General features: G+C 34.8%; 4 protein-coding genes across 8 annotated transcripts in view; 3 read left to right on the forward strand and 1 right to left on the reverse strand.

Annotated features, from left to right (window-relative positions):
- Nucleotides 1-6,746: 6,746 nt before the first annotated feature.
- On the forward strand, nt 6,747-20,321 carry LOC142336396 (tubulin beta-4B chain-like). The gene is made up of 5 exons (XM_075385197.1): nt 6,747-6,766; nt 17,483-17,628; nt 18,124-18,343; nt 18,613-19,539; nt 19,810-20,321. Exons 2-5 carry the CDS (start codon nt 17,572-17,574, stop codon nt 19,944-19,946), a joined length of 1,341 nt encoding a protein of 446 aa, XP_075241312.1. The 5' UTR covers nt 6,747-6,766; nt 17,483-17,571; the 3' UTR covers nt 19,947-20,321.
- A 3,662-nt stretch (nt 20,322-23,983) lies between these two features.
- Nucleotides 23,984-44,629, forward strand: LOC142337233 (uncharacterized). Its single transcript, XM_075386375.1, has 3 exons — nt 23,984-24,230; nt 29,831-29,953; nt 44,340-44,629. The coding sequence occupies exons 1-3, from the start codon at nt 24,026-24,028 to the stop codon at nt 44,531-44,533; spliced, it is 522 nt and encodes a 173-aa protein (XP_075242490.1). The 5' UTR covers nt 23,984-24,025; the 3' UTR covers nt 44,534-44,629.
- A 3,238-nt stretch (nt 44,630-47,867) lies between these two features.
- LOC142337234 (apolipoprotein D-like) lies at nt 47,868-51,270 on the forward strand. The gene is made up of 3 exons (XM_075386376.1): nt 47,868-48,676; nt 49,491-49,742; nt 50,593-51,270. The coding sequence occupies exons 1-3, from the start codon at nt 48,451-48,453 to the stop codon at nt 50,790-50,792; spliced, it is 678 nt and encodes a 225-aa protein (XP_075242491.1). The 5' UTR covers nt 47,868-48,450; the 3' UTR covers nt 50,793-51,270.
- A 6,557-nt stretch (nt 51,271-57,827) lies between these two features.
- LOC142336391 (glycine receptor subunit alpha-2-like) overlaps nt 57,828-72,089 on the reverse strand; it is a 96,207-nt gene continuing 81,945 nt past the window's right edge. For all 5 annotated transcript variants that reach the window (XM_075385186.1, XM_075385189.1, XM_075385188.1 and 2 more), the window contains one exon: nt 57,828-58,287. In XM_075385186.1, coding sequence (XP_075241301.1) covers nt 57,903-58,287 — 385 coding nt within the window. In that variant the 3' untranslated portion in view covers nt 57,828-57,902. The remainder of the gene's footprint in view (nt 58,288-72,089) is intronic.

Genomic DNA, 72,089 nt, shown 5'->3' on the forward strand with positions numbered 1-72,089 from the left:
AGTCAATTCTTTTTTCATCAAGACCCAATAAACGTGTTTCATTTGACTTTTGGCAACTTTTCATGCTCCTTTTACGCCACTTGATCGCATGGAGTCAAAATCTGTATCTTTGTTAGGCATCACTTTTGTATCCTCTGCTCTGACCGTTAGACAAATGAACAGATAACAACATCGCTCTTCCTTCCTACTCCAAATCTTCACATTCAAATGGTCAATGAAATTCACTTAAACATTTTTGAAAGCTTTTGATGCACATCGCCGCCCTTCGTGCAGGTCGGTCCTTACTTGCAAAATTGTTTGTGGTCTGGATTTTGTGCAGGTAACAATTTTGAACTTGATTTATCAAAAGATTTTCAGTATCCCTAGGTTCCTGACTCCATGCTGAACAATGTATCCAACATGCCAAGTGCCTCCATGCTGATTGCTCCTGTACTCAACTCGCAAGAATAACTCATTTGTTCGATGTTTCCAATGCAGCAAGTATGGATGCTTTACATTGAAGTCCATATATATTCTTCATCTCCTTATTTAGGCCAAAATAAGGTATTCGTCATTAATGAAGAGTAAATTTTATTTAGCTCTTTGTAACTTAATCAACTTTGAAAGTATTTGTATCTCCAAAATACTGTTCTCTGTACAGAATTTTCATCATAACTGAATTTGAATTCCTTTTTTAAGGCTGATTACAGGTTACAGGTTTTGTCGCAGGATTTTGTCTGCTCAAGGATCACTTCACGTACACACTATTAAAATACTAAGTAACTGAATCGTTCCTATTGAATATCAGCTTCTTTTCCGTCAGTTAGCGCTATGACGATTGATGAAAGCATGTTTTCTTTCTCGGAGGAAAAAATAGGCTCACTTGCTCTGGCCTTTTCGTTCTACGCGCTTTAAGAAGTGAGAAACTAATTTCTCTTGAAAATTTGAATTTTGTTTGTCTTTTGGCCAATGTGTGGTGGGCTGTTGATCTCTTTCGCATTTTTCCACTCTGAATTATCACTTGTATCCAGTAATTCAACCCCTCAATTGGCCACAAGTATTTGCTGCTCACGATTGGTACTGTATATCCATTGTCGTACTTTGGTTGAGTCTAACCAAAACTAGAATTATGTATCTCCATTTCGGGTTCCTTGATTATCTGTTTTTTCGTCCTCACTGTCAACACTCCCACTGGCAAAATGACTCGTGATAATGAAAAATTTATATGAGAAACATTTCATTTTCCGAAGAAAATGAAATTTTGGTTGGGATAATAGATAGGTCATTGCACACTAAGCGTTTTGGTTGTGTCCGCAAAAAATGATGTTTCGTTTTGTCAAATTGAAGTAACTCCTATCGAAGCTTGATTCAGTCACAAATGGAAATTTTTTTAGGAAATCTGCGGCTTCAACGAACTCCAATTTTTTGTCCCTCCTTACTGCATCATTGTTGCCTATTCACTTATTCACAGTGCAAACCATTTTAGCCAGAGAAGAGACTTTAGCTGGAATTTTTGCCGATTTGATGATTTGACGAAATCATCTCTCTAGAAGTTGTTTTTTGTTTTTTCATTCCTGATCTCCGATACATTTTCGAACTATGGAGCCCAACTCGTTTGGCAGCATAGTTTACACAAATTTGAAATTTGAGATTTTCTCTGGAGGTACGTGTTGCTGAAATTCATAGTTTTAAAAGGGTTCGTTAGATTTGTCTCCCAAAAGTCTCAGGCAAATTTTTTTCTTCTCAGGCATTAGCACTTGCACAAATATCGGTTCGATATCATCTGTCAGGGCTATTGGTGATCCGAGAATTTTTGTTATCGTTCAAAACAGCCTCTATGTTATACGAGGTCCTTCTAGAGGCTCCTGTATTGAAAATTTTTTTTGTACTTCGATGCTGCATTGCAAGCATGTTTTTTTAGCGAGGCCTGCTCCCGCTTAGTGCTAAATAGAACAGTATGGCAAGAACCATTTTTGTGTGTTTTGCGTTCCGAACCAGTTCAATTTCTATACGTTTTTTTCAACATCTGTATTTTTTTTTGTTGACAAAAAAGTTATTCACAATTAGGTCCTTTTGAACCTGAGCCCCAATGTGTAGAAATGACTTAGCGCCAATCCACAGCATAATAACTTTGTAACATTCATTTCTAGTTTTTGTTGTACTCGATGGCATCTTTTGTGGTAGCAAATCCATCTTTCAGTGACTGACGACGATGATTTTGGAGGCAAATGTTTCTATGTCCCAAAAAATTTGAATATTCTCAGTCACTTTGACATCCTCTGTTATTGCGAAAACACAAAAACTTGTCTTTGTTTTCCCGTAATGGGTCCATTGACTACTTATCCTAATGCTATTAGACAAGCGAAAAGATCTTGTGGCGTTACTATCTTGTCCTAAATGCGTTGTGGCTTATAAGCATCGGGAAAAAAGATGATTCTATCATCCAGGTAATTGAAGCAGCTATTTGGTTAAACACTCCCGTGATTGAAGGTTTGGTTGAGATTGTCTCAGTGGCAGTTTGTGTACAGCGATGAGATCAAAAGGTGTGCAGGCGCTTCAACTGAATGCTTATGTGAGTGGATTTGCTTTTTTTCAGAGGAGTTTTTTTTCAGGTTCCTCTTTTGTGGCAGCTAAATTGACCATAAAATCGGTGCCTTGAGCCCGTCTTTTTCCTATACAATATGATTAATGAACGAAACCATTTTTCCATTTCAGGGGAAAACATACGCGAATAATATATTAACACCAGTTTTTAAAAAAAACCATTGATTAGATGTAATTTACCAAAAATTACGCGTGTCGTAAAAAACGCGTTTCGTCTTCCCTGCTGCATTCCAATTATTCACAATTTTGTTTCTGAGTAAAATATTTTAAAAAATGCTAATTTGACTAAATTCCATCAGCTAGCGGACAGTGATTGTTTTCGAATTGAATCCTTTCTTTCACTTTTGAACTCGCAGTGGAATTTGATAGCTTCCAGAACGAGAACTGATTGTCTCTTTTCGTGATTCTTCGATCTTCTTCTTCGCGCTCGCTCTCTCTTTGCGCTCTCTCTCTCTCTCTCTTTTTCTCTCTCTCGCTCGCTCTCTCTCTCCGTCTCTTTATGTCTTTTGAAAGCTCAGAATCTTTCATACAAGAATGCCATTCTAGAGAAGCTACTTGTCGAACATAGTCAGATTGAATTGGCCTCCTTTTTCATCATCAACACAGGTTCACCACTTCTCATTGCCAGATTGAAGTAGTTTATCTACTGCCATATTATGTAACTTGATTGTAGATAACAATTTTTGTGTCCTAATTGGACGTTTTATTTTTCTAGGAGAACTCTACATAATAATCACTCTAATGAGCAATGATTGCTCAAACTCGATGAGTCGCGAGGGTTTCTGTACTTGACTTGCATTGTAGACCATTTTGTTCACCAATATTCACATGAGGCCTTCCAGTTAACTTTCGCAAAAATGCTTCAGATAGTTCTCCATGATAACCCATTTTGGAAATGACTGACTTTTTTTGCTTGTAAGCAGAGTTTTTATATGGCTCTTTTTCTCTGATTCAGGTTCACTGATCTACTGTAGCGATACACATTAGACAACTCTGGCCTTTCAAGGGGATTTCCATCGAATTTGTATCTTGAAGCAAATCGGGGTAAGTTTTGCGGTCTTCAACGCTTAATGTACAATCATTTGAGAATTTATTGATAGGAAAGTGAATATAATATGTCAGCTCAGAGGTCAAAATTTGTGCAAATGGTTTATCTCGCACACTGGTTTACTGAGCTTGAAAATTATCGTAGTTCTGCTCTTTTTTTGTCAGGTATTGCTTGATTTTGTGATCCTTCACTTGCTTTCCTAGGTCTAGATTTCTTCGATCAAACCTTTAGTTTAGACTTGTTTCGAATTCTTTATCAATTTTATTGCACGTTACTCACCATTTTTTCCGAAGGTGTTTTTGAAACAATTTCTGTATCCTGAGCACCTGCGTTTGCTGAATTTCGTATTGTCTGAGCTCTCGTTCAATGCACGAATTAAACTGCTTTGTTGCGTTTCTAGCTAATGACTGTTCATGTCGGCTCTGCACTCCCTTGCTTGCTTTGGGTGTTCTTCAACAAAATTTGCCAATTAACTGCAAGCTTTTAGCCACGTTGCAATTACTTTCGTGTTTCTTCTTCTACCCAGGCCTAGACCTCGACTTATGAAAAGACTTTAAAAGTCTAGTAGGGGGGGGCCAATATTGACTATAATTACACGGTCGAGGTTCCTAGTTAAAGTCGAGCTAATATCTTTTCATGGGTCGAGCTTAAGTCTTTTCATAACGAATAAAGTCCAGCTAAGGTCTTTTCATGGGTCCAGCATTAGTCTTTTAATAACCAGCGAAGTCGAGTTAAGGTCTTTTCATGGGTCCACCATTAGTCTTTTCATAAGTCTGTTTTATTTCAAAATTCAAACCTTTAAATTTTTTTCCTGCCTCTGTACATACAGAAGCACAACCGGAGCAAGACTAAATAGTTTTGCACCAGAGCATTCCAACTTAAGAATCAGTTGGAAATCTGCCAAAAGCCTTAAGAATTTTGTCAAATCTTAAGATAAAGAGTTATAGCAGATCGAGTATATTACCACATTACTTGATTCTATGAAACCAGCTAGCTTATGAGTATTGGTCCTAGTCCCATTAGCCATAGAAAAATTTCGGCGCTATTCAGTTTGTTTTCCTTCCGAAGATTATGAGCTATCTTTTTAAAAAAACTAATGAAGGTTCTTGAGGTATTTGTTGTTCTTTTGAATCGTAAAAGGTGCAGGGTCATATATGCTGACTACGTTATATGCAATATTGCACGTAAAACGTTAATGGCAAAAAAGCAGACTTATGAAAAGACTAATGATGGACCCATGAAAAGACTTTAACTCGACTTTGTTTGCAAACATTGTGTCGAGCTTAAGTCCAGCACAAACTTTGGGTCGAGCCAAAGTCTTTTGTAAAATTTTGGGTCCAGCTAAAGTCTTTTGCGAAAAATCTGAGTCGAGCTAAAGTCCAGAATGTCTTTAAGTCCAGCTAAAGTCTTTTCATAGCTCAAATGAGTCCAGTATGGTCTTTTCATAGCACATTTTGGTCGAGCATTGTCTTTTCATGGGTCGAGGTCTAGACCTGGGTAGAAAGCAAAGAAATTTTTTTTAGCGAGTTACTATATCGAATTGGACAGCAGTTTGCCTTCCACACTCATGTCTGACAGACCAAACGTTTCGGTGGCTCTTCTATAAGTGATAGGGAGTTTTTTACACTCCTCACTTTGTTTCAGATGTTTCAAATCTGTCCAGAAATTAGGTTTTTGCAGATGACTTGATCAGAACTTTTGTCGACTAAAAGGAAGCTGAATGTCATTTTTCGATAATCAATTAGAATTCGATTATCAAGTAAGGTAAAGTTGTTATTTGATAATCAATTATAGAGTCTTTCCTATTATAGCCCCCCAGCTTGATGGTCAGTCAACCTATAGCCCCCAATGATTGTAATTATAACATAGTGGGGAGGCCACAATTACATGAGGGGCTATACAAGGAAAAACCCAATATACACAATAACTAATTGATCAGTTTTGTTAAAAATCAATTTATGTGGTGAGAAAAGGAAAACAATTCTTATTTAGATAATCAAAATTTGCTCGAGTTTTTGCTAATAGCTCAAAAAAATTAGAATTCCAGTTATCCTGAAGTTAGATCCTTGGTTATAGAATAGACAATCAGTTAAAGCAAGAATTGACTGACTTGATTAATCATTTAACCATTTGAAGTAGCACTTATAATTTTCCCTTTGCGAAATCCGAAAATATCAGGTAAGGTTTTGTTAGAGACGATAAGATTAATTGGCTTTATTTTTTAATTGCCCTCGAACAAAATTCTTCGCAGTTATAATAGTCCTGCCGGTCTTTTTTATTCAATTTTTCGCTTGACCGATATTTCGTCCTCGAAAACGGGATGAAGAGGTAGCGCCCAGTGGGATTTAAGTGCTCTTAGAGTTTTTCAGCTCAGTAGTCTCAAAGTATGCGCCTCAAAGAAACTGCTTTAGAAACATACTTATAGTCTGAAGGGGGGCTTCTTAGAAGTTGACCCTCGCCCTAAACCTTAGCCACCTAGCGACGAAGTCAAACGGTCGTTTGAGAGCAGTTCGCCCCGACGTTAGTAAATTATGTTAGTGGCTCGACAAAAAAAGTTCTGAGAAGATCAAGTTTAATTCGCGTTTTAATAAGAAATAGTTAAGCTGTGATAAACAACCATTAAAATGATAACCAGAAACAAGACACGATAACAAGCATTTCGTCGCGCATGGTGTTGCGCTTCCATACGCAATTTTTGGCAGTTTAATGAGACAGAATTAACAAGTTTCAAATGCGTTTTTGCTGGTTTTTGAAGCTCCTTTTATACTCCTAGTCACATATTTCAAAGTCAAAATCATATCATTGATTGGCTTTAGTTAAGGTTCTCAACAATATCTGAACAGTTTTTCATAACATCATTTTTTAAGCTTAAATTTGATGTCATTGGCAGTGAATAGTGAGTTTGTTTGAATTTGTTTTTTTGTTTCACTACGTGTACTTATAATGGTTACAAACTTTGTATGTTGACAAATCAATTGGGTGATAAAATAAAATTACTCCTACTTTACTAACGCAATTCTTACTTTACTGCTTGATTTTTGGGGGTTGGGATGAAGGGAGCCAAAACAGTTTATGCTTGCTCCAGTTTATGCTTATTTTAAGCTTAGTCTAACTGTTGCGATAAACTTATTAAATAGCGTTTGTTAATTAATAAGTTAGTTCTTCAGATCTTGTTTTGGCCATTCGGTGAGGGGACCCGTGACAGAACACACCCTGAGACACCCGTCAGTTTGTCAGTTGTTATATAAATATTTATTCAAAAAATCCATTTGATCATTTATTCTCCATGTACTGCCACAGTACTTCTTAGGTGAATATTAACTCCGCACTTCAAGCCGAAGAGAATGCCAGGCTTCTCAAAGATATTGTTCATCGGAACATTGCGGACAAAGAACCTGGAGCCTAAGCAGACGAAGGCGACGATACATTCCTTCAGAGATGCTACCCTTGAGGATTTGACCATAACTCTTCAAAAGTATAGACAAAAATTGCCGGTTTTAATGATTATAACACAAACGCAAATAACCTTTCAAATAACTGGAGAAAAAACAAACACAATTTTTGACAAATTTCTTCCACGCTTCTTTTTTTCCCAAAAACTATTGGCTCCACAAATAATCGTTATTATAAATCTCAATTATGCTCTATATAAATTAATTAATAGTTTATTTCATCCAACCATTCTAATTGTGTCACCATACTTCAATCTCCCCTTTAATCACTTCTGTAAAGATGGTAAACATTTTTATATCTATGGTAACCAAATGTTTGCTTCTTATTTAACCCGCACCTTTGAATTCTTCCTTTTTTAATTAATCATATGATTTCAGACTACTAACAGCCTCCCTTGTTTATATCCCATCCCCGCCGCCGAGCATTCACACTGCTCGAAATGTTAAAACCACCTCAGGGCTGGAGGGGTTTGGTGTTACTCATGCGCCACTTACCAGCACGTTAAGTATAGTGTACTCAGTGCTAGGCGAGAACACCGTGAGAAGTTCTGCTGCGTAAGCTGCGAAACTAAAGAAACTCTAATCTCCTCAGAGGCAACAACTCTAAGCCATGCAACTTCCAATTGCCAGACATCGCAAGCTTCTAGGGAAACCTGTCCTGAACTCTGCAGTTACTGGCTCAAACTCGAGGAAAGCACAAGAGAGCTCATGGAGAACATCTATAAACAAATGCCAGTAAATGCCGAAAAACCAGGACAAGCCTTAAAATCACCGACACCTTGAATTAAATTTTGTCTGCCACTTTAAGTGATTCTAACGCAAAAACGGCAATGTACTACGCAATAATGATGCCTCATCTCATTCTTGCAAGAACAAGAACGGAGGATTCTGCTTCAAATAACAAAACAATTCAAAACTGTTAGATTAATGATAAAGTTGGGCATAGATTCCCTGTCTGTTGAAGCATAATCCATCCAAGAACGTTGAGCAGAACTAAAGCAAAACGATCTTTTGTTGAATACAAAGAATTTCCAATGCCATTCAAAGTCTTACAGAAGAAGCAAAAGGTGGTGTCCTTTCTTTAACTGACAAAGTTGACATGAAAAGAGTCCTTGATGTCTTACGCGGGAAACATCCGGAACCAAGCAAAGCAAATTTGAATTATCTATTGAGCAATGAACACCCGTACAAGATTACCTTACATATGAAGTTTACCATACAAAAAAATGTTTTTCGAAAAACCTCAATGCTTCAATAGTTAGAAAGTTTGCCATGAAGACGCATGGGAGTGATGGCCCTTCCGGTCTTGATGCCAATGAATGGTGAAAGCTTCTGATGTCTTCAAGTCGCCCTCAACTAATCTATGCAAAACATGCTTAACTAGAAATACGCATAGTTACGTCTCATTTGATTCTCCTCCTTCCATATAATTCATGTTGGTCAATAGTTCTTGATAAATTCCCAGGTGTACGAGCAAGAGAAATTGGGGCAGTCCTCAGGAAAAATATTGCAAGAACTATTGTGAAATGTGTTCAAATTGAAGTTACGATGTTAGGTGATGATCAGCAGCTATGAATGGCTCAGAAAAAGGAATTTAACATGTACTCCTCTCTTTGAAGGCACAGATTCGGAGTCAATCTTGCTGTCTGACGCAAAAAATGCTTTCAATAGTCTCAATCATGATCTTGCCCTACGAAACATTGAGAAATTATACCCTTTTCTCTATTGTTCCATATGTAATTCATTTTGTGAACCATCAATTTGTTCATCAACAAACATACAATATTGTCTCAGGAAGGTACAACCCAAGTCGACCCCTTTGCGATATCGATGATTGGAGTTGCCATTATACCCCCAATTGAACTTCTTGACGATTGATTCATTGTTCAAAAGAGGTAAGTGGTTGATGGCAACGCTGTCGGCACTCTTAATAACTTGAAAAAGCTTTTTTGACTCATTGCAAAAACATGAGTATACTTTCGGTTATTATCTTGCCAAATGCCACATCATTACTACAGAACATCTTTTAGAAAAAGCACAGCAGATTTTTGTTAACGACGAAATGGAAACAGGAGACGGTTATAGAGTCATTGGTAGTGTAATAGGTGCTAATAATAGAGAGAAAAATTGTAGAAAGATCATTAAAACAGCAGAAATTGCTGTTAAAAAAGCTGGTCCCTGACCTCTAAATATTTACTCAAAAATTGACCTTCTTAGCACGTACAACAATATTGCAGACCTTTTAAAAGAATCTGCGATATCAATCAACGATGAGCTATTACCTGGTCTTTTAAAGAATCCCGCGTACAATCAAAACTATTCATAATGGTTTAAGCACTATTTTCATAATCAAAAAACAGGAATATCTTCTCGTTGCCAATGAGGGAGGGCGCGGCCTGAACATCCTTTAACTCGAAGATTGCTTTAAGTAATATGAAAGATCAGTTAAACTGTCAAGTCCCTTATCCTTATCTTTACACGAAGCCGAACTAAAGCGACAACCGATCATACAGAAAATAAAAAAGGAGAAAGAGCTTGCTATCAAATCAAAAAAGACGCAAATTAAGAGCGAACCGAATAAGAACCAGGTTTGCTCACTTGACCTCGCTTGTGAAAAGGGAGCATCAAGCTGCTTAATTGCTATGCCAATGAAGCGATAGCATTTTGAGCTAACAAAAAACGAGTTTTGTGATGGCATTGCCTTCTCTATGGCTGGGACCCAAAGAAAATGCCGTCACTATGCACATTCATTGAAAACTTCACTGTTGTACCAGCCGTTCACTGTCTGAAAGGAAGATTTACACGCATATGAGACATAATGGATTCCGCGATTCCATTGCTAACTTGTTAAGTGATGTCTGTCATGATGTCGAGATCTCACCTCATCTTCAGCCGTTGCAAGGGGGAAATCTTTGCTCTTAAATCAACAACAACTGATGATGAGAGATTAGATATCAAGGCCAACGGACATTGCGAATCGAGGTTCAACAAAACCTATTTTGACCGAGGTTCAACAAAAGACCGAAATTCAAATTTTCAACCCACTGGCAAAGTTGCCCTCAAAGCAGTAGCGAATCTACAAGTATCATTAATCTATCGAAAAGAACAAGTATGAACAACGAATAACAAGTTGAGAAAGCAAGATTTTGTCCGCTTTTCTTCGCATGCACTGGTGGAGCTGGCCCACCAGCTTCAAAAGTGCTGAAAAACTTGCATCAAAGCTCTCTGCGCGAAAAGAAGACAGCTACGCTGTTATCATATATCGGATCTTTTCCGTTTGTGCCCCCCCCCGTACGTTATGCCCCCCCAATTACAGAGCACGTACCATTACATAGTAGATCATTGTGAAAATATGGCACGTCCATCTGGGGGGTGCAAAGAATATGCGCCCGCTAACCTGGGGGGGGGGGGCACAAACATGAAAAGATCCCATATATCTGAGGACAAAAATCAGCTTTGTTCCATCCTCTGCATTCGCGGGTCAAGGAAGCTTAGGCGGCGCGAAATTTCTGATGCTTCGATGGTAGCTGTGTTTGAAGAAGGGAGGCTGTTAGTTTCACTCATTTACTTTTGTCTTCAGTTTTTTGTTTTCCAATGCTGTCTATCTTTTGTTTTACTTCATCAGCTGATGTTACGATATATAATCATTTTATTGATAAATTTAAACAATAAGAAATACTCTAAGAAGACGTAGTGCTGGGAGGGCCCCGGACCAGCCAATATTCACCTATTTTTGGAATGTTTTTAAATAAATTGAAAACAGATGTAAATATGAGTTGTAAATGGGTTAAATATTGTTTATAAGGAAAAATTTTCGATTGATTTTTTCAGAATAGTTCCTAGAATTGTTTTAAGTGTAGTCTCAGACAAATGTAAATACATATTCATTTTATCTTTTAACAATTTGTAAAACAGTTTAGCCTGACGATGAACGTAAAGTTCGAAAACGTTTGTTTTAAATATCGGAAGTAATTTTAATTCGACAATTCGGTTTCTTTCACACTAAATTGTTAGTGTCAACTTCACCGATAATATCAAGGTGACAATTCCAGACAAAATTGACCCCTGATATGGCATGACCGTACCGGAGAAATTTGATCTGCAATCAGATCAATCCGGAACAAAATGATCGCAATCCGATTTTGGTGCGCTCTAAAAATATGTGTGTTCTTGGTGTGCTTGAAGCAGCTCCGATGGGATTGTCCGAATTCATCAAATAGCAATGATTAGTCAATCCTTCGTTCATGATAACCAGATAGACAAACTGTGGGTGTGACTATAAGAAAATACCCCCCCCCCCCATCTCTCTGCTGCTGATAATCATTGGTGATAACTCAATTAGGGTAGTGAACATGACAAATAGAAGAAACACTTAATTTTATTGCACATAAATGTTGACATCTTTTATCACAACTATCAAAAGTGAGCATTTGGTGCCCACAAGTTGTTAGCAAAAGCAGTATCAGTTGAAGGCTGGGATAGAATTGATTTCGCGCGAAAAGAGGTCAAATATTAACTGTTTTATAGTTTTATATTGCGTCTGCACTTGGCAAACCTGCGACTGCCATGTATGCAGAAATAATTGGACTCTATTTTAACAACTGACGATTGGGCATAAATCAGCCCTGCAGCAAACCCGCTGCGAATCAACAACAACAACAATTGCGCTATAATAGTTTTGCAAATAATTATTCAACGAGATGCTCCATGCGGTGAACAAAATTCTTGGCTTAGTAATAGTCTCTGTGGGTTAATTTGCATTTGTGGTTAATTGCATTTGTCTCGATGCTTTGCTTCTTTTTCAATTTTTATCACATGCAGAAAAAATAGCTTTCATGTAGTTGAATGGCCTTATCTGAATGTTTAACCAGGTCCACAACCTACTTGACAGTTTTCGGTTGGTAAAAAACAAACAATTTATGGATTTTTTGCTTCACACTTCGAGGTTTTGCCAGGAAAAATGCATAGGGAATGTTTGCGACGGCACAGATTTAATTTTTAATGCGACATAATTTTCATTGGAAATGAGAAAAATGTGCGATGAGTTTTTGCGAGAGGTGCGGTTTTTGTTTTTCACCTCAGTTTGTACAAGTTGCCACATGAGTTAAAAACATCGGCAAACATTTACGTTTTCAAATAAGAAACAAAAGAGATGGTTATCTCAACCTAATATGTATGCCTAAACCAGCCTCATTGATAATTCTGTTTTGGAATAGCAAATAACTCGGAATAACAAGTTCCAACGTTTATTCCCAAAGGGCTGAATAATCAATGAGTCCCATAATGTCTTCAAGAGGAAATATAAAGTGAGTTTTACCTTATTTTGAACACCAATCATTTTTTGGCAAAAAATAGCCATAGGCTCAAATTTAACAAATTAAACTATATTGTGAAATTTTCAATGCTTAAACTTGCAATTTGTTGTTCCGCAATTTGAGCCAAAAAATTTCGTACCCTCTCAAAAGACGAAATCAGAAGATTCCGTTTTGAGAAAAAAAGTCTTTAGTATGAAGGAGAAATCAAAATGCTAAATGTTGCAATTTTTTTATTCCAGATGCTACGGTTTGAGCCAAATCATGTTTCTTGCAGCAGCAAGTTCATTATCTGTTTTTTAAAAAAAAAATCTGAAACATGTAAATTAAACTAACCACTTGGTTAATGTTACATGTTAGAAATTTATAATCAATCATTATTATTTTCTAATTCAAATGACAAATTAAGGTTCAGTTTTCTTTAAAAAATTCAATAAAAAGGTATTTCAATACTGTTACCGTTCTCTCTATTGGAACTCTTTTGTTTCGTTTAAGCATTTCTGCTATAACTTTTTGTTCAAATTTGGTCTTCGATGTTTCTTTTCTAATTGTAATTGGAAGTGTGTCCCATTTTTGAATAAAGTTACGAACAGTTGAACCATTACTCCATTTTGACTTACATTTCAGTTCTAAAAGGTTATGGCATCTTTTGTTTGCAATATTTGGCACGTTTTCTAAATTTCTGCAATATTTATTAAAGCGGCTTTTGTTTGTTGAAGAATATTGAAAGTTATTTAATGACTCTTGCGATTTGGAGTTCGGCTGGAAAAATTTTAGTAGGAGTAGATATCTGGCAGTATCCTGTTTGTTTTTAAAAAGCAAACTTTTATGCCCCAGTTAATCAATTTGTTAATTCTGTCGATAGAGTAAGATCGCACTAAAATCTAAATGAGACATAACAAGTGATTTGAAAAGATTTATTCTTGTTTTTAGCGCTACTTGACGACAAACCAAATATAATCATGTGATTGCTGAAGCCATTTTACTGATAACTTTGTTTAGTTGATTTTATGCGAGATCTTTATCAATTATTACACCTAAATATTACATTTTTCAGATGCTTCCAATTGGTGTCCTTTGAAATTGGCATTTTGGATGAGGGGCAATTTTTCTTTCCTGAACACCATGAACTAGGTTTTTCCTCCTTTAATGTTAATCTGTTTTGTTTAATGCATCTTCAGCTTTTAGCTGTAAATTTGCTTCATACTATGCATGTCATGAAATTGTTTTATCATCGGTAAACATTAATACATCACCATTCGCTGATACAGCTTCACTAAAGTCCTTCATTGATAGAAGTTCTTTTATAAAAAAGAAAAAATTATCGCTATCGATAATTCTTAATCTGAAAAAATTTTCAGTTACATTCAGAACTGTTTATCTAACAGGATAATATCTTAAATAATAAATCTGAAGGACTTTTTCTGAGCTTTCATAGAAAATGAAATGTATGTCTCATCTGAGTATATATAGTCACAGTAGTAAAGATAAACTCAGCTGGTCTTTTTTCTAACTTTACATTCCTCGTTAATGGGACAAGAACACCAAATGAGTTCAAGACATTGAATTTTGTGATAGCGAACTTTTTGGTTTCTTACTAATGCTATTGGGAAATTCTCATTGCTTCCTTGCTTCTATTGGTTTATCGGTGCAATGAGAGGTTGTATGCGGTTCCCAATGATGGAACGTTTGGTATCAACTGTAGATAACGATCTGTTAAATATTTTAACTGATTTTGTCGTTATCTTTATAACTACAAAAGCTGTTCAGATACCTTATCTGAAAACAAAATGTTTCGATCCTTCAATTGTTTTAATTGTTTTTTTTTCATAATGGACTGGTATGTTTGTTCGGTTATCAAGAGTTTTGGATTAACGACCATCTCAGGTAACGTGCAATTTTTTGGATTAAGATATTCAAGATCCTTTGATTTTTTTACAAAGATCTTTTCCAGTAAATTTGAGACCGGAAGTGTAGCTTGTGAAAAGTGTAGGAGAAAGCGCAGAAATGGTTTTCTCTGTTCTTGTGGCTCAGCGTAGGTGTGGATGAAATTTCGTCAGGCTGCTAAATTTTTAGAGCAATTTTTGGTTTCAGGTCAGGGTTTTGTACCGAAATAGTTCAGTTCTGATTCAATGTAAGTTTTTAATTAGTTGTTTGACTGTTTTTGATAGTTATTTGGATTTTGATATATGAAAGGCTTTACCTGCTATGGTGTTTTTGAAGCATTTTATCAGTTTTTTTGTCAAAGTGGGATCGAATGGCAGGATCGCGTTTGATTGCTTTTTGCTACATATTATGAATAGTATTATTATTTTCTTAAGTGTTTGAGCAATATAAAGAGCAAGAAACTACCTAAAATTTTGTAACATTCTCCATATCTTTTCAATAAATCGACTTTTACAATTTTTGACAACTTTTATCAAACTTGCTTGGTTTAAAATTTTTTATCTTTTATCTTCAAAAGCTTGCATGGTTTTTTGCTTTTTTCTCAACTAGTGGGTATCTGAAGACATATTTAGTTCATAAGTGTTAAAACTGTACGATGACAAAGATTTTTGTGTTGTTAACAATTTTTGTGAAACGGTTTTTATGATTGTTATTATGTCGGTTTTGTGATTGTCTTTTAGTATAGTCAGATATTCGTCTGACCACTGAAACAGAGTACTTTCGGTATGAGAGTTGGGGGCTGTTATTGCACTAATTTTGTTCAGGGTGTTGCTCTCAAACAAAGTTTGTATCTATTTTGTAAATAATATTGTTTGACCGATTTTTCGTCTGACCCTTTAAACTTTTCGGCCTCAGAAACAAGATCAACCGCTGAAAACCAGAGGATTATGTGGCTGAGCAGCTCTCTTAGACATTACACTCGACCTGTCTTTAAGTATGCATTTCCCTGCAATTGTTTTGAGGAGATAATATTGTGTTGTGAAGAACGGTTTTTAATCTTGACCACCCCCAAAGTTTTACCACCCCCGAAACACCCCAGTTCATCCTCCTCCACCTGACGATTTGGACCCCTCTCTTGTCCAGCCTCCCAAACCTATCCCCCCAATCGATTGACTCCCAACCTTTTCGCTCACCCCCTCTCGGCCCCTAATAGAAGTATCCCTAAGCCCAAGTTGGATACAACCGACGTCAACCGCTCGTCAGTCACGAGATTCGCCCGATGTTTTTTTTTGTGTTGTACCATCCTGGCTGTAGATTGCTACTGCTATAAAAACCGTGGATTATATACCATTGAGTTGGAAATTTGAGTTGTTGCGTTTTATAAATGAGATTTTTTTTGACGTTTCTCAGAAAAATTAACAAACACAAATGCAAAATGTGACCAATACTTGTTTAAGTAATCCTTATTACAATTGTTAAGATTCTGGCGTTAAATTTACTTGTTCAATTTCACAAGTCAAGTTAGGAGCCGAGGTAAAATTATCGACCAACATGAATTATTGTCCATGATAATAAACTATTTGTGATAAGGTTCATCCGTGTCTTTACGGCAATCTTAATGAGAATTGCATATCTTTTAACTAATTTTTCAAGTTCGACTCAAAGGTCTTAAACGTACGAACTTTGATCGTGAACGTCTGGCACTCACACGAGCTAAGAAAAGCTGTACAGAAAAATCGTTCCTCTTCAGAGTTGAACGTATTATAAATGACGCCGCGGATTTACTTAATGTCAGCATCAGTTTTTTCAAGGATATTTGCAAATCCAAAACCGCTGCTCAAAATCTACCAATGGCAATGAGAAACGATAAATTTGATTTCGACCTGTCTTGTACGTGGTACCTTAGGTGTAGATGTAGTTTCTGTATAGCATGACTCTGTTCAATTAATGATTTTTTTCCAGCTGTTCCATAATTTATCATTTTTTATCTTTGTGCTACCATTTTTATCATTATCCTTGTTTATACCCTCAGAAGGTAATTAAGTCTTATACTACTATTACTCATTATGTTATTTTGTTATTGTAAATTCCATCGACCTTTTAATTGGTTTGCGGTAAAAAAAAATTGAGTCCGTGTTCCTTGTGACGTCAATTGTTGAGGTAAGTTTTATACTATGAGGCGTTTTTGAAATTCTTATAGTCTCCTATTCGTGTCGTCAAATTCTTTTTACTAGGAGTTTTTTCAGGAAGAGCTTCACGCATTTTGATTTTTGAAGTTGAGTTTAAGTGGTGATTTTTATCCCACAGAAACAGAAGTTGACCTAATGAGCAAATTTTTCTGGCGGCGTTAAATTGTTTCACTTTTAAGTTTATGTTTCACTTTCACAAATAGGGTAGAAAGGCATTTACTTCTTGTTGCGCACACATGTAGATTGTCTGGGTGAATTTAGTTCCTGCGGTCGCTAGGGAGGAGCATTCAAGGCTGAGTTAAAGAAAAGGTAGAATTTTCCTGTCTAGCCCGTAGTGGGATTAGGGACCGACCAATGGAAGAAGTTCTTTTGGTGGCTACAATAGCAAGGTATTAGTCATGTTCTAAATTTGGGGATTAGTCGCATTTGCAAAGCCCTATGCATCATACGAGGCATGTGCTTCTCAGACAGTTATTTGTTGGAGTTTTAGTTAGCATTAATCTACGCTTATTGTTGATATTTCCCATTTCCATTTCGCCGGGAAATAACAAAAGGAAGATTGTTAGTAGCTTGGCAACTGCTTATGTTGTGGAACTGAATTATAGCAACGGAGACAGGAGAAAGATTAATGGCTGAATAGATAGCTATATATTTTCTACTTAGCGGGAGAACGTCGCGCACTATAACCCCCCCCCCCCCCCCGGATTAAGACTAAACCATGTATCCTAGTTAGTTAATAGTCGTTCTAGCGTGGAATTTGGAATATTGATTCACTGTTGCGTATATAATCCGGTTTGTCCTCTAGTTCCTAGAGAAATTTACACCCCCCTCCCCCACCTCCCATATCTCGCACAGCTCAGAATGCGTTGCAAAAACAAGTGAGCGTATCTGCGGGTATTATGGTGGTTGGAATAACGTATCCCAGACGTGCGCTCTTATGCTCTGCGGTCGTTGCTATATATCTCTCTCTTATTTTAGTAGCAGTAGCTCATTTAAACAAAATTCACTTTCAGATTTAGTTGCTCCTTTTTGTCTTGCCTCTTGCCTGCTTTGCAGAATCATCAGTTGAAACAAATCACAACCAATAATACATAATAATCATGAGGGAAATTGTGCATATCCAGGCCGGTCAGTGTGGAAACCAGATTGGTGCCAAGGTAAGTTAAACTTTACTTGTCTAAGAAAAAGGTAGTCGCTTCATATATTTTTTTTAATAATTTTCAAATTATATGGACATTTTTTTCAACAGTAGAGAACAAAAAGAGCGAGAAAATTACAATCGGTTGGTCAATAAAATAAGATATAACTGACAGAATTCTTTCTTAAAAAGTATCAAGAGTGCGTTAATTTTGGCCGATTAGTGGTTTGAAGCAAACTTAGAGGAGTTACTTCAAGAATGCTGTTAACTAATTCTCGTCCAGGTACATTTCAAGAACAAATTATCAAATTATTTATTAACACCAAAGGTAGCTTGAAAAGCCCTCCTGTAATCTTTCATGTGTCAGATTGGCTATTTGACTGATTCAATGGGCGCTCTGTAGCATGTGTTGTAACCACTTGTTAGGTTTACTAGAGTTGAAGTCAGAGTTGATAGTGGACTGACTTTCATTCAATTAACTATCCTCGTTTCTGATGTAAATTTATATGTTTAGTTCTGGGAAGTGATCTCCGATGAACACGGAATCGACCCAACCGGAACCTACCATGGGGACTCAGACCTCCAACTTGAGAGGATTAATGTGTACTATAATGAGGCTACAGGTGGCAAGTATGTGCCAAGAGCTGTCTTAGTTGATCTGGAACCCGGAACCATGGACTCAGTCAGATCAGGACCATTCGGACAGATTTTCAGACCTGACAACTTTGTATTCGGTAAGCAAATGCTTAACCTTTTGCTCAATAGGTTTTATGAATGGATTGTAATTTGGAAAAATGTTTAGAACGTTTTAGTCACCTTCAAACAACTTCGACTAAAATTCAAAAAGAGGAGCAACTGAAATATATTTCAAACGTCACTGCGTTATGTTGAGATGTACTGGCACCATATTTAGCTCTGGCTTGTGAATTGATTAAAAGTTTGCTAAAGCAGGTATTTGGTACATGATTGATTTTTGTCCTCACATTTCAATAATATAATTTAGGACAATCTGGAGCCGGCAACAATTGGGCTAAAGGTCACTACACAGAAGGTGCTGAATTGGTCGACTCTGTTTTGGACGTTGTCCGAAAAGAAGCAGAATCATGCGACTGTCTCCAGGGATTCCAGCTCACCCACTCTTTGGGAGGCGGTACTGGATCTGGAATGGGAACATTGTTAATTTCCAAAATCAGAGAAGAGTACCCCGATAGAATCATGAACACATTCTCCGTTGTACCTTCGCCAAAGGTATCCGACACTGTCGTAGAACCATACAATGCAACATTGTCTGTCCACCAGCTTGTAGAAAACACCGACGAGACGTATTGCATTGACAATGAGGCACTGTACGACATCTGTTTCCGAACGCTCAAACTGACAACTCCGACCTACGGAGATCTCAACCACCTGGTCTCTGCAACAATGTCTGGAGTCACGACTTGTCTTAGATTCCCCGGTCAGTTGAATGCTGATTTGAGGAAGCTTGCTGTCAACATGGTTCCATTCCCTAGGCTCCATTTCTTCATGCCCGGATTCGCACCTTTGACGTCAAGAGGATCTCAGCAGTACCGTGCTCTGACTGTTCCTGAGTTGACCCAGCAGATGTTTGACGCTAAGAACATGATGGCCGCTTGTGACCCGAGGCACGGAAGATACCTCACAGTCGCGGCTATGTTCCGGGGTCGCATGTCAATGAAAGAAGTAGATGAACAAATGTTGAACGTGCAGAATAAGAACAGCAGCTATTTCGTGGAGTGGATTCCGAACAATGTCAAGACTGCTGTTTGTGACATTCCACCTAGAGGGCTTAAGATGTCGGCAACATTTATTGGGAACAGCACAGCAATTCAGGAGTTGTTCAAGCGAATTAGTGAGCAGTTCACAGCCATGTTCAGGCGAAAGGCTTTCTTGCATTGGTACACTGGTGAAGGTACATTATTTATTCACCCCTTTGAAGTTTATACTTTGAGTATAACCTAATGATGATTAAAAAGCGGAGCGTTATTTTTCTTCGAAAAAAGATTGATTAATCTGATTCAAAAAGCCCCTAGTTTCTTCTCCCTGTTCTTAAAAAATAAGACATCATATGATTAAGCTTTGTACTGTCTTTTTCAATCGTTTTGTTCTAGTTAAATGATAAAAAAAATAGTGGCCATGTAATCCAAAAGGTAATCATCTCACAAATTGTGATCTCTTTCAGGTATGGACGAGATGGAATTCACAGAGGCTGAGAGCAACATGAATGACTTGGTGTCCGAGTACCAGCAGTACCAGGATGCCACCGCCGAGGAGGAGGGCGAATTCGACGAGAACGAAGAAGAGGCCGAAGATGCTTAAGTTGAATGTGAACAAATAAAAAACCGCTAGACCAAACAATGATGATGTTGCAATGCATTTGAATCGAACGAAAGCCGGATATGTGTGGTACATTATGTTTAGATCAAACTTGGCATTCCAAATAATTAAATGTGTGGTAGTGTTATGTTGTCGAATTTTGAACTAACTGCAAAGAGAGAATGCTGTATGATAGTGAATTGTGTTGTGCAATATGTTTAGAACAAACTGGTTAGATGATAATAATTTAATTCCTATGTTCATGATCATAAGCTATGTATAGTGCAATCAATATGCTTGCAATATAATTTATTACGGCTGCTTAGATATAACTAAGTATGTGCATTTGGAGATACCAAGATAATTTCATGCGCACTACATCTTTTCCCCTTTTAAGTTGAGTAATTTCAAAAGCCTAGAGGTGCAAAGGACATTAACTACATGTACTACTAACCGTAATTGGTAGGTTCTCGCTGCTCTCAAACGAAGTCTAGCACTTATACCTTTACTGTCGAGATTTATAACGCAATTTTTTTTCCAGCCAGTTTTTCGTCTGACCTTCATATAAAAATCATTTGGGTCTGCTCTGGATATAATTTTCGGATTAACTTTTTTAATGACGACTTCTTGATGTTGTGATCTCATGAATCTAAGATAATTGAATTCTTCTGAGCCGGTCAATCGGTGACATATAGAAAAATTCGGTACAGTCTATAGCAATTGTCGATAACTACTCAATCATTTGCCTGTTCAATTGAAACACCCTAGAGATCTTAGAATCTGCGCCGTTACCAGCTTAACTAATGTAGAGTATAAATGCACGTTATCTAAGAGAATTTTGTATATAAGTGGGTCAGTTTTGCTGAATTTATCAATATACCACAGATAGGAAGTTATGAAAATTAATGTTTCACATTCGAAATATTGAAATTAAATAGATCATATTATTTTCTCCGGGAAGAAGTATGAAGCAGTTATGGTAAACGTGTTGATCTTTTTATGCAAAATTTACGCTTGACGGTTTTTCTAGAACCGTTTTTTCTATATTTAGATTTCACTTCTCAAGTTCATGCTTGACTAATTAAAGCATCCCAGACCAAAGAGATCTCTGATCAATCCATCTCGAAGCGGAGTGACCCCTGATTGAACTTTTCCAGACCGAAGTAAGTGATCATGATCAGATTATCCCATGCATTTTCAAGATCAAAGAGACCTGTATTTAAAGTCTCCCGGACCAAAATGACCTCTGATGAATTTATCGGACCGAAATGACCTGTGATTGAACTATTTTAGAACAAAGTGACCGTTGATCAGATTATTGAAAACCAAAATGGACTCTGATCAGACTTATTTATGTTACCGGGTTTCCTTTCTTTGACTATAAGCCTCACACCAATGATGTTTAATTGCACTCGAGCGAAGTTTGAAGTATTTATTTTAAACTTATTGGTCTTTTTTCCCCTTCACCGTTTTGCTTTTTCGAGTGACTTTTAAGCCCTTGATTTTTTTCGTTGGCTTAATCACTTTTTCGCTCCAATTTCTCAAAAAGGGTTTCCTTTGCTTGTCTCTGAAGATCGAAGAAGGTCTTTTGAACTGATTTTTCAAAATTTTGGTTTGAGGTTTAATATTGAAGATAATGACACGTTGGTTATTCAAATATTGAAGAGTACGTTGCTTTTTCACCCAAATCGTTCAAATTTTTTGAAATTACTGAGTCTAAGGTATAAAGAAAGGTTTCCTCTGGTTTAGAGTTTTTATTGTGCGGTTTTGGCAAATTTTCTTTGAGAAGAAATAAAAACCAAATTTATTCAAATAACGCAATTTTTGTTTTTTTTAAATAATGAAGTTGTTTTCAGTTCTCTCGATTTGCTAAACAAATTGCCTGGTTAAAAATTTAAACCCAAATTTTTTTTTATAAACTTTAGCCGTTTAAGTTTGTTTTATCGTTGGCTATCGTATCCGTGGCTCCGGTGTTTTTTATGCTAATTTTACACTTTAGTTTTAAAGCTCGCTTAAATGTCACTTTTGCTGATATTTATCCCAAGTAGGAATTTTTTGATATTTTTGCCTAAATAGCCTGAATTATGCCAAATTTCAAAAATTACGAAAATCTTAAAATCTTCATTTGTATTAATATGCGATCAACTGGATGTTAAATAATACTATTCAATGTTTCCCAGGCGAAATACCAATCGTTGAAAAACGGACTAAACAAAAAATACACTTTGATTATATCGTTTCTTCACCCCAAATGTGGGTCTGGAATAATAAGACCATTTTGCGCTAATAGTGTGGTATAATTTCAAACGTTTTTCAGATACTTTTGAGTACAGGTTTTTGGGTCATGGAATTAAGATGTTCTGTGCTGATTACATTGCATCCTTTCTCTGCCATGGATTTATTTGTGGATCGCTAAACGAGTTGAACAAATATCAAAATGTTTACAAATTTGATTTGGGAGCATGCAACGGTGGACCATTTTTCTTTGGTGCTATTGCTGGGCTGTGTGGTGCTGCTTCAGTGTACCCATTTGATTTTGTGAGGCGAGGAGTGATTGAGGGTGAGAGAATTTAATGGATTGCGTGAGAAATGTTTTCTAATCGGTGTTTCCTCATTTTTCTCTTCTTTGTATAGGAAGTGAATTCAAACAAATATTTGTGGCGTCGTTAAAACTGAGCAGAATCTGTATTCAATAAAAAAAAAACAAGAATTTAAGTTATGTAGTTTTAAACTAATTACTGTTAGTTATGGAAACTTTGGTAGGTTCCACCTTCAATTGTAGAATAAGACTCTTGCAAGATAACCATTTTTTGCAAGATTCTTGCAAGATAAACATCTGGTCTCGTCTAGGGTCAATTAAATCCAACTTTTTAATATACCCCGACTTTTTATTAGTCAACTTTTTAATATACCCCGACTTTTTATTAGTCAACTTTTTCATATACACCGACTTTTTATTAGTCAACTTTTTCATATACCCCAAATTGTTAGCACTGATTCCTGAATTGAGAAAATTTATGGTAAAGCGTTTTTAACATTAAGCAGGTAAATGGCAATTATAGCTATCAGCAGATTTTTTTTGAAAAACATTGAGGAAACATGGGGTGAAGGGCAGTTCTTAGTGTCCAACCCCCCCACCCCCCATACAGGAAGGCCTTAGTAAGCTCTATTTGTATTGTTCACCAAAGCTACAGAGGAAGCAAAACCTCATTTGAAGAGAACCAACCTCATTTTTTCGTTGGCTTAATCACTTTTTCGCTCCAATTTCTCAAAAAGGGTTTCCTTTGCTTGTCTCTGAAGATCGAAGAAGGTCTTTTGAACTGATTTTTCAAAATTTTGGTTTGAGGTTTAATATTGAAGATAATGACACGTTGGTTATTCAAATATTGAAGAGTACGTTGCTTTTTCACCCAAATCGTTCAAATTTTTTGAAATTACTGAGTCTAAGGTATAAAGAAAGGTTTCCTCTGGTTTAGAGTTTTTATTGTGCGGTTTTGGCAAATTTTCTTTGAGAAGAAATAAAAACCAAATTTATTCAAATAACGCAATTTTTGTTTTTTTTAAATAATGAAGTTGTTTTCAGTTCTCTCGATTTGCTAAACAAATTGCCTGGTTAAAAATTTAAACCCAAATTTTTTTTTATAAACTTTAGCCGTTTAAGTTTGTTTTATCGTTGGCTATCGTATCCGTGGCTCCGGTGTTTTTTATGCTAATTTTACACTTTAGTTTTAAAGCTCGCTTAAATGTCACTTTTGCTGATATTTATCCCAAGTAGGAATTTTTTGATATTTTTGCCTAAATAGCCTGAATTATGCCAAATTTCAAAAATTACGAAAATCTTAAAATCTTCATTTGTATTAATATGCGATCAACTGGATGTTAAATAATACTATTCAATGTTTCCCAGGCGAAATACCAATCGTTGAAAAACGGACTAAACAAAAAATACACTTTGATTATATCGTTTCTTCACCCCAAATGTGGGTCTGGAATAATAAGACCATTTTGCGCTAATAGTGTGGTATAATTTCAAACGTTTTTCAGATACTTTTGAGTACAGGTTTTTGGGTCATGGAATTAAGATGTTCTGTGCTGATTACATTGCATCCTTTCTCTGCCATGGATTTATTTGTGGATCGCTAAACGAGTTGAACAAATATCAAAATGTTTACAAATTTGATTTGGGAGCATGCAACGGTGGACCATTTTTCTTTGGTGCTATTGCTGGGCTGTGTGGTGCTGCTTCAGTGTACCCATTTGATTTTGTGAGGCGAGGAGTGATTGAGGGTGAGAGAATTTAATGGATTGCGTGAGAAATGTTTTCTAATCGGTGTTTCCTCATTTTTCTCTTCTTTGTATAGGAAGTGAATTCAAACAAATATTTGTGGCGTCGTTAAAACTGAGCAGAATCTGTATTCAATAAAAAAAAACAAGAATTTAAGTTATGTAGTTTTAAACTAATTACTGTTAGTTATGGAAACTTTGGTAGGTTCCACCTTCAATTGTAGAATAAGACTCTTGCAAGATAACCATTTTTTGCAAGATTCTTGCAAGATAAACATCTGGTCTCGTCTAGGGTCAATTAAATCCAACTTTTTAATATACCCCGACTTTTTATTAGTCAACTTTTTAATATACCCCGACTTTTTATTAGTCAACTTTTTCATATACACCGACTTTTTATTAGTCAACTTTTTCATATACCCCAAATTGTTAGCACTGATTCCTGAATTGAGAAAATTTATGGTAAAGCGTTTTTAACATTAAGCAGGTAAATGGCAATTATAGCTATCAGCAGATTTTTTTTGAAAAACATTGAGGAAACATGGGGTGAAGGGCAGTTCTTAGTGTCCAACCCCCCCACCCCCCATACAGGAAGGCCTTAGTAAGCTCTATTTGTATTGTTCACCAAAGCTACAGAGGAAGCAAAACCTCATTTGAAGAGAAAAGGTTTAGACAGACCCAAGTTTCGCAATATTATTCGAACTGAGGGACCCCAAATATGTCTCGCATTCAGCCTTTTCTATTCATAAAAAATGAGTTTCAATGATCAGTTGCTCAGAGCGACAACTTCATTCAGTTGTTTTGCTCCGCTTCTATTTTGATTCTTTCTGGTCGGTTGTGTTCATTTTGAGCTATGTTTCCGGTAAGAACAGATTATTCAGTGAATGAATTTTTTTCAGTGAAGGACTATTCAGTGAATGAAACTTGATTGAGCTCAACTAATTTGAGTTATTTGTCTCAAAATATGCATCTTGAGTTACTCTGACTTTTCCCTCTTTTTGAAAATACATTTGACAAGGCGGCTCGTTAATGTGCGTTCGCACATGATGTTCCGACCCGAGCTCATCTACATTTTTGACTAAAATGTCAACCAAATCAAGAGATAACAAAAATAGATGTTTGAGTTTAAAACAATCGTTACACATTCTATCTACTATTTGAATTACTAATGCCATGCTTCATTACAGCACCAACGTGACCTGACATTGAAGAGACTAGAAAAAAAATAGCACCAACAAAATTTTGGCGGCAAAAAATGAATATCTAAATTTAAAAGCACCTGGTAACAACGTCAAAATGCAGTCAGATAAAACCTTAACTACACAAGTTTACCTTTTACTAACTATACAGCAGATGAAAAGTTTTCTTAACGAGACTAGGTAACAAGCCGACAAAAAGAACGAACAGTGAGGCGAAACTTAAAAATTAATCAACATTTTTTGCACCAAGAAAATTCAAAAATCTTAAAAAACATTGGTTTTTAATAAAAAAATCCTTGATAAATTACTAAAAAGTCATTACAAAACCAAAAGCACCCGTCTGTGGTCAGACTATGCCATAGAAACAAACTAAAGAGAAACTCAAAAAATTACAAACGATTTGCGAAAATACAAACCTTTGCTACCATTAAAATCAATACCTATCATCTGAATATGTATTTTTAATTCAGTTGTTATTTCTGCTATTTCAGTTGAAGGATTTATACTGAAAGATTAAATAAGTTTACTTGGGCCACATTTAAAAACCATTGGGATCTGTTATTACGCGATTGTTCTGAAGGAAGAGAAAAAGAAACGCAAAAAATGGCCATTCAATAAACGTTCAGAAAAACGAAACAACAGTGGCACATAATATCAATATATATGTTATTTCTTGAAATACACGAAATTCGATGGGACATCTGATTGATGAATAGAAGTTAAATTTGACGAAAGGAACCTATTCGCTATATACTGAATGTTTCGAGCAACATCATTCATTCAGTCCTCAATTACAAGCCTATGAGATCTGTGAGCAATTTACGGCTACCTAAAGAACAAAAACAGCGAATTCAGGAAAAAAAATTGAGCGACAAAAGGGTCGAAGGCATTAAAAAAATGAACTTTTCACTAAACACTCTTCAATTTTAAATTAATTTTTCAGGAGCAATGGGAAAACCTTTTTTATCAATATAATTTCAAAAAATCAACAAATATAAACAAATACATTAGACGCACGAAAATTGCGGGAAAACACGTATTATCAACGCCATTAAATTCATTAGCCTTCAACGGAAGCCAGTATATACAATAAATGATGCCTCGAGGGGACAATAAGTTTTTTTGCCAATCGTATTTCATCAATAAGACCTTACAACAAGTTAATGACTATGAAAACAACAACAGAGAGAGGCAAAAACCACAAATTCAGTAGAAAAGTGCCTGAAGAAAATGTCGAAGCAACTCAAATCATAAGCTCTTCCCTGAAAACTTTATTTATGATCCGTTGAACTTCTTCCCTAAACCAATAGGGACTCTCAGCAGTAAGATGATGTGATAAGATTTCAAAAGGATCGAAAAACAAAATAAAGTACCCAAAAAAAATATGAATTCTCGTGGCATTGATGTTTTAAAACTAATAGGTAGAAGATAAAACCGCTAACCAGATTAATTTTGGCTATAGTAGAACGGAAATGGATTCTGTTAGAACCAACAATGACCAAGAGTATTCACGAAAAAAAATTAGGAATGGTTGAATTTCAAAAAAGTTTCGAAAAATTATTTTTAAACCCTTAACAGCCAGTAAACTCAATCTTTCATCGGAGCTCAATGACGATGCTCAGATATAACCCATAGGGAGGAAAATGATGTCTGTCATGCATAGATAGTTAAAAAGACATCACAATAAGTCTTATGACAGAAAACAATAACAAAAACAGCAAAAACTAAAATTCAGTAGAAAAATGCGAGAAGAAAGTGTCGAAGACAATTAAACCATTAGCTATTCTCTGAAAACTTTCTCTGTGATCCACTGAACGTCCTCTCTAAGCCAATTGGATTACAATAATCTTTGGATAATGTGATAAAGAGTTCAAAAGTGACCAATAATTCAAAAAATCCAAAAAAAAAATTTAAAAAAATTGAAATCGTTGTCATTGAAGTCATATAACCAATAGCTAGAAGATAAAACAGCTAAACAGAATATTTTTAGTCGCAGTAAAAAGCAAGTGGGTCCAGTCAATACTGAAACTCACTAACAGTTCAAGAAAAATTTAGGAATTGTTATTGTTCAAATAAAATTTTCGAAAAATGATTTTTATTTTAACAGACATTAAATTCAATAGCTTTCAACGGAAGTCAATAAAAACGCTCAAAGATGCCCCGGTGGCAGTACATTTATGTTTGTCATGCATAGGTATTCATTATGAGATCACAGTAAGTATAATGACTATTAAAACAACAAAAAAAACAGGAGAAAACCAAAAAATCAGTAGAAAAGTGCAAGAAGAACGTGTCGAAGCTATTTAAACCATAAATTTTTGTTTAAAATTTTTATTGGTCATCCACAGAACATCGTTTTTAAGCTAATGGGAACTGTCAATATTTGGATAATGTGATAAGATTTCAAAAGTAACCAATAATACGTAAAAATCCAAAAAAAATTTTAAAAAATTGAAATTTTTTGTCATTGAAGTCATATAACCAATAGATAGAAGATAAAACCGCTAACCAGTTTAATTTTGGTTGCAGTAGGAAGGAAGAGGGTGCTCTCACCCCTGGACTGACTTACAATTCACTATAATAAGATTATGATTCTTTAATATTCAAAAAAAAATTCGAAAAATTATTTTTTAAGTCTTAACAGCCATTAGCCGCCCCCTCAATGAAATAGACATGTTCACTTAATGCTCATTATGGAAAATATTGCACTGTTAGTCAATGAATCCCTACCATAGGACTCCAAAAAAAATAGTAAAACTTCAAAAAGAAATTCAAAATTTCATTCAAAATTACGAAAACTCAGAATCGAAGCCAAAAAAAACATGAGCAATTCCTTGAAAACGACGTTTTTTGTTCATTGCGCTTCATTCGACTATAAAGGAGTTTTGTCATTAATAGAACGTCGATATAAAATGTGACTTGTCTCTAGGTGACTTAAAAAAGCAAAAAGGAGAAAAGTTTTATTAAAAAAAGGGCTCTCAATTAGAGTTCGATTTTTTTTTTGATAGTGAACTTCCCTATGAGACCAGAACTAGTCTTTCTATCGCCTTGCATTCAACTTTTACGAACTCAAAATTTATTCTTTTTATAGAAATTTGAATTAATGTTTTCGTAAAAAAGATCTTAGTTTGAAGAAAATTGTACTAAAAGTGAACAATCATGCTAAAGATCCCATTGTTCACACAAAACTTCAATCCTCGATAACTCCTCGAAAAAAACGAAATTCAAAAAAATCTTTTTACTTTTGAATTCTACGCTGGACCAGCTTTTTAATGATGCCACTCACATTTCTCTACGACGAATATATCGATCGGCCAAAATTCACTGAACAAAAAAAAAAAAACCCATTTGAGTATATAGTTCCTTCCCCCACAAGTGGGGTCGGAACAAAAATTTTCACGCACACTAAATGATTAGATTTATCGCATTTATTGTCTTCACAACGCGTTTTGGCACCGATTTATCTCACCGAATATATAACATAATTGTAGATATATTTATAGAAGCCGATGAGTTTATCTACTGTGAATTGCTTCCTTTTGAAATGCAAAATGCACTAAATTAATTATTTTTTGCAGAGCTGTCAAATTCTATCACATTCATTGGAGGGGATGGTTAACATTTTTTTAAACGTATTAACGTCCGTTTCCACCAGGACTTTCAGTTTTAAAATTTTGAAGTTAACCTTTCCTACAAGTTCTATTAATTTTTTTGTTTCTCATTTTGCTCAAAAAATTTGATGAGAAATTTTGACTCAAAAAGCAATTGCATAATTAGAAATGAAACTTGTTGTTTTAAGTGACAGAAAATTGTTTGTTCTCACTACTTTTCCACTCACAAGCCATAGATAACCGCATATATTTTATTCTAATTTGATCCTTAGGGGAGCGCTGGCGTTCAAATGGACATTATATTTTGTGTTTGGATAAAATAATGTACTCTGTACGATAATTACATGTATTCTGACTAATAGACAGTCTTGAATATTGCTAATTGCATCCTTTGTGCATTTGAATGTCACTTATCGATGCTGATCAGAGGAAACATGAACTGCTGGGAGAAAGAATATTCGAACTATAGTTGGCCGCTTTTAATAGCCATGCTAGTCATAGACTGGAAATAACGGACAAGTTATAGCTGTGAAACGAGTAGTCGACCCTCAATTAGGACTCCACGGATATTGAGATTATAAATGTAAATTATTCATTCCTCGTCCATTTGATACACAATTTAACTTTCAATTGTCCATTTTAAACTCCCCGGATGCGGTCAGTATTGAAAACATGTATCAAGTTCTGGATATAAAGTTATTTAACCGACCTGGATAGGGTATAAATGGTTTTACGTGTATCGGTACTGAACTTCTATTGTTTGCTTTACCCAGTTTACTGTTGTTAATTTTAGGTCAGTTCAAGTTTCGCCATAGCCTGTCAACAGTACCATATGCTGCAGCCTTTTTTGGTCTGTATTTTACTCTGCGAGATGCAAACAGTACCCCTAGTCAGTGCAAGTGTGCCCTATTCTCAGGCAAGAATTGCCTCTTTTGACACCTGTTGTGTAATTCAGCAATTTGTTTACTTTTCTTCCTGGGAAAATATGAAGATAGGTTTTTAAACTAAACTTTGTAATAATAGGTTATCACTGTAAGGGCTATAGAAGTCAAAATATGAGAATAAAGGGAGCTGGTGAGCTCTTATCAGGTTATCAGCTTTTATCAGGTTATTTGAACGGGTGAGCTCAAAATTGTGCATTATTTCGGACTCTGTTGTGAATGGAAATTTTTGCTCAGTTTTAGGAAATAAAATAGTCCTCAACATTTCTCTGCCGAACTTGAACAAGGAGGCTCGGAAATGTGCTTTGGCACAATTTTCCGATCCCGATCATCCTTATTTTTGACTTGTCTGCCAAATGAAGAGGATATAGGTAACTTTTCAAAATATTCTAAACTAATGTTTGAGCAAAACATGCCACAAATTCAAATCTCCAAACAAATTAGATAAGATCATACCGCAGTAGAGGTCCAATGAGACCTGTCATTGATGGGGGTGCGTGATTAGACAAACAACAAAATAAACAAAAACTTTAGCTACGGCCAATTCCCAATATATTTTTTAAAACTACTTAGTAACAAAGTCAAAATAGCATCAGATTAAACCAAAAATAATCAAATTCACTTGATATGAAAATTGACTTCTCTGTAATTGACAAAAAACCCAAATTTTTTCAAAGTAATTATGAAAATTGCGAGACCCAATATAATTTGAATTTTTGTCTGTAAAAGTACATGGGACGAGACCAAGATTGGCTTTGCTATCGTTGTGCCTCTGTTGGAACCACATAATTTTTTCAAACTTAAGTGTAATGCATAATTTGGCAAATAAATATCTTAGATGACATCTTAATGCATAATTTGGCAAATAAATATCTTAGATGACATCTTAATGCATAATTTGGCAAATAAATATCTTAAATAATTAAGGAAATTGAGAGAACCAATATAATTCGAATCTTTGTCTGTAAAAGTACATGGGACGAGACCAAGATTGGGTTTGCTATCGATGTGCCTCTGTTAGAACCACAGAATTTTTCCAAACTTAAGCGTAATGCATAATTTGGCAAATGAATATCTTAAAGATGACGTTTAAAATGAACAAAATCATGGCAAATGTACTCAAAAAATTTTACTTCGATAAATTCTCCAAAAACTTAAATTCAGAAAAACTTTTATTTCACTTTCTGCATTTAACGAACTTTTTGATGACACCACTCAACTCATTACGATGAATATACTGATTGGCCAAAATTCACCAAAAAAAACAGTTGAGCATATAGTCCTCCAGTAGTAATAGTTAAGCAAGACAGGGGGGGGGGGGGGTAAAAGGAAGTACCTATATATTAACATTAGGTATAGCCCATTTTCCCTCAAATCCCAAAGATGTACCTCACAGCTTGATACCCATGCTGTTCACACGAGGGGGATTAGCAAGTTAATCCCTTAATAATAAATTAGGCCATTTACTCATTCCCATATTGCACTTTAATAATGTAAATTTCCAAAGACGTACCTCACAGCATGATACCCAAGCTGTTCTCTCAAAGGGGATTAGTTAGGTAATGTTTTGATATTAAATTAGATAGGGTGACTCATTTACACTTACGTACGGTTTACGTGATTTTCAAAAGTGTACCTCACAGCATGATACCCAAGCTGTTCACACGAAGGGGATTAGCAAGACAGTGCCTTAACAACAAATTAGTGAGAACATTGACCCCCCTACCATATTACAGTTTACTAATGTAAATTTCCAAAGACGTACCTCACAGCGTGACACCCAAGCTGTTCACACGAAGGGGATTAGCAAGATAGTGCCTTAACAACAAATCAGTAAGGTTATTGACCCCCAACCATATTACACTTTATTAATGTCAATTTCCAAAGACGTACCTCACAGCATGACACCCAAGCTGTTCACACTAAAGGGATTAGCAAGACAGTGTCTTAACAACAAATCAGTAAGGTCATTGACCCCCTACCATTTTAGACTTTAATAAAGTAAATTTCCAAAAACGTACCTCACAGCATGATACCCACGCTGTTCACACGAAGGGGATTAGCTATGAAATGTTTAAATATTAAATTAGATATGATGACTCACAGTTATGTACGGCTTACGTGATTTTCAAAAATGTTCCGCACAGCATGATACCCAAGCTGTTCACACGAAAGGGATTAGCAAGATAATCCCTCAATAACAAATTAGTTTGGCTTGGTCATATATTAGCCACTACTCCTATTCATTATTTCAATCAACTTCTAAAAACCAGTTGGTCAAAATTCTCGTTTAATTTATCATTTTTTCAGATAGTCTTTGTTTCTTTCTCCTTGCAGCAAGAAGTTTCAAGTTGAACACTTGCAGTGTTGAAGCAGGTAAGCAAACAAATTTAACTAACAGAAATTTTCCTTTGCTCCTGTATTTAAACTGGACCATTTTAGCCAGCCAAAATATCCCCAAATAGTAGATATTGCAACACTTCACATCGATTCCAAGTCCAGAAAAAACTGGCAAGTTTGCTTTTATTAAGCCACTACTCCTATTCCCAAGCCACTACTCCCATTCATTATTTGAAACAACTTCTAAAAATCAGTTGATCAAAATTATAGTTTAATTTATCTTTTTTTTCAGATAGTCTTTGTTTCTTTCTCCTTGTTGCCAGTTTCAAGTTGAACACTTGCAGTGTTGAAGCGGGTAAGCAAATAAATTTAAGTAGAAATCTTCCGTTTTTCCTGTATTTAAACTGGACCATTTTAGCCAACCAAAACTTCGTCCTATAGTAGATAATACAACACTTCACTTCACCTTTAAATCCAAAAAAGAAACTGGTAAGTTTACTTTTATTAAAACATGTTGTTCAGGAAGGAAAATATACCCAATTATTGAATTGAAAACAACCATTGAAAATCATAAAATTCTCACATGATTAGACAATTAGTCACTATTTTATAGTTAAAATTAATCATAACATCACAATAACATCATAGCACGTCACAATTACGTCATAGTGTCGTCAAAATGACGTCATTTTGTCGTCAAAATTACGTAAATCTGTCGTCATAATTACGCATTTTGTCGTCACAATTACGTCATTTTGTCGTCACAATTACGTCATTATGTCGTCAAAATTACGTCATTGTGTCGTCACAATTACGTCTTTATGTCTTCATAATTACGTCCTTTTGTCGTCACAATTTCGTCATTATGTCGTCATAGTTATGTCATTTTGTCGTCGCAATTACGTCATTATGTCGTCATAATTACGTCATATTTGATAAAGGACATTTCATTTCCGTTTTATTTTTCTGATTTACAGAATTGAGTGCTGTGGAGTACAATAATCATTCCAACTTCTGACAAATTTTTATTCCATCGCAACTTTCATTTTAACAATTGTTTTTACTCCTTTCTCACTTCCAATCTAACATTTTATTTTTTATTTTCAGCGAAAATGCCCAGAAATTCTAACCCAAAGGAACAGTTTTCTTCCTGCAATAAGCTTATTATGAAATCCAATCTGAGCAGACATCAGAAGCTTCACACAAAGGGATGTTCACAATGCTCACAGTCATTTCCGGACGAAGCAAAATAGCAGAAACACATTGCTTTTGTACATGCACCGTCTCTGATTATCAAAAAATTTTATGTAGCAGCTGTCCCTTATACTTCTCTACTTATTATCAACTTCTACATCACAAACGAAACAGTCACCAGCGTTCAACTCCTAGCACCTACGATGAAGTTGACCTATCTATCTATGTAGAATCTCCCGCTCTTCATAGTGAACTTCAAACGCTTCAACACTTTCTGCGAGACTCGGTTCTTGAATTGTCCAGAAAGAAAGTTCACAACTTCAATATAATGGAGATCAATCATGAAACCGTGATTGGAAAATTGGATTGTGTTTACAACGAGTTACCCAGTTCAGCTAAAATCAATATTTCGTTTGGATTCGTGCTGCAGAGTGTGCAAAATCCTGAAGAGTTTCGCTACTACTACGCAGCAGATAACAACCCCATATTTTTAAATCCCATGGTTCTCTCTGACGACTCAGATCTCAATTTTATCAGATCAATGCTGAGACAAGATGAAATTTTTCCAAATCTAATCACTCAACGTCCAGACACAAAATGGAAGTTTTATTGCGTTACAAATGTCACTTTCTTCGTATTTCTGCTCAGTGGTGTTCCGCTAGGATGCATTAAACAACGTATTCCATCAGCCTAAGTCAAGAATCCAATAGTTAAATGTTTTGTATCTGACTGCGAAAACAAACCTTACCAAGACAATTTGTGTATGTTCCGAGCATTGGCCTACGAATTACATGGCAGCAATGATCTACAGCAAAATACAATTTAGTTAATGCAGACATTCCTCTCAGCGACAAGGAGAGATGGCGAAACCTTTCCAGGAATACATGAGGACGATATTCCTCTTCTTGAGGCTCTGGTTGACAGAAATATTCAAGTTCACTCCATATTTTTTGACGAACAATCGGATATGTTTGCTGAACTTACTCGTCGCTCCTCGATGAAACGTTCAAAGACAACTTCATTACTGAGATATGAAAACCATATCTGTTGGACAGCAGACATTGACAAATTCCTCGAAAAGTTCCGGTGCTATGTATGCGATCACTTTTTCGACAGATCAAATAATTTGGAAGTCCACATGAGGAATTGCTCAGAGAAAACAAAACACCACTATCCCTCAGGTGCCTATCAGCTATCAGAAACTATTTTCGAGCGCTTGGAAGATGTAAATATTAATGTTCCGCAGGAGTTGAGATTGTTTTGTAATCTTATCGTATTCGATTTCGAGTCAATAACAGTCCCCGACAATACACTCAGAAACACAGAATTGACTTCGTGGATAGGAAAACATGTTCCCATTAGTGTGTCAATATCCTCGAATATGCTTTCCGAGACAATTTTTATTTGCAACGAAGATCCGCTTCAACTAATCCGTGATTTTGTATCCAGCTTGACTAATATAGCAGAAAAAAACTCACTCGTAATGAAGGAAAAACTCAATAATTCCGTGTTGCAATTGGAAGAAAAATTTTGGACTGTTCGACAATTGGTTCCAGTGAAAGACAAGCAGGTACCCACGGGAGCGGAAGACTTAATTGATAACGAGGCGGAACCTGACGGCGAGGAAGACGAAGACGTTGAAATTCAGAGACTGAGATGTGAGCTCAAGATGTTATCAAAAATTGAGACAAGATTTTGAGAACTATTACAGCACCATTCCTGTGTTTGGGTTCAACAGTTCGAGGTACGATTTGAACTTAATCAAAGAGTAACTTCTGCATCACCTCTTAATAGAAAAAAACGTTATTCCTAAAGTGATTCGAATGGGGAATAAATATATTGGCATGAATTTTCTTGGTCTACAGTTTCTGGACATTTTAAACTTCCTGGGAGGAGCGACAACTCTCGATAACTTCCTAAAAGCCTATGGAGCGAGTGAAGAAAAAGGTTTCTTTCCCTATAAATGGTTCGACAGTTTTGAGAAGTTGAATGTATCCCAACTGCCACCAATCGACAGCTTTTGGAGTAATTTGAAGAATCACAACGTTCTTTCGGTCGATTACAATAAGTTTGTGCAATTGAAAAACGGTGGAATTGAACAGGATGAAATTTTGAACAAGTTGAGACTCAAGAAAGTTCCACAAAATGCCGAAGAAAATTACGTGGAGCTCCAAAATATATGGGAAAGAGAAGGGATGCAGACGTTTCGCGACTTCCTCATGTGGTACAATAACAAAGACGTTGAACCTACACTTGAGGCTATGAAGCAAATGATCAGTTTTTACCACTCAAAACAAGTACACATGTTGAAGTTGGGCTACACTCTTCCCAACTTGGCAAACAGGTTTCTTCATTTGTCAACAGATGCAGCTTGCTTTTCGTTTTGTGAGAAAGATAAAGACTATGATGATTACATTCGGAAATGGTTGACTGGGGGACCCTAAATTATTTTTACAAGGTATGCAAAAGTTGGTGAAACAAAAATTCGAGAGTCAGAAAACGGTTGCAAGTCCATCGTCGGAATAGATGCCAGTCAGTTGTACCCTTTTTCCATGACAAAAGAGATGCCAACAGGACCTTATACAAAGTGGGAGTACAATGAAGAGACTGAAAAATTTCATCCGAACAGGAACTGGAGAAACTATTTTGAACAGCAGGTCATGGACTATTTCCAACAGGTTTACCCCAATTGTAAAATACAAACCCAGTTCACACACAAGAAACAAAAGAAGCTCGGTCCTTATTTAGTTGATGGGTTTTGTAACCATTGCAACACGGTTTTTGAAGCGATGGGTTGCTTCTTTCATTTTTGTCCGTGTCAAGAGGAAAAACAGTGTTGCAATGGTTACAAAACCCATCAACTAATTAAGGACCGAGCTTCTTTTGTTTCTTGTGTGTGAACTGGGTTTGTATTTTACAATTGGGGTGAACCTGTTGGAAGTAGTCCATGATCTGCTGTTCAAAGTAGCTTCTCCAGTTCCTGTTCGGATGAAATTTTTCAGTCTCTTCATTGTACTCCCACTTTGTATAAGGTCCTGTTGGCATCTCTTTTGTCATGGAAAAAGGGTAAAACTGACTGGCATCTATTCCGACGATAGACTTGCAACCGTTTTCTGACTTGCAACCGTTTTCTGTTTCACCAACTTTTGCATGCCTTGTAAAAATAATTGAGGGTCCCCCAGTCAACCATTTCCGAATGTAATCATCATAGTCTTTATCTTTCTCACAAAACGAAAAGAAAGCTGCATCTGTTGACAAATGAAGGAACCTGTTTGCCAAGTTGGGAAGAGTGTAGCCCAACTTCAACATGTGTACTTGTTTTGAGTGGTAAAAACTGATCATTTACTTCATAGCCTCAAGTGTAGGTTCAACGTCTTTGTTATTGTACCACACGTAATTTTCTTCGGCATTTTGTGGAACTTTCTTGAGTCTCAACTTGTTCAAAATTTCATCCTGTTCCATTCCACCGTTTTTCAATTGCACAAACTTATCGTAATCGACCGAAAGAACGTTGTGATTCTTCAAATTACTCCAAAAGCTGTCGATTGGTGGCAGTTGGGATACATTCAACTTCTCAAAACTGTCGAACCATTCATAGGGAAAGAAACCTTTTTCTTCACTCGCTCCATAGGCTTTTAGGAAGTTATCGAGAGTTGTCGCTCCTCCCAGGAAGTTTAAAATGTCCAGAAACTGTAGACCAAGAAAATTCATGTCAATATATTGATTCCCCATTCGAATCACTTTAGGAATAACGTTTTTTTCTATTAAGAGGTGATGCAGAAGATACTCTTTGATTCAGTTCAAATCGTACCTCGAACTGTTGAACCCAAACACAGGAATGGTGCTGTAATAGTTCTCAAAATCTTGTCTCAATTTTGATAACATCTTGAGCTCACATCTCAGTCTCTGAATTTCAAGGTCTTCGTCTTCCTCGCCGTCAGGTTCCGCCTCGTTATCAATTACGTCTTCCGCTCCGGTGGGTACCTGCTTGTCTTTCACTGGAACCAATTGTCGAACAGTCCAATATTTTTCTTCCAATTGCAACACGAAATTATTGAGTTTTTCCTTCATTAGAAGTGAGCTTTTTTCTGCTATATTAGTCAAGCTGGATACAAAATCACGGATTAGTTGAAGCGGATCTTCGTTGCAAATAAAAATTGTCTCGGAAAGCATATTCGAGGATATTGACACACTAATGGGAACATGTTTTCCTATCCACGAAGTCAATTCTGTGTTTCTGAGTGTATTGTCGGGGACTGTTATTGACTCGAAATCGAATACGATAAGATTACAAAACAATCTCAACTCCTGCGGAACATTAATATTTACATCTTCCAAGCGCTCGAAAATAGTTTCTGATAGCTGATAGGCACCTGAGGGATAGTGGTGTTTTGTTTTCTCTGAGCAATTCCTCATGTGGACTTCCAAATTATTTGATCTGTCGAAAAAGTGATCGCATACGTAGCACCGGAATTTTTCGAGGAATTTGTCAATGTCTGCTGTCCAACAGATATGGTTTTCATATCTCAGTAATGAAGTTGTCTTTGAACGTTTCATCGAGGAGCGACGAGTAAGTTCAGCAAACATATCCGATTGTTCGTCAAAAAATATGGAGTGAACTTGAATATTTCTGTCAACCAGAGCCTCAAGAACAGGAATATCGTCCTCATGTATTCCTGGAAAGGTTTCGCCATCTCTCCTTGTCGCTGAGAGGAATGTCTGCATTAACGAAATTGTATTTTGCTGTAGATCATTGCTGCCATGTAATTCGTAGGCCAATGCTCGGAACATACACAAATTGTCTTGGTAAGGTTTGTTTTCGCAGTCAGATACAAAACATTTAACTATTGGATTCTTGACTGAGGCTGATGGAATAGGTTGTTTAATGCATCCTAGCGGAATACCACTGAGCAGAAATACCAAGAAAGCGACATTTGTAACGCAATTTAAAACTTCCATTTTGTGTCTGGACGTTGATTGATTAGATTTGGAAAAATTTCATCTTGTCTCAGCATTGATTTGATAAAATTGAGATCTGAGTCGTCAGAGAGAATCATGGGGTTTAAAAATATGGGGTTGTCATCTGCTGCGTAGTAGTAGCGAAACTCTTCAGGATTTTGCACACTCTGCAGCACGAATCCAAACGAAATATTGATTTTAGCTGAACTGGGTAACTCGTTCTAAACACAATCCAATTTTTCAATCACGGTTTCATGATTGATCTCCATTATTTTGAAGTTGTGAACTTTCTTTCTGGACAATTCGAGAACCGAGTCTCGCAGAAAGTGTTGAACCGTTTGAAGTTCACTATGAAGAGCGGGAGATTCTCCATAGATAGATAAGTCAACTTCATCGTAGGTGCTAGGAGTTGAACGCTGGTGACTGTTTCGTTTGTGATGTAGAAGTTGATAATAAGTAGAGAAGGATAAGGGACAGCTGCTACAAGAAAACTTTTTCTTCATAATCAGAGACGGTGCATGTACAGAAGCAATGTGTTTCTGCAATTTTGCTTCGTCCGGAAATGACTGTGAGCATTGTGAACATCTTTTTGCGTGAAGCTTCTGATGTCTGCTCATATTGGATTTCATAATAAGCTTATTGCAGGAAGAACACTGTTCCTTTGGGTTAGAATTTCTGGGCATTTTCGCTTAAAATAAAAAATAAAATGTTAGATTGGAAGTGAGAAAGGAGGAGTAAAAACAATTGTTAAAATGAAAGTTGCGATGGAATAAAAATTTTTCAGAAGTTGGAATGATTATTGTACTCCAAAGCACTCAATTCTGTAAATCAGAAAAATAAAAAGGAAATGAAATGTCCTTTATCAAATATGACGTAATTATGACGACATAATGACGTAATTGCGACGACAAAATGACATAACTATGACGACATAATGACGAAATTGTGACGACAAAAGGACGTAATTATGAAGACATAAAGACGTAATTGTGACGACACAATGACGTAATTTTGACGACATAATGACGTAATTGTGACGACAAAATGACGTAATTGTGACGACAAAATGCGTAATTATGACGACAGATTTACGTAATTTTGACGACAAAATGACGTCATTTTGACGACACTATGACGTAATTGTGACGTGCTATGATGTTATTGTGATGTTATGATTAATTTTAACTATAAAATAGTGACTAATTGTCTAATCATGTGAGAATTTTATGATTTTCAATGGTTGTTTTCAATTCAATAATTGGGTATATTTTCCTTCCTGAACAACATGTTTTAATAAAAGTAAACTTACCAGTTTCTTTTTTGGATTTAAAGGTGAAGTGAAGTGTTGTATTATCTACTATAGGACGAAGTTTTGGTTGGCTAAAATGGTCCAGTTTAAATACAGGAAAAACGGAAGATTTCTACTTAAATTTATTTGCTTACCCGCTTCAACACTGCAAGTGTTCAACTTGAAACTGGCAACAAGGAGAAAGAAACAAAGACTATCTGAAAAAAAAGATAAATTAAACTATAATTTTGATCAACTGATTTTTAGAAGTTGTTTCAAATAATGAATGGGAGTAGTGGCTTGGGAATAGGAGTAGTGGCTTATTAAAAGCAAACTTACCAGTTTTTTCTGGACTTGGAAGCGATGTGAAGTGTTGCAATATCTTTTATTTCGGGATATTTTGGCTGGCTAAAATGGTCCAGTTTAAATACAGGAGGATAGGAAAATTTCTATTAGTTAAATTTGTTTGCTTACCTGCTTCAACACTGCAAGTGTTCAACTTGAAACTCTTCTTGCTGCAAGGAGAAAGAAACAAAGACTATCTGAAAAAATGATAAATTAAACGAGAATTTTGACCAACTGATTTTTAGAAGTTGATTGAAATAATGAATAGGAGTATTGGCTTATATATGAGCAAGTCAAACTAATTTGTTATTGAGGGATTATCTTGCTAATCCCTTTCGTGTGAACAGCTTGGGTATCATGCTGTGCGGAACATTTTTGAAAATCACGTAAGCCGTACATAACTGTGAGTCATCATATCTAATTTAATATTTAAACATTTTATAGCTAATCCCCTTCGTGTGAACAGCGTGGGTATCATGCTGTGAGGTACGTTTTTGGAAATTTACTTTATTAAAGTCTAAAATGGTAGGGGGTCAATGACCTTACTGATTTGTTGTTAAGACACTGTTTTGCTAATCCCTTTAGTGTGAACAGCTTGGGTGTCATGCTGTGAGGTACGTCTTTGGAAATTGACATTAATAAAGTGTAATATGGTTGGGGGTCAATAACCTTACTGATTTGTTGTTAAGACACTATCTTGCTAATCCCCTTCGTGTGAACAGCTTGGGTGTCACGCTGTGAGGTGCGTCTTTGGAAATTTACATTAGTAAACTGTAATATGGTAGGGGGTCAATGTCCTTACTAATTTGTTGTTAAGGCACTGTCTTGCTAATCCCCTTCGTGTGAACAGCTTGGGTATCATGCTGTGAGGTACAATTTTGAAAATCACGTAAACCGTACGTAAGTGTAAATGAGTCACCCTACCTAATTTAATATCAAAACATTACCTAACTAATCCCCTTTGAGAGAACAGCTTGGGTATCATGCTGTGAGGTACACTTTTGAAAATCACGTAAACCGTACGTAAGTGTAAATGAGTCACCCTATCTAATTTAATATCAAAACATTACCTAACTAATCCCCTTTGAGAGAACAGCTTGGGTATCATGCTGTGAGGTACGTCTTTGGAAATTTACATTATTAAAGTGCAATATGGGAATGAGTAAATGGCCTAATTTAATATTAAGGGATTAACTTGCTAATCCCCCTCGTGTGAACAGCGTGGGTATCAAGCTGTGAGGTACATCTTTGGGATTTGAGGGAAAATGGGCTATACCTAATGTTAATACATAGGTACTTCCTTTTACCCCCCCCCCTCTCTTGCTTAACTATTACTACTTCCTCCCCCTCACTGAAGTGCGGTCAGAACAATTATTGAGTATAGCTTTCTGGAATTTTTTTGGTTTTTTTTAAGAATCTAGTCCATGTCCCTCAACAGTGGAATATAGAAATCTATAATTGTTAAGTTTATACCTATATATTGGTATGCATTAGTCCTACCTCTACAAGAAGAACATAAGAACAAAGCAATATAAGGGCAGAAAAGCACTTCGGTTTGTTCAGACATTCTAATGAAAGCAAAAGTTTGTTCAACGGGAGGAATGAAACAGTTCAATAATTTTTGAGGATCTTGGTCGTTAGGAATCAGAACAGGTGTCAAATTCGTACAAAAGGTTTCATGGCGTCACTTGCGGAGATGCCTTTTGACAAAGCCAAACTCACAATGATGGGAAGTTGGAATGATTATTGTACTCCAAAGCACTCAATTCTGTAAATCAGAAAAATAAAAAGGAAATGAAATGTCCTTTATCAAATATGACGTAATTATGACGACATAATGACGTAATTGCGACGACAAAATGACATAACTATGACGACATAATGACGAAATTGTGACGACAAAAGGACGTAATTATGAAGACATAAAGACGTAATTGTGACGACACAATGACGTAATTTTGACGACATAATGACGTAATTGTGACGACAAAATGACGTAATTGTGACGACAAAATGCGTAATTATGACGACAGATTTACGTAATTTTGACGACAAAATGACGTCATTTTGACGACACTATGACGTAATTGTGACGTGCTATGATGTTATTGTGATGTTATGATTAATTTTAACTATAAAATAGTGACTAATTGTCTAATCATGTGAGAATTTTATGATTTTCAATGGTTGTTTTCAATTCAATAATTGGGTATATTTTCCTTCCTGAACAACATGTTTTAATAAAAGTAAACTTACCAGTTTCTTTTTTGGATTTAAAGGTGAAGTGAAGTGTTGTATTATCTACTATAGGACGAAGTTTTGGTTGGCTAAAATGGTCCAGTTTAAATACAGGAAAAACGGAAGATTTCTACTTAAATTTATTTGCTTACCCGCTTCAACACTGCAAGTGTTCAACTTGAAACTGGCAACAAGGAGAAAGAAACAAAGACTATCTGAAAAAAAAGATAAATTAAACTATAATTTTGATCAACTGATTTTTAGAAGTTGTTTCAAATAATGAATGGGAGTAGTGGCTTATTAAAAGCAAACTTACCAGTTTTTTCTGGACTTGGAAGCGATGTGAAGTGTTGCAATATCTTTTATTTCGGGATATTTTGGCTGGCTAAAATGGTCCAGTTTAAATACAGGAGGATAGGAAAATTTCTATTAGTTAAATTTGTTTGCTTACCTGCTTCAACACTGCAAGTGTTCAACTTGAAACTCTTCTTGCTGCAAGGAGAAAGAAACAAAGACTATCTGAAAAAATGATAAATTAAACGAGAATTTTGACCAACTGATTTTTAGAAGTTGATTGAAATAATGAATAGGAGTATTGGCTTATATATGAGCAAGTCAAACTAATTTGTTATTGAGGGATTATCTTGCTAATCCCTTTCGTGTGAACAGCTTGGGTATCATGCTGTGCGGAACATTTTTGAAAATCACGTAAGCCGTACATAACTGTGAGTCATCATATCTAATTTAATATTTAAACATTTTATAGCTAATCCCCTTCGTGTGAACAGCGTGGGTATCATGCTGTGAGGTACGTTTTTGGAAATTTACTTTATTAAAGTCTAAAATGGTAGGGGGTCAATGACCTTACTGATTTGTTGTTAAGACACTGTTTTGCTAATCCCTTTAGTGTGAACAGCTTGGGTGTCATGCTGTGAGGTACGTCTTTGGAAATTGACATTAATAAAGTGTAATATGGTTGGGGGTCAATAACCTTACTGATTTGTTGTTAAGACACTATCTTGCTAATCCCCTTCGTGTGAACAGCTTGGGTGTCACGCTGTGAGGTGCGTCTTTGGAAATTTACATTAGTAAACTGTAATATGGTAGGGGGTCAATGTCCTTACTAATTTGTTGTTAAGGCACTGTCTTGCTAATCCCCTTCGTGTGAACAGCTTGGGTATCATGCTGTGAGGTACAATTTTGAAAATCACGTAAACCGTACGTAAGTGTAAATGAGTCACCCTACCTAATTTAATATCAAAACATTACCTAACTAATCCCCTTTGAGAGAACAGCTTGGGTATCATGCTGTGAGGTACACTTTTGAAAATCACGTAAACCGTACGTAAGTGTAAATGAGTCACCCTATCTAATTTAATATCAAAACATTACCTAACTAATCCCCTTTGAGAGAACAGCTTGGGTATCATGCTGTGAGGTACGTCTTTGGAAATTTACATTATTAAAGTGCAATATGGGAATGAGTAAATGGCCTAATTTAATATTAAGGGATTAACTTGCTAATCCCCCTCGTGTGAACAGCGTGGGTATCAAGCTGTGAGGTACATCTTTGGGATTTGAGGGAAAATGGGCTATACCTAATGTTAATACATAGGTACTTCCTTTTACCCCCCCCCCCCTCTCTTGCTTAACTATTACTACTTCCTCCCCCTCACTGAAGTGCGGTCAGAACAATTATTGAGTATAGCTTTCTGGAATTTTTTTGGTTTTTTTTAAGAATCTAGTCCATGTCCCTCAACAGTGGAATATAGAAATCTATAATTGTTAAGTTTATACCTATATATTGGTATGCATTAGTCCTACCTCTACAAGAAGAACATAAGAACAAAGCAATATAAGGGCAGAAAAGCACTTCGGTTTGTTCAGACATTCTAATGAAAGCAAAAGTTTGTTCAACGGGAGGAATGAAACAGTTCAATAATTTTTGAGGATCTTGGTCGTTAGGAATCAGAACAGGTGTCAAATTCGTACAAAAGGTTTCATGGCGTCACTTGCGGAGATGCCTTTTGACAAAGCCAAACTCACAATGATGGGAAGTCGTCGCACAATGCTACTTGCCAATGCACTGTACGTTCCATTTGGAGCTATGATACTCGTCATGTACGACAAGGCATTCACGAATTGGATGAGAAAGAGAAACAAAAACTTAGAATTGAAAGTGCAGCTTTGAATTTTTAAACATAGTAGATTTTTATACAGATTTGTTTGCACAAGTTTGTTTAGTTTACATCGTGGGCGTATAGTATAATTTAGTATTTGCTAGCAATTTTTCTCAAAATTTTCCAGAATTATTACGAATTCCAATTTCTCAAGTAGGCACAGAATAGGCAGTATTTCCCCTCTAGTAAAAACAAAATGTCCGTATCAACACAAAAATCCACACACACACACACACCCATAGACATATTTTGGAAGCTAAATTTTTGTGACATTCGATATAACTAAACAAAAGGGTTGTTCGCAAAGCTAAGTATTACGTTTTTTGAAGTTTATTTCGACGTCGAAATCTAGATTCTTGAGATTAAACGCAATGAAAATACCCTAGTCGGCTTTTTCTCCCTTAACAATTTATATGGGCTGCAGCACCCCCCCCCCCCCCCTAATTAAATTGCCCCGATTTTCGTTCTAGATCAATTCGTCCGACGTTAGTTGATTTATATTTAACAAAACTTTTCTTGATGTCAACATGTGTGGATTCTTTTGGTCTCCGACTGGCTCTTCAAAATCAACACAGCGAATGAAGTGTGAAGCAATTATTGTAGATGTGTGAGTGTGTCTTTTTAGATCAAAATTTTCGCTGGACTGTTTTGTTCTAGAAATTGTTTTCAGATTTGTCGGTTTGACCTCTTTTTTACGCTTGACCTCTTGATTTTTGCGTGACCTATTCTGATTCAGAAATAAAATTTCTTGCTAAAACAAAAGCGATTGTAAGATTGGATAGTACAAGGACCCGATAGCCAAGTAGTTAATGCTGCACTCTGTTACTGCTGAGTTGGGGGGGGGGGGGTGTCTGACACCTCCTTCGGTGGAATTTTTTGCACCCAATAAAACAATTGGCTGCAGGCCCCTCTGAGTTAGTTGCTCCGTATGTTGTTCGAGAGCCATTTGCTCGAGGTTAGTCGGTTTATGTTTATCTTATTTCTTTTATTAGATATTCATTTTGAACTTACGAAATGTTGAAAATACGGAGCTCTTTGTTTTCCCTATCTGCGCAGTATGCGTTGGCTCATTGTTCTATTTTTTACGTTTTCATGGCCTGATGCAGATAAGAAAATGATTTTTTTCTAGCTATTGTATGGTCTTATCAGCGAAGGTTTCATAGTGGAAATAGTTTTAACTTCTGTGCGTTTTCTGATTTTTTGAGCAAATGTTTTAAATTGGCATATTTGTATGATTTTCTCTCGTTTGACTCTCATGTTACCTTCTCATTTCCCCCACTTTTTACATACTGTGTATTTTGTCAGGTTTGTTCAGTGGGGATAAACGCTGCTAATTAGAATCAAATAAAACGACTTAAGGAATGCTTAATAACAATTTTGAAATCAAATCAATTAAGGTTTTGGCACTAAGCTTATACTCTTAGCGTTAGAGTAAATTTGGAGCCGCATATCCGTGAAACAAAAACAGAACTACCCAAATTGTATACTTTTATTGGTTTATTTTTTAAAAACCGCTTTTTGCTTAAATTCAATTCGTTTTGCGTAAAATTTTGTTGAAGTTGCAGTTATGTCGCCTTCTATCCTAATCGTTTTGTGATTTCTGTCTTCTCGAGATATGATAGTACACTCGTTTGTAATTACTTCTATTAGTCGTTTACTAAAAAAACGGTGAATCATTTCATTTGAACTCAATCTTTCTCATTTTCAGTTTCCTTTAAAAACGCTAATTTGTTGGACGCATTCGTCAAAATTTTTGTTACGACCATACGACGTCACAATCACTTCAAATCTGATTTTAGTTCATTCGTTCATGCAGGTTCAACTGAATTGCGTACGTGAGGTAATTTTTTCGTTCTTAGTGGGGAGAGGTTTTTTGATCATTCGCTTGATTAAGTTTATGGTTACAGGTGACTAACCTCAGTCTCAAAAATGACTTCCTCACTCTGAAATTGACTTCACTTTACTTTAATTCAAAGAGATAAGGGTCAAGTGATTGCGTGTCACTCTAACTGAAGGATATAGTGATTGCGTGTCACTCTAACAGAAGGGCAGCTAAGAGAATCAGCAATAAAATGAACGTTCTTAAAAAACAAGAGCTCAGCATTTTAAAAAAGTTTCTTTTTTGTTGTGTTTCTTTTACCTTGAGAATGCGGAGCTTTTTGAGACTGCATATCTGCAAAGCTATTGCGGCTGTTCTCTGGCAATCTGCCAGCTATGTTTTAAAATTTCTCCAATGTCTCATAGAATCCAAATTTAGCCTAGTATGCAAAATTTTGACATATTTTTACTCAGAAATTCCGCTGTGGCACCATCGAAACTCGAAACTTTGCAGATTTAGATTGAGTTTTTGTATATTATGGATTGAGATGTTCTAACTGATATTTTTTGCAAAAATGGCAGTTTTTCACTGCAAAACAGTTTGGTTTGGTTTTTGGAAAAATATTAAATGCGCTTTTACAGAATACCAGACATCGTAATTTAGAGCCTTGCCTCTTTTTAAGCATAACAAATATAGAAAAAATGGTCTTCAATATCAAACGTTCAATAATTTCTGGCAACTATTTAGATAATTTCCATATCGTTGATAACTTTGGTCGCTTTTTGGGTTGTTTTTCTTGACTCAAATTATCCCAGTTTGTCCATATATGCACAAAATAAATTTTATAGATTCAGTCAACTTTGAGATGACACACAACAGTAAATACAAAATATTCATTTTGAAGTGTCAATCCCTCTTTCTATAATTGCAGAATGTTACGGCTGTCTTGGCAACCTCTAGATTTTCATTGTGATTCAACGAAATTGCCTTTGTATGAAAACCTTGTTTTAGTGTTTGTCAAAGCATAATTGATTGTGCATTAGTATCAAATTGTCTTGTAATGATATTTTTAAGCAATTAGCAAAAGTCTCAATATGATCTTTAGTCGTTTTGTTTTAATTTTTGTATCCAGAGCTTTATCCTTTCAACCATAATTGTGCCTATGCATATAGAATCAACGTTTTTTGTCGAAATTTTAGGAATTTATCTTGTCCTCATTTTCTAACAGTTTTGTACCAAAATGTGCATGTTTGGAAAAATTTATAGATAGCTTAATCGAAGAGAATCAAGTTTATATCCCATAAAATCAGTTCGGTTAATGATCAAGAAACATCTGAACATTTTCATGAAACGATCCCAGAGACATGATATTTATGCTCCAAAGATTGTCTTTGAGCATAAATTTTACAACAATCTTATGTTCCAAAGATTGTTGTAAATTTTTTTACCAATTGCACTTGAATTAACGTTGCCATTTTAAGAACATGAAATGGCGGCAGTTCCGAAATTCTTTTCATCTTTCGTTGGGCTGAAAAAGAATCCTCGTGTAATCTTTGAGAAAGGTCATTTCATAGTAGACAGAGAATTTCTTGAGAAATACCAAGGGAGTAACATTTATCTTACAAAATCAAAGGCCATATTTCTAACTGAAAGGCAAATAAAGTTGGAGATACGAACCTTTTTGACAGCAAACTTCTCATTAAAACAAATTTGATCCAATCAAAATATGACATTAGCAAACTTCGGAAATTTCAACGTCCCTGAGTTTTATTCATGATCAAACAACAAATTTAATCAATTTGAGGATGGTTTCACGAGGAAAATATTTGAAGCATCGGAAAAGGTAATCTTTAAAGCCTTGTAACATTTCGCAACTATTGACTTGAGCAAACTTCGTGAAATTTGCAGTTGGTAATCATTTTATTAGTTGATTACTGTCAAAAACCAAGCAACATTTCAAACTACTTTTTGTAAACAATCTAACCGATTTAACTGTTGTTCAAGTTCAAAGAGTTGATTAAAATCATCCTTTTTTTACAAGAATTAATTCTAGATAGTCAGTAAATTTTGCATTTTGAAATCAAAATTTTGGAGGATACATTTGAAACAATGAAAACTTCCGCATTATTTGTTGCCGTCCTTGCATGTTTACAACTTGAAGGGTTCTCGCAAGAGACTTTGTTCGAATGTCCTCAAATAGACGTGATGGAAGGATTTGAGAAGGGGAGATTCGTAACTGGAGGATGGTATGAGATTGGACACTACAGACAGATTTTCGAGGATGAAATATCATGTCTGTATTCTGAATACAAACATATCGACCAGGAAAACAGTTGTAAGTAACAATTTTATTCCACAAATATTTAGAAATTAACAGGGAAATAGACCAAGCTAGTCATTCTTCATTGGGTCATGGTCCAATCCTTATGCTTATGCAACTTCCACCGGTAGGGGGAAATGTTTGTAAACTTTATGCAACTTTTGTGTTTGGCAACTCTTGCTGATGTAGAAAAACAAATAGCGTTCTTGAAAGAAAAATTAGACAAAAAAATGCTATTGCTTTTATTGTATTCGAGTGGGAAAAAATGCAATTCGTACAGTAGCGTTTTTCAAAAAAGTATTTAGTTCGGGTGGTCAAAACTACATTTGTCCTAAGGCGTATCGTCTCCACTAGCTTGTGTTTTTTAGCATTATTTGCTGGCGATCAGGGTCTTAAACATCAACAAAAAATGGCCATAGCCCAAAAGTATGCTTGAGTCTATAGGGGGGTTTACGAAGTCGCTGAGTGAAATTTTAGTGAAAATCAAAAATTATGGTTTTAATACGGCCGATTGAGTTACTGAGTATGTTTTGAAAATTAAACATAAACAACAAAATGGATGACAATTTTCACAGCTGTCAAGATCAATTTAATTTTTCATTCTACAAAAAATTTCGATGTAATTGACGTTTCTTTCCTTTTTCCATAATTTTAAAAGTGCATTATGTGTTATGTAATAATAATTTAATTACCTCAATGCTATATAAATAACAAATTTATTTTAATAAATCAATGAAATAAAAAGCACCAAGGTGGACGGTAAATAAGCAAGTTCATGCTTTTTTGGTACCGTCCGAATATGTAACCCTTTTATTGTTCATATTTCCAGGGTTCTCAAATAGCTACACCACACCTAGATCTGTGAAGCGTGAATCAGTGTTCGTGAATGAGAACGGCATCTTAGACTGTGCAGTTGACGAGCTGACTCCGAAATACGACACGAGTGGAATTGTTCAACTGACCAGATCTTACATGGACCCGTCTGTGTTTGAGGGCATGAGGGTTATTGCAACTGATTACGACAATTACGCCGTTCTTCACGAGTGCGACTCTGATGGATTCGAAAGGATGCAAGTGCTGTGTAAGTTAAATTTTTAACTAATACCCTAATGTTATACCCCATAGTCGGAATGTGACGGTTATGTTGCAAGATCTTGTCTCGTAGGACATTTTTTACAAGAGTTTCCAAGAAAACGGGTATCTTGTAAGACTCTTGCGAGAGTATTACAAGGCAACCGCTTTTTGAAAACAGCTATATCAGCACATCTACAAGCGGTACTCGACATCGCGTAATATAATACTGCATCGGATCATCAGTACTAATAAAGATATACATTTCTACATATAGATTAAATTATAGGTTTGTATAGATATAAGTTATGTAGATTTATGATAGTTGTTTATTAAATGGTTCCTAATCACTCCTTTAGGGTGAAAGGTCTGAAATTTGACGTGAAAAAAATGCTTACAAGCCTTTATTCTGGTGCTAATAAAATGAATGCATTAGTAGTGCATTACCGAGCGCAAATGATTTTTGGTACACACATTTCACATCCTTTTATTGATAAACAAAATTTGCCTGGTGAGCCAAATTTGGGCGAGAGATTTTGATTCTTAGGACGGGGTTCTTGAATCCCATGCAAAGATCTTGCAAATTGGTACATAAGTTATGCAATTTAAGTTTCATTTCACATTGACAAATAATAAAAGATAATCGTGAAGTAATAGTGCTAGAACATGGCCCTGCAACCCCCCATATTTTATGCAAGAGTAATTTTACAATTAATGCACGATTGTTTTATTATTATTCAATGTGAATTGAGACTTGAATGCATTAAGAACGAACATGCAAGATCACTATTACCTTATGAAACTTAGTCAACAAGTCGAGAAAAAGTTTAAGAAAATTAATAATCCGTTTCATATTTTAGCGAGGACTCCTTCAATGAAAGAAGAATATGTTGAGTTCATCCAGCGTGTGATGGAGTACAAGGAATCAGACTTCAGTATGTTTGTTAGAACTGACAACTTTGGATCATGTCCTTACAGAAATGTCAAGAAAAACAACGCAGAACAGAGCGAAACAAACAGGGAACAGTTACATGAGAGGAAACAAGTTTTGTGGTGGTAATTTAGCTGAAAAGCGGACTTACAATGATCATCAAATTTATGGATTTGTTCTGGTTTTTCAACATTTCTGCTGGATAAGAGATCAATTAAAACAACAGTGGCTTTAAACTAATCATATGAATAAATATCATTCTATAGTCTGTCCCATAAAGTTGAAATAAGCGAACGTTCGAAAAACGCCAAAAACGTGCAATTGAGCATCAATGTGCTCATTTTAATGTCAACGTTTTCTCCATTAATATTTCATTCATCAATTTTTTCTACATGTTTTAAATATGAACTTTGACCTTTGAACTCTGTAACATGTGGCTTTTGAAATGTTCGGTTATTTCAACTTTATGGGACACGCTATGAATAGTTGATGACATATTTGGATCTCAGAATTTGTTGTCTTGTTCACATATTCAATGTTCATAATGAATTTTCATTTCAATATTTTGTGTATCTTCTGTATAAATACGAGTTATTATTACCACCGATCTTTTGGTCTGCTGCCAGAGAAGTGTAATGAGTTGATAATATTTTGATTTATGCTCGAGCTGGGATCACAAATGCAATTTATGCGTTGCTACTATTGCCACTTTATCTAGTTTGACAAAAATAAATTAAGAGCAGTCAACACCATTACAACGGTTAAAGACTGTTGAATCACTCAGAAATTGAACTTTAATAAAAATAGTTAACGTGCCTATCAAACACAAAAACCAAAAGACACCTGTTGGTGCAACTTCAGTGGTATGATCCGGCTTATTTAGACCAAAAACCTGTTCTTTGAGGCGCTTAGAGCTAAATATAAACATTTTGATTTAAATTTGACACTAAAATTAAACAAGAAAAATGCAATTTTAGCTCTGCTTAGTTTTTAACCTCAGTGTAGCACAACGTAGTTCATACTTTTTCTTTCAAACAAAATGTGAAGTCAATTGAAAAACAGTTGAAGAAAACGTGATTGGGAATTCTTGAAAAAATTAAAAATCAGATCTCTGTCATTTAAATTGTTGCTTTTTATCGGTTGCAAGGTTGCTTTCTAATGACATTAATACTTTTTTAAAAGTACAAGATTGCAGAGTGAAAACCGACTTTAATACATATTTTCAAACAACATAAAATATGTTCTTATTTTGGAAAAGGATACGTTACATATTAAAATAATTACGATCCGTTCCGTACATTACAGAACAAGTGCCATTACAAAATAAAATATGCAATATATGGCACCTACTCTCGGGGGTGCAAATAATATGTGCTCACTGAACTGTTGGCAGTAAATACTGAAAGCTCCAGGACTAGAAAAGTCTACTTGTACCAAATTTTTCTACGAGACCATGGAATTTTTAAATGAGCTGCTCAGGTTTTGATTTTTCTTCTATGATTTTTTTCACCTTGACTAAATGTAAATCATAAACATTAAGTAATAGTAAAACCAATCTGCTAGATTACAACCCGTCACGCGATCTCTTTACTGTTCGCGATATTCTATTTTAATATAACTTCCTCGTTAACAGTGTGAAAAATCATTTAATAGCTCAAGATTTTTTTTTATCTTCTGAAATTAAGACGGAATTAAAACTATGAACAGCAATTTAAATTTAAATTTTTTCTCAGGTAACGGCCCTTGATCTATTGAGTTTTCAATTTATAATATAGCGAAGACACAAATAAGAGTTGAAAATTTGTGTAAAGTAAGCAAAAGTTTAATTGATCGGCAGTTTGATATCAGACCGGTAAATTGATTTGTCCTGAACTTTTGCCTACTCTAAAACGTGGAGAAGAATTATTTAAAATAGCAAGTGAAGTGATGCCTTAAAATGTAAAAGTGCGTAACACAAAATAGCATCCGCTGAAAATGAGTACAAATATAACGCCAAGGAGGCTCGCTATTGTGCGATGGCACATAATGGTCCGACCTGGCTCATCCACAATAGGGTCTCAATAGTCTGCCAATTGAAGCAGAGATAGAGTGCCTCTTATGAAGCAGTTCAAATTTGATGTTTTAGTTGTGATAGATTCTTAGAAAGGAAAGGATAGACGCCTAAACAAAAGGTTTTCAAAACAGTGAGAACAAGATTTTCGTTTCACAAGAATGAGCACCCGAAAACAAAACGATTGAAATGAAATCAACTCTAATGAATTTCCAAACAAGAAAAGAAAATTTTACTTAGTGAACAGCAGGTTTTACCGCAAAACGAGAGAAACTGAGCCCTAATTAGCGCCCAGAGTCTATATGAAGAATGCCAAACAGATCAAATTCAAAAAGTGGTTATCCAAGCTATATATTCAGGCGGTAAGTGACAATTGCAGGGCTTCATATTTGCTCCTGGAACTTGTAATACCTAAGGATATCATCATTTATTATTTTACTCGATGCAGTATATCTTATATGATGCTGTAAAGTAGTTCATTTTATTTGCCCTTGATAATCCTGGTCATATTTATTCAATTTGCGTCTTGTGATCTGTTAATGATTTCCTTCTTGGTTTCCCGCCTCGTGATCAGACATGTCTGATCACGCATTCACGTTTTGCTTACAAGCATCTCAATCCATTTCTTTTCATTCTCCTAACTTTGCAATTCAAATTCATTTTAACAATTCTTTTCGTAAATCCCGCTCCGCGAGTAAGCAGTAGAAACTCAAGTCAGGATTCCGCTTCGCGAATCGCGAATTAAGTAATTTGAAGTGTACCCGCACCGCAAATAGCTACTCTAAGTAAAGAGAGTACGACAGAACTTATCAAACTATTGCTGCAGCCATCAATTCTTATGAACAAATATATGCAGAAACGAAAACAAAAAAATCCAATTAAATTGAAACATTTTATTGATAACCGAATTCAACCCAAAGTAGAATCCAAAGAATTAAAAACAAGGAGCACAAACAGGTAGGACTGATTATTAAGCAGGTATGACATCTTAATATTGAAGTAAATTTTTGAGTCAACAATTCAATAATGGAGGGTGAGCTTTTTCTAAAATCTTATCATTTTTAAAAAAAAAAGAAAGAAAAAATCACTGTCGAATGAATTTATTCAAAAGTTTCAATTTTTCTCTTTTGAGAACCAATAAGACTTGTCAGCAAAAAACAGTTGATTGGGCCAACTAAAAGGTACCAAATTTTTCAAAAACAAAACTGAAAAACAACATATAGACAAAGAGCGCAAATTTTTTAACGAAAATAGAAGGCGCCAGTTTTAAATCAAAACTAGCAACCAACTGCACGAAAAAATTAAGTAAAGGTGTGCTCATTTTTTAGGTATAAATTTTTTTACTAATGAGATTGATGGGCAGGACAACAAATATAATCAGAAAAGCCCTCAGACCTCAAAACTCATTTACATTTTCTGGAAGGACAGTCATAAAAACTATTAGCCATTAATGCAAGCCATGCATACGCTTCTCCTACGCGACACCTGCAATCAATGAGATCTTTTTTTGCTCCAACTTAACCTTATGAAAAGAACATTTAAAGCCGAAACACTAAAACTGATTACAACAGTAAAATTTACACCAAAACAATTAGTTTCAAAGTAATCAATATCATTAGATAAAAAGAGCCAATATCTAGCCTTATTAGATCTCATTAAACAACCAAAAGATCTCTCAATATTGGGATTGAGCAACACATAAATGTATGATTAAAATTTTAATGAGAACAATCAATTCAATTCAAGTAACATTAGCGATACACCATTAAAATACATTCATGGAATTTGTTTTACTCAGTAGTTTTTAATTTGTATAAAACTTTGGTAGAGTCTTTAAAAATGACTTATATGTTTAAAAAAGTCAAAAACAGTGAGAACTGTTTTCTTCATGTCACTAGAAAGAACACTTAAAAAACAGTTAATGAGAAAGACATTTTATCTAGTGAACAACTGATTTTAACAAACATTATCATCCCGAAATTGAAATCTATATCTATGCCCTTTCCAAACCCAAGTTGAAACAATAAATTATCTCAAGAAAAACTCCAATTTTTCTTAAGATTGCCTGGACTCTCATTACTCTCAATTAGATTCTACGAGTTCAAATTAAATATGAAAGTGACTTCAGAATAAAACATCTGGACTCCTATCTAAATCCAAAATGAGTGAAGTATTTAAGGCCTTGTAATTTACCACACACTTTTTCTTGCAAGGTAGCTATCAAATGATATAAACCCACATATTTGAGAATAGACAAAAAAGAGAACAAAAAAACTAGAATTTTTTTTAAAATGTGATGTTTAAGTTTGAAAATCAGAAAAAATTTGAGAAAATTCCAAAAATTAAGTTTACTGAAAGTAAACGCACAGACTTGAGTATGAAACCGCTACAACGTTTATTTAATGGTTCTAATTTACAGGTCGACAAAGCACTGGCTCTTAATTTCATTTGCTCAGAAATTTGCATTCCTTGAAAAAATGGGTTTGAAATCAATGAGAATAATTAGTCGGTCCAATTGTAAACAAAAACTTTAACCAGCAATTGAATAAGAAACCAAACATAGATAGAAACTTCAAAGTTTTACGAAATAACATGGCGTCCTTTTGAATTCTCTATCTATATCTATATTTAGCTAGCCATTGAAATGAAAACTTTAAATTCAGATATAACTCATTTTTGTCTGATGGAAAAATTGAAAAACAGTTTCGACTAGCAAGACATCGAAAAGAAAATTCAGAAGAACTACAACAAGGAACAAATAATTAATTATTTAAATTTCGTTCAATTAAAATTTTTAGTCTTCAAGTCAACAAAATCAAACGTTCTGCAGACCAACTTATTTTCAACCGCGAAATAAATGCATCGTCTTTTTTATAGTTTTCCAGAAAGGCACAAAAAAAATTCTTGTAGCGGCAAGATTAAAAACAATTAAAGCCTCTATGAACCAAAATTTTCCGATCAAAATCCAAACTGGTTTTGTTCTAAAAATCAACGATGAGACAAATATGGACGAGTAAATATGGATGTTTCATCAAAGTCACTGAAAGCTGTACATATGGAAAATGTTGAGATAATTTTGCCAAAATTAAGTTTTTTTTAAAAAGTCCAGAATTGTGAACATTTGTGTGAAGAGTGAAATGTTATCAAAGACTTTATTTAAACGTTAACATCTCGAAAAACACGAAATTTTGAATTTTTTAAAATTTCCCACTCTACACTGGACGAACTTTCTAGTGACGCAAATCACAACTCTGTAGGATAAATATATTGATCGGTCAAAATTGACTAAAAAAATTGCACAACCAGGTTTTGTTGTGCAAACCTAGATCGCTCTGATCAGACCATTTCCCAGATTTTGCCCTCTGCTCAGACCATCGGGCGACGTAACAAATCGTGCGACCCAAAAGACCTCTGATCAGTTCATCGTGCGACTCACATCCTTCTGATCAGACAATCATGCGACCCACAAACATCGTGCGACTTTCGTGCGACCCAACATTTTGTGCGACTTTAGTGCGGCCAACGCTCCCTCTGATCAGACCATCCTCCAAACTTTGTCCTATGATCAGACTTTTCCTGAATTCATGTTACAACCAGCTGTGTTTAAATTATTGAAATCAAACTCATACTAATCAACTCAAATATTATTAAGATATTATATCTTGTTAAGGATAGGACAAAACTAATTGATTAAATTATAAACAAAAAAAGTCATTTTGAAGTGCCTGCAACTTTTCTTTCGACTCATCAAAAACAGTCGTAATAAGACTGTAGTCGAATGCAAATCGTCAGTTAATGCTCTGTGGTCAGTTTTTGGGGCAACTTATATCCAGACTCTGGCCTCTGATCAGACCGTAGTGCCTTCATTGTTCAGACTGTCATGCGACCTATAATCAGACTGTGAGGCAACTTTGCCCTCTGGTCAGACCTTTATGCGACCATTTTCCAGACGTTTTCCCAGACTTTGCCCCCGATCAGACCATAGTGCGACTCTTGTCCAGATCACCGTGCGACTCAAACGTTTGCCAGATCATGTAATTTGGGCACAACTAAGCCTGGGCATAGATCTACCTCCCACAAGTGGGGTCGGAGCATATATATTTCACAGGGGTCTGAAGTACTCACATAAAAATATATAAAATAAATTCATTGTATTGAAGGTCTTATTTATCAGCTTCAAATTGGACAGTATTTGTTCACAAATTGAAAAGAATGAGAACTGAAAATCTGAACAATTACATCACTATGAATTCTGCTTGAAAAACGCACACTTTACGAAACCATCCACTAATTATGCATATTAAATGCATTCCAAATTAATTGAATTGATATATAAATTGAAATTCATCTCAATAAGTTTGAAAGCTTTACTCAATATTGAATACAATGTAAGACGGGCAGAGATGCATGTTATGCCAGGGAAAGGAAACTTGAATTATCTTGTTGAAATTTTGATAGGATTTTTGGTTAGAAACGTCACGATATGCACAAAGATATCGCGGCATTTCATGAAGTTTGCTAGTTTATTAAGATCTTATCAAGACGTCATGACTACCTTATCAAAAGCATGTATAAAAGACACTCTATAAATGACATGTAAGTTTTTATCATTAAACGTTAGCTTAGCAAGATATTGGTAAGATATGCAAAGTTTTGTCAATGAAATCAAGTTTTTGCTGGTCCAAGTTTCATTTCACTGGGAAATCACACATAGTTAGCATCACACCGCCAATTAGAAAAAAAATGATTTGGCTGTTTTTAGCTTAATCATTAAATCCGATAAAATCAACAACGGTTATCCTTTTAAAGTAATATGTATTTTCCATTTTGTGCTAAAATAGTGCCAAAGAGTCTCTCTTCACAGGGACGCAAAAAGCATTACTATAATAGGTCGATTCATTTACAGATTAATTACAGAGAATTATGTGAAGTTTTGATGCTCGGTAAGTTAGCCAACCTCGCATTATGTATCAACTTTAAAAAAACTTTTCGTGATATACTTCTTTTAGCAACGCAAGATCTGATGAAGCAAAAAACTTTCTTTTCCAGGAAAAAAGTCTGCTTGTATTTGGCGGAAAAAGCACTAAAAAATTGGAGTTTACCTAATTTTACGAATTAATTGAATTTTTAAACTATTTGACGGTGTAATGTGCATACGCAATTATAGCACTTTGCGAGCAGTTTACATTTTAATTATGAATGCTGCTCAATCCAAATCCGATTCCAAAATAAAAGATGTTCCAAATCAGGAATAAACTCGGGAAAACCTTCTTGGAAATTCCATCAAAGTCTTTCCATTGGGCTGGCTTCTTGGCAACCTTTTCCTCAGTTGGGCCCGACTCTGGAGAGTTGTTCACATTGTCACTTGGTGTGGCGGGTTCAGACGGGTGAACGAAATTGTATTGGACGGTGGTTCTCTTCTCTAACACTGCTTGCTGCTTCTTTTCTTTTTTCAGTTTCTTAGCGGAGCTGTCGGCGTTGACCATTGCAAACTCGATTAGGGCTCCGAAGACAAAGAAGAAGTTGACAATCATGTAGATGTCGCCCAATTTCAAATCGGCGATCGATGGAAATCTATGAAAATATTAAATTTTCAATTTCTTTGAAAAAACTCATTTACCTGTAAGATTTCATCTTATAGAATACAGTTTCCTGATAAAGAGAAAAATGTAGAGCTGCAACTCTTTATAATATGATAAAAAAAATTAAGGAATTTCTTGGTAATATTATAATTGGGAGCCTTTTTCGACCAATAGTGTAATCAAATTCTGTCCGCTTTGAAATTTTGTATGGTTCCGAATGAAGCAGTTTTCAACTGTTTCCACGCTTAGAAAAAACGTTAATCAACGTCCGCAACAGTAATCAACAAAACAATTTCCTACTAAATTTTACCAATTTTGTACGATGCCCCTGTTGACCAGACCGATCAAAAACGTTCAAATTAGTGTGGGAAATGACAGTTTTTGATCGGTAATTTTAGGAAATGAGTGTTTTTGATTGTTTGCGATCGTTTTTGATCGGTAAATCTAGGAAATGATTAATTTTGACCGTTTTTAGGAGATTATCCCTTCTGATAGTTTGTTTAGGAATATACCGTTTTTGAAAGTTTTTGACAGTTTTTATGTTTGATATCAACGCACGCAAAAGTCCGCGTACAAATTTACCACTAGGGTTATGTAATACTAGTTAAGATGCATCAATCAAGGTTAACCCTTTTTAACTGGTTTTTTGTTTAATTGATCTGAGACGAAGTTTGTAGCAATTATATAAGTCCTGTGATCTTTTCTTTTTATGCGATATTTCGCTTGACTAAATTTGCGTCCAACCAATTCGACTTTTTGTACTGAAAAACGGGCATTAAGAGCCCTTAGGTAATCTATTAGAGCCTTATTGTTCCAACCCACATGTGGGGGGAGGAACTATATACTCAAATGGGTTTTTTTGTTCAGTCAATTTCGGCCGATCGATATAATAATCGTAGAGAGTTGTCAGTGGTATCATTAGAAAGCCAGTCCAGTGTAGAATATGGAATTAAGAAGATTTTTTCAATTTTCGTTTTTTATAGGGAGTGATCGAAATTTAAAGTTTTGTGAATATTAGACGTATTTCAGCTGCTTTTATTCACATTTTGGCCAAACTTTCGACAATTTTGACCAAATTTTCGTCAATTTTGCTAAAATATATTAAAATTGTTAACTGTAGTGTTACGGATTTTATCTCCAAAGATAGAGAAGGGTTGCTGAATTGATCGATACGAGTTTTTTGGCTAGAATTTAAGCTAAAATTTTTAAAATTCAGACTTTTTTCGTCAAAAATGGGGCGAAATTTGCCTTCTTTTCAGCTCACTTGCTTTAAATTTGCTGGAACTAGACAGATTAAAATTGCGGTTAGATTCCTTTTCAACTCAAAAAAGAGCTAGTTGTACTCCCGCTGGCTTTAAGAGTCTTCTGGAATTATAATTTTGCAAATTTTTTGCAAAAACTGACAATTTATCGTCAATTTTGACCCAATTTTTGTCAATTTTGCTAAAATATGTTAAAATTGTTAACTGTAGTGTTATAGATTTCGTCTCTAAAGATAGAGGAGGGTTGTTGAATTGTTCGATACGAGTTCATTGGCTAGAATTTATGCTAAAATTTTCAAAACTCAGACTCTTTTTCTTCAAAAATGGGACGAAATTTGCTTTTTTTAGTACACTTGCTTTAAATATGCTGGAAGTAGACACTTTAAAACTACGACCAGATTTTTTTGCAAATTTAAACTCAATAATTATACAAAATGTAATATTTATTTTTTGCAAACTGTAAAATTCAGTACAATATTGGTCTATTTCGCAACCATTTCAACCATTGAGTGTTTTGCTTGACGCGCAGCAACATCGGGTCTTATCTTGATCTCACTATGGATCCTTATGATAAAAACTGTTTAGATTTTATTGGCGCGGAGCTTTTTTTCAAAATATTTCCGCTATGTAAATGTTTTTTATGTAAATTACAGAAAAGATTGCCAAATCAGGTCTGAATTAAAAGGCAGATACTTTTTACAGTAAACGAGACCCAACAAAATTGTATTCTGGAGTCAAGCTCATGGTTTATATGGCTGTGACGAACGTTTCTCGTAAAAATTATATGGACTTCTTTTGTTTTCCTTTCAGTTTTATACTGTTCGTAGCCCAATGACTTAGTGTCTCCAATCAAAGATCCAGTTAGGTTTTAGAATGTATAAAAGAAACTATACATTTTTTTTCTGTTATTATCTAATGTCTGTTATGAATTTTAATGTATTTGTTTTGGGAAAATATCGGTGGATTTTTGAAGTTTGCCACTTTTTCATCATATTTCTGTCAACTTCGGGCGTAGTTCCAGTAAAATGAGGCGGAAACCAAAACCTGTGAGTTATAAATTAATGTCAGTAACGGATTAATTTTCAAATGATAGTTTCTTTATTTTGGTAATACGCGTTTTCAGTTTTTCCTTTATTTTTGTTCATATATGCATATTTTATGAGTTCATTTTGTTTCCTTGTCGAATTATCATATTATTGACAAGAAAAATTAAGGGAAAACATTGTAGGAAAAATGCACAAAGTTGTAAAAAAAAGCTGCATCTGGACATGTTAATTGTTTTTGCTGAATAGTTTATGCTTTTTGGGTGGAGACACAGTTATCTCGCAATACTTTGTGGGTTGTTTTTGGATTTTGCCTGTGTTTGTCTTCCTTTCCCTTGTTGTGCGCCATATACCCAATGGCGATAGATCTTAATTGCTTCCTCAAGACTTATAACTCAACCTAGTTAAAGATTTTAATTAATAGCTGTTTGTTTTAATGACTTTCAATTTAAAATAAAAAAAGATTTCATCTGTCTCTGTTTTGCTTTGATTTTTGTCACCATGTAACTCAATCTGACTCCTTTGAAGTCCCAATTATTTTTCGTTGATTCAATCATTTTTTGCGCTTGATTATTTGTGGTGACTGAATTCTTCGACCATTAAGTTTCATAAAAAGTGATCGAGTGTTCATATATTGTTCAATTTTTTTGGGTTTCTTTTTGTTGTCATGTCTAAGAAATCTTTTTATAGGGAAGAATCGTTGATGTTAAGATGAAGGTGAAACGAAGAGTTAGATTTCTTGCAGTTAACATCTTATAGTTATAGTGCCTTCAACGGTGTCATGTCGTAAAATTGTTTAAAGTTTTGTCTTCTTTTTAGATTTGTTTTTTGTGGGCTCGTGACATTTTCTCAGTATTGACAGGCCCATATGTCTCCCTGAGGTGTTGAAATTTAATCCATTGCTTTTTGTTGTTATCCTTAGTCTGCTATGACTTTTGAAAATATTTGTTTTCAAAAATATATTTGAGGTTTTGAGCTTATAGGTCTTTTTAAATTAGTTTTTCGGTCGATTTTTAGATCAGTCCGTGTAATCAATGACCACAACCCGTTTCCATTGAGCTATAACTTAATCTTCAGAAAAATTTTAGATTGAAACATTTGTTTCTCGGCTTGATAAATAATATTACTACGAGATTTTAAAAAATGTTATATTTTTTATATATTTGTACGTTTCAAAGGATTTTTGGATTCTTTTTAAATCTTAACAAAAATCGTTAATCCCATTTGCTTTGAATTTTTGCGCAAATGAACATTGGACAATAAGATGTCTCAATTGTTTCCTATGTAAATATAAATGAACGTTTTAGTGGTTTCAGTTGATATATAATGACATTAATAACTGTGAAATTGTTTTTAAAAATGAAAGTATTTTCGAACTTCGCACCTACTTGCTCTTTTTTTTCGACATGTTAACCAGTCGCATTGATGACAGGTCTCAAATCTTTTCTAATGAAGTATAGGTTAAATTGTTTGGTTTTTTTATCTGATGAGAGTTTGATTTTGTTATGATTTTTTTTTATCATGGACATCGAGTTTTAGTCATAAAAATTGTTTGTTGTTTAGTTTTTATTATTGTCCTTTCTAGTAGTCCTATTATCAATAACTTTCTTTGGCCCTTTAGCGTGGCGTTATTGTATTTGATTGGTTGTTTTTTGAACGATGTGTATGTTATTGAAAGTTTTCCATCTCTTCATCATTTGGTAGCCAGTTATGTCAAGAATTTGGACGAGCGGGGTCGGAACATTTTGTGCGTACGCACATTACCGAGCCGCCTTGTAGTTTACTAGATTCTAAGTATACAATTCAACAAAACTGTTTTGGAGACGTAAATCCATGGACACCTCGACGGTGTTTGCTATGAAAACTCTTAAAATTGCATAACTTCTCGACCCATATTTCGTATAATTACAAAAATACAAACTAAACAAAGTGTAAAACTGATTACAAAAATTCAAAACGGCCAATATTTACAAAAATTTGAAAATTTTGGAAAAATAAGTGATAATCTGGCGAACACGTTTCAAATACCGTGATAACGATTGTGACATCTTGAACTGTTTACTGCACAATGCCAACTAAGAAGACGCTACATTAAACGGAAAAGCTTAGCTCCGAATTTTTTAACAGCACACCTTCAACTCAGGTATAACCATTGTGATAGTTACCGTCATAAAACATTTCGATCGAAATGACTTTCAATTGCACTGAAAAATTGACTATATTAAAAAAGGTCCAGGATAGTAAAGCAGGCAACAAATAATGTCCAAAAAATTATATCAGCGAAGTTTAAATTATGTACAGTAAAATTTCTAACTTTGTTTTCTGAGTCTGTCTTAAAAAATTATTCTGTTTGTCTGCAGGACACTTTACCGATCATACCTTTACCGTTCGTATGTCGTCTACCGCTTATTGCCCTCTACAAGCACTTTTGCTATTTTCGGACGGTAGAAGTGTACTGCATTTTTTAAAGCGTACGCTAAATCCGCTCTATATATTTTAGGGTATTATCTCAGAAAAATTGTTCTAATAAATTTTTTTTGGCTAAAATAACTGTCAAAATTGTCAAACTGTCACACTGTAACGATTTTTTTATTTAGTTAGCTAGTAGCTCTAGGAATAATAACTTCAAATTATTTAAGTAATATCCTGAATTAATTTTTTAATATTTTGAGGGTTTTTAGAAGATGATTTTTTCGTTTTTGGAAAAAAATCTAAAACAGCAAGAATCATAAAAACGCAAATTGAATGTTATGTAACAATCAGTTTCAGTATACAAAATTTAACATTGGCTTTTTTTATGCTAAAAAATACATATCACAGAATTTATTAAAGCTAAACGGATCAAATCAAGCAAAGCTAGAGGAATACTTTTTGAAGGAAGGTGTCAATTTTTATCTGATTTGAAAACTGGTTGAAGATTGACAACTGTTGCTTACGTTTTTATATTACAAGACAAATGTCACTATGAATTATGCTCGATGCTTATTGGTACTTGAGGATAATTGTACAATTTGATGAGATGTCAGAATACACTTTATCAGAATACATGTTGACTTTGAGAGGCCATAACTTCGCCAAAACATAAAAATTACGTAATATTAAAATTAAATAGCGAATTATAAGTCCGACTGAAATACGGTTAAATAAGTATCAAGCAAATTTCCAATGAAGAAAAAGTGTGTATTTGTAAAACAGAAGTGCATCAGTATAACTAAGATTGAAATCAGCTTGATTTGTCATGAAGTGCAGGAAAGAGAATAGACAAAAAAGATAAAAATCCATGCCGACAAAGAAGTAGTGTATTTGTGCTATCAATTTTATTTTTAGAATTGATAGAAGTGTACGTAAAATCGGTACACAAAAATACTATATTCCATGCAAGAGTTTTCAAAAAAGCTGTAAAGCTGTGATATAGGTAGCAAAATTGGTTCAGAAGAATCTGCAAAAAACTTCCAGCTTGAGATGCCAAAAGCCTATTTGATCACTTTCCAAGAAAGGCTGAGCATGTGACGCAGAAATGTTCACCATCAAAATAAGCCTTTCTATTCCAAAAAACCTTAGAGCTATATTTGAAAAACTTAGCGCTTTCATTAACTTTTAATTTCAAGTCACAAGTTGAGAAGCTAGCCTTTTCACAAGTTTTAAATATCAAAAATCGCTGGTCAACAACCGGGAACATGTTCATAATATTTGTGTAGATATGTGCAACACCAAATTTTGATTGTATTTGAATGCAACATCTTGCAAAAAATTGTGGCCTTACATGCCTAAAAAACTTATTGTTCCGACCCAATTTAGTGGGGGAGGAACTATATACTCAAATGGTTTTTTTTTGTTAAGTCGACTTTTGCCAATCGATATAGGATTGTGAGTGATACCATTAGAAGGCTTGTAGAGCGCAGAAATTCAAAGTGAAACATTTTTTTTTTGAATTTCATTTTTTCTAAGGAGTTGCGGAGGTTTAAAAATGTGTGAACGCTACCCGAATTGCCGTTGTTTTTTCACAATTTTTGTAATTTTTGCATAAATTTTGATCAATTTTTGCTGAAATATGATAAATTGTTAACGATAGTCTAACTAGTTTTAAATTTAAAGATAGAAGAGATTTGGTGAATTGATTGAACCATGTATTTTTGCAAAAAATCTCAGCTAAAATGTCGAAAATACAGCTTTCTTTCTTCTTTTTATAAAAAAGCATCAAATATAAATTTTGGCCGAGTTTGTCCTGTTTTACGGGTGGCGCGGTCATAAAACTGATACATCTATTCAGATTTTGTCTAGTTCTACCTCCGGTTTCTCAGAAAGTTTTCTGGAATTAACATTTTTGCGGTCTTTCGCTAATGAAAACCGATGTTTATAAAACAAAACTCAAAATATTTTATATGGTATTAAGACTTTGGTTGCCAGAAAACCTATAGAGAAGTAGTAATTGAGTGCATCTGTGTTCTTGACAGTCGCGCGGCAATAGCAATTCCGTTCTGGCTCACAGCGTTGATTTTTGCTATGAAAAAGGATTCGGTTTGTATTTTGGGTCTGTCTTCAATTTATTTCTGCATTTCTTTCAAGGTATTTACAAGAAGATTTTTTTCATATGTATGTTCAATTAAAAACACCTTCCATTATGCTCCAATAATGTCCAATGAAGTAATATTTCGTTTCATCACAAACGCTCGTGGTTTGCATGGCTCCGATAAACTCCTTCTGTAAACTTCAAAGAAATCATAAGACTTACCAGAACTTGATGTTTTTTTAATTCTTTTAGGAAGGTCTAGTTATGCAAATGTCTGAATCGGTAATTAAAACGCTACTAAAGAAAATATCTAGAGCTTCCAGTCGATACTTAATGCATCTTTTGGTAATATAAATAGGTAAGTAACCAAAATTCATCAATTATTTTGATAAAAAAGTTTTTTTGGACAAATTAGCTATTTCGTTAACATTTTGCCTTTTGTTTTTAAAAGCAAAACAGGAAGAAGAAAATTAGTTTTGTCTGGTTGTGGAATTTTACTTGGATTGTATTTTGGTGATGTATATAATTTTTTTGAAGTTCTTTTGCTTTTTCTTTTTAAAAATAATTACTGACGAGAATGAATCCAATTCAAACCTCAATTATAAAGAAGACAAATTTATGGGCAAGGCCAATGAAAGTACCTTACAATTTCATTAAAAAGCATACGTTAGATTGTCCTCAGCACCTTTTGTAAAAAAAAAACATTTATGAAAACTCAAATTCTGTCTCTATTCAGTGTTAATGTGTGGTATTTTGACCTAGTTTTACTAAAGAAACATACAATAGACTTCAAAAAATCACCATTTAAACTGTCCACCGTTCTTCAAAAGGAAACTTACGGTTGTATTGTCCTGATAAAAAACAATTGTTTTCAAATGAAAAATAATGGCTGTTTTTTTATTATTTGCAACTTTCAATCTTATTTCAAACTCGTTTTTGCGTAGTCTCAATACAGCAAGAGGTCGCAATCTTTCAATCGAAAACTAATATGGACGTCATTGCTGCTTTTTTGTTAAAACAAACTTTGCATTGATAATACGAGTTTCACCTTTTTTTTATTTTTCTCCAATTGCCAATTTTGGAGGTTCATTTTTGCTGTCCTGTCCGATCAGCCCATTAATGACACATTAAATACAAAATGCATGTCGCATTAATATTTTTGGGGGAAACCGCGTTTACTTACATTCAGCATATTTAGTGAATAGTTTGTTATATTATAGGCTTCAACACCTTTTTTCGCAAAATTGAATTGAGTTTTGCCTTCATTTTTTTGTAGTCCATTAACAATCTGGACATTGGCAGGTTGCTATGGTTTTGTATGATGGTTTAAATAAAGTCGTCCAATGATTTCAGATGATAGCTAATGGCTCCGTGAAAGTATAAACGTATTTTCTTTATTGGGACTTTTTTTGTTTTCTGTCTGCTTGTTATTTATTTGCAATAAAGACGGGTTTTTTTCTGAAATGAAATTTACTGTGTTAAGTTTATTTTTTATGTGGAACTATTTTAGCTTCTTCATTTTGGTTTTTCAAAAATGGTCGTAAATAATGCTTTCTGTTTTTATTTGAATTTGTTGTTTGTCTTGTCTCTTACTCTGCTTAATGTCAGGTATCACAAGCTTTCTGATGTCTTTTAATTTGTTTATTGGTTTAAACTATTTTTAAATAGAGATACCAATTATTTTTGAAAATTGAGCGGTAAATCTTTCTATCACTTCCTCATTTGGTGGACAATTAAATCAAAAACGTGGTTCAGCGGTGTCGGAACATCATGTGCGAACGCAGATTAAGGAACCTCTTTGTATGAGTTTAATATTACAACCAATAGGTAGCTCTTTTGTAGTTCCTACCAACTATTTAAGTTTCTATGATCACCATTGAAAGTAGCCTCCTATAACAGAAGTTTTAAGTTTTCAAAAATTCTTTTGCTGGATATAAATAGACAATGAGAAACAGTGAGAAATGATTGGTAGAAGGAAACAAAATAAAACACAATAGGAAGCTTAAAGTAGTCTATAACAGTTCTGCTGGACAGAAAATTAATTGTTTTTACATTAATATCAATGAAAAGTTGGTAAAAAATTTTGCCTGACGAACGGACATTGCATACAACTACCATTCGTAGAACTTCATTGTAATTGACACTTTGCAGCAAACATAAAACGGTAAAAAAAGAGTCGCTTGACCTAATTCGATAACATGCATAATTCCAATGTACAAAATGATTGGAACAAAGGTCAACTTTCAGAAAAGGTTAATGGACAAAATCTCACTTGTTTTTTGATAGTTCGTTCCATGTTATGATTGCTTTCAAAATGAGGAAAAAAAGCGTTTTTAATACAGAAAAAATAATTATGAAACTTTTTTGCTTTCAAAACTTAAAAAATGGAGTTCTCAGTATTTCAGCGACTCAACACTTTCACCTATATCATTTTAACTAATTTTTTTTCATGATAATTATTTTATCATTATATTTTGATGATATTTTTGAAAGTTGCTGTTATTCAAAATGTAAGAAGACCCGTTCTAACAATCGAAGCTAGAGAGACAAAATTTTACTAAGTCTTACTTGTCAGTCCGGTTTTGGAATGCATTTTCCAAATTCAATCTGAAAAAAAAACTATTCTTATATGTACATTTCAACGTGTTTTTTCCCGTTACTTCAACTTATCATAATTAGTTTTTCTGAAGCCAAGCTTGCTTTATGTCTGGTTAAGAGTGAAACGCTATAAAGTAAAATCTTACAAGATTCATGTGCTTTAATAGTAATCTCTTGTGATCTTGCAATATTATATGTATATATGTTCTCAACTTCATTCGGATACAGGCATCAAACTCTCCAGGAGAGCTATAGAAACAGAATCAGTTTACTAGAGCGTGATGATATTGATTTGAACGAAGTTAAGTTTCTCATTGCAAGCGAAAGGAAGAATGCAGAAAAATGCAGAACATTTCAAGTAAAGCCAGTAAAATAGAAAGCAAAACTGAATATAACTCTAATTTTAAACAGCATTTTGATTAATGATATTAATGATCAGAAAAAATTGAGAACAATACCAGATAAGTTCAAACAACTGACAGGACGCCCTAGTTTAATTGTTTCGACCCAACTTTTAGTGGGGGGGGGAGGAACTATATACTCAACTGGGTTTTTTACAATTGAAAGAATTTGAATTGTATTGTGGCGCTGTCTTTTTTTAAGACCTGTTCACACATTATGACGATTTTTGAAGGCAAATTAGAGTAGTGATTTTGGTCACGTCGAAACAGGAAATGGAGCGAAAAAACAAGTGGTTTTGCTGCCTGAAATTTTACACTCTAATTTTAAAGTAGAGTGAGAAAATGGTGTTTGAACAAAAATTTGGTTTCTCGGTAGTGGTTTTTTGTTCACATGCGGCAATTTCACTCTGATTTTTACTGTTTTTTCGATTTTTTGGATCGGATTTTTTTCTAAATGGTTTTTTTTCAATCCATTCACAGATCATTCCAGGCTTTGTTTTTTGTTGGAAATAAACTTTCATTTCTCGCTAGTGGTTTTGTTCACATGCGGCATTTTGACATTGATTTTTTGTTTTTTTTTCTCACTTTTTGATCTTACTTTTTTTTTCAAAAATTGGTTTTCTTTATTCACTCATAGTCCATTGTAGGTCAAATTTTTCTGTTTAGTCAATGAAAATTCTTTGAAATTTACGTCAGGACTTGTCCTGCTATGTTTTTTAAGATCTGTTCACACATTTTCATGTTTTTTGAAGTCAATTTGGAGTAGTGATTTCGGTCACGCTGAAACAGGAAGAGAAACGAAAACGCGAGTGTTTTCGCATTGTGAAATTTTTCACTCTAATTTTAAAGTAGAGTGAGAAAACGGTGTATGGACAAAAGTTCGCTTTCTCTCGAGTGGTTTTTTGTTCATATGCGGCATTTTGACTTTGGCTTTTAATTATTTTTGCTTTTTTGATCGGTTTTTTTCTAAATGGTTTTTCCAATCAATTCATAATCCGCTCTTGGCCCAGTTTTCTGTTTATTAAACAAAAACTTTTTGAATTATACGTAAGGACTTGTCCTGCTGTTTTTTTTTGTTCAGACAATTTTGGCCGATCGATAGATTCATTGTAGAGAGTTGTGTGTGTTATCATTAGAAAGCCCGTCCAGCATAGAAGACGGAATTAAAATATTTTTCTTATTTTCGGTTTTTACAGGGAGTTATTGAGGTTTGAACTTTTGAGAAAAATAGAGTGAATTCGGTTGTTTTTATTCACATTTTCCATAATTTTTGACCAAATTTTCGTTGTTTTGCTAAAATATGTTGAAAATGTTAACGATAGTGTTATTGCACTTATCCTAAAGATCAAAGAGGGTTGCTGAATTGTTCGGTTTAAGCTTTTTGGCTATACTTACTGCTAAATTTTTCAAAAATCAGACCTTTTTACGTCAAAAATGTGACAAAAGGTGCGTTTTTGGCCCGTTTCAAATGAATTTGCTGGAAGTAACCTTAAAAATGCAGCCATAACAATCAAAAGCTTGAAAAAAGAGCTAGTTGAACTCCCGCTAGTCTTCAGAATTTATCATTTTGCGCAATTTTTTTTATCAGATTTTCGCAAACTTAATCTCGATAATTAAACGGAATGCAGTATTTATTTTTGATATACTGCAAAATTTTTATTTGAAAATTGATCAATTTTGCAACCATTTGAACAACTCAGCATCGTAGTAGCCGCGCAGCAATATGAGGGCTGACATTGATATCACCATGGAACGTACGGTAAAAAAAAATTTGAGAATTTAATGTGGCGCGGCCTTTTTAAAAAATATGTTTTTGCATATAGTTTCTTATGCATATTACTGACAAAAAATTTCATTTTAGGACTAATTTTGACGGATACTGTATACACCAAAAGAGGACCGAAGACCATATTGTACGGTCTCAGGGTAAAGCTCGTGTTTTTCGTGGATCTGACCAATTGCTTTCGTAAAATTTTGTGGATTTCTTATGTTCCTTATTCCTTTTTTATAGCTTTTGTAGTCCAATGACTTACTCATCGCAATCAATGATACAATGGGCTTCTTGGGATGTATATTTGAACCAGGCACTGCTTTCAGTTGTTATCTAATGTCTTATACGACTTTGAATTCATTTGTTATAGGAAAATTTTGCCGAATCTTTGAAGTTTGCCATTATTTTCTTTCATTTCTCTCAGCTTCGAGAGTAGTCTCATGAAAAAGAAGCAAACTTTATTTCCAATTAGCTAAGTAATTAATGTCTGTAACGGTTTTGTATTTAAATAATGAATACTTGGTTTCGACACTACGAGTTTCAATTTTTTTTTCAGCATAATTGCAGATTTTTTTGGATCACTTTAATTCGTTGTCGAATTATCACATTTTTAACAGGTCCAATTGAAAATGAACAAGGTTGAAAAACTGAATACTTTAAAGAATGATGTTATTGAATATATTGCGCTTTTGGTCTGAGACAATGTTCTACCGAAAAATTTAGTGACTTTTTTGTGTATGCTTGTCTTTCATTTCGTTGTTGTACGACATATACCTGATAATGATAGTTCTCAATTTCTTCACCAAAACTTATAACAACCTGTTTAAACCTTTCAATTGCTTCCCCAGGACGTATAACAACCCATTTCCAACTTTCAGTATATAGCTATTTCTTTTATTGACTTTCAAATTAATTTAAAAAGATTTTTTCAACTGGTTCCTTTCGGCTTGTATTTTTTTCACCATGTAACCCAGTCTCACTAATAAAAAATCTCAATTACTTTTGTTGATTTAATTTTTTTTGGGGGGTTGGTTAAATGTTTTGACTGATTGCTTGAACCATTTATTTCCATAAAAAATTTTCGAGATTTATCTACTGTTTAGTTTTTAGGTTTTGCGTTGTTATATTTTTGTAATCCTTTTATTGGGGAAAATTTTTTGCTATTCAGTTGAGAACTAAGTGACGATTTAGAACTCTTGTAGATAACATTTTATAAAAGTAGTGCTTTGAGTTTTGTAGTGTAAAATTGCTTGTGAAGTTTTGGCGTCTTCCTGTTTTTGTTATTTTGTAGTCTCGTGACTTAGTCTCATTAATGACAAGCCCCATTGTCTTTCTGGGGTGTTGCACGTTAATTGATCTTTTTTTCTGAAATCTGATTTCTAGTATAAAATTTGAAAAAAAAAATGTTTTTTCAAATTTTTGAAAAAAAATGGAATTTTGAGCTTCACCTTTTATAAAAAAAAAAATTTTTTTTTTGGTCGATTTGTAGGCTAGTCTCTGAAAAGACAGGTCACAACCCGTTTCTAGTGAGCTATTATATAGTTACTAACGGTTTTTTTTTCAAATCAATTATTTCTCGGCTTTGTTGCTACAAAATTTTACAACATGATTGAGATTTTTATATATTTGTAGATTTTAAAGGATTTCTGTTTTCTTTTAAAATTATGAAGCTAATGGTAGGTCCCATTGTCTTTTAAATATTGCGCAATTGAGCATTTTTTTGCTCTTAGTCAGAAGTTTATGGCTTCAGTTTAACGGTTTCAGTGCAATTCAGTGCAAAGTTTAGTTTTGCCGGTATTTGTCTTTCTTGTTGTAGTCGTAGGACGTACATTGGATAGCGACAGGTCTTAATTGCTTCCCATAGAGATATAAATGGATTTTTTCCTGACTTCAATTGATAACTAATCATAATAATCAATTTTGAAATCAATTGTTTTGCAAAAGTGAAAACGTATTTCTGAACTTTGTTCGTTTTTACTCTGTTTGTCGACCTGTTACCCAGTTGCATTGAGAACAGGTCCCATATCTTTTCAATTGAAGTATAGGTTTTGTTGTTTTGTTAGGTTTTATCTGATGAAAGGTTTATTTTTGTTTTAATTTTTTCAAAAATATAGACATCGAGTTTTGGTCGTACTTAATGTTTATTATTTAAATTTTATCATTGTCTTTTCCATTAGACCTATTAACAACAAGTTTTATCGGCCCTCTA

Source organism: Convolutriloba macropyga, chromosome 3, assembly GCF_964194025.1.
Source record: "Convolutriloba macropyga chromosome 3, txConMacr16.3, whole genome shotgun sequence".
In the NCBI taxonomy this organism is placed as follows: Eukaryota; Metazoa; Xenacoelomorpha; order Acoela; family Convolutidae; genus Convolutriloba; species Convolutriloba macropyga.

Excerpts from the sequence above, each read along its gene's own strand:
- LOC142337234 (XM_075386376.1), top strand. The coding sequence starts at position 48,451 with ATGAAAACTTCCGCATTATTTGTTGCCGTCCTTGCATGTTTACAACTT. Across the intron at positions 48,677-49,490 it reads TATCGACCAGGAAAACAGTT|GGTTCTCAAATAGCTACACC; the intron begins GTAAGTAACAAT and ends TCATATTTCCAG. Across the intron at positions 49,743-50,592 it reads CGAAAGGATGCAAGTGCTGT|CGAGGACTCCTTCAATGAAA; the intron begins GTAAGTTAAATT and ends TTCATATTTTAG.
- LOC142337233 (XM_075386375.1), top strand. The coding sequence starts at position 24,026 with ATGTTCTGTGCTGATTACATTGCATCCTTTCTCTGCCATGGATTTATT. Across the intron at positions 24,231-29,830 it reads GAGGCGAGGAGTGATTGAGG|GTCAGTTCAAGTTTCGCCAT; the intron begins GTGAGAGAATTT and ends TGTTAATTTTAG. Across the intron at positions 29,954-44,339 it reads CAAGTGTGCCCTATTCTCAG|GTTTCATGGCGTCACTTGCG; the intron begins GCAAGAATTGCC and ends TTCGTACAAAAG.
- LOC142336396 (XM_075385197.1), top strand. The coding sequence starts at position 17,572 with ATGAGGGAAATTGTGCATATCCAGGCCGGTCAGTGTGGAAACCAGATT. Across the intron at positions 17,629-18,123 it reads GAAACCAGATTGGTGCCAAG|TTCTGGGAAGTGATCTCCGA; the intron begins GTAAGTTAAACT and ends TTATATGTTTAG. Across the intron at positions 19,540-19,809 it reads GCATTGGTACACTGGTGAAG|GTATGGACGAGATGGAATTC; the intron begins GTACATTATTTA and ends GATCTCTTTCAG.